This window comes from Oncorhynchus keta, chromosome 9, assembly GCF_023373465.1.
Source record: "Oncorhynchus keta strain PuntledgeMale-10-30-2019 chromosome 9, Oket_V2, whole genome shotgun sequence".
In the NCBI taxonomy this organism is placed as follows: Eukaryota; Metazoa; Chordata; class Actinopteri; order Salmoniformes; family Salmonidae; genus Oncorhynchus; species Oncorhynchus keta.
This window is the reverse complement of record NC_068429.1, coordinates 1,812,188-1,884,276: the sequence shown is the minus strand read 5'-3', so window position 1 is coordinate 1,884,276 and position 72,089 is coordinate 1,812,188. Positions and strand designations below refer to the sequence as shown.

General features: G+C 43.2%; 1 protein-coding gene across 1 annotated transcript; it reads right to left on the bottom strand.

The window, feature by feature from the left end:
- Positions 1-14,481: 14,481 nt before the first annotated feature.
- Positions 14,482-56,669, bottom strand: LOC118379971 (SKI family transcriptional corepressor 2-like). Its single transcript, XM_052524880.1, has 8 exons — positions 56,288-56,669; positions 53,124-55,035; positions 45,817-45,880; positions 45,343-45,408; positions 41,576-41,740; positions 29,692-29,759; positions 24,108-24,167; positions 14,482-15,079 (listed from the first exon to the last, which is right to left on the bottom strand). The coding sequence occupies exons 2-7, from the start codon at positions 54,945-54,947 to the stop codon at positions 24,111-24,113; spliced, it is 2,244 nt and encodes a 747-aa protein (XP_052380840.1). The 5' UTR covers positions 54,948-55,035; positions 56,288-56,669; the 3' UTR covers positions 14,482-15,079; positions 24,108-24,110.
- Between the last annotated feature and the right edge of the window lie 15,420 nt (positions 56,670-72,089).

The following is a 72,089-nucleotide window of genomic DNA, read 5'->3' as shown; positions in this document are numbered from 1 at the left end:
GGGACAGTTCAGCTGGTACTACTCTTAAACCTCTGGATGCCATCTACCATAGAGCCCTTCGTCTTCTTACAGGGGACAGTTCAGCTGGTACTACTCTTAAACCTCTGGATGCCATCGACCATAGAGCCCTTCGTCTTCTTACAGGGGACAGTTCAGCTGGTACTACTCTTAAACCTCTGGATGCCATCGACCATAGAGCCCTTCGTCTTCTTTACAGGGGACAGTTCAGCTGGTACTACTCTTAAACCTCTGGATGCCATCGACCATAGAGCCCTTCGTCTTCTTACAGGGGACAGTTCAGCTGGTACTACTCTTAAACCTCTGGATGCCATCTACCATAGAGCCCTTCGTCTTCTTACAGGGGACAGTTCAGCTGGTACTACTCTTAAACCTCTGGATGCCATCTACCATAGAGCCCTTCGTCTTCTTACAGGGGACAGTTCAGCTGGTACTACTCTTAAACCTCTGGATGCCATCTACCATAGAGCCCTTAGTCTTCTAACAGGGGACAGTTCAGCTGGTACTACTCTTAAACCTCTGGATGCCATCTACCATAGAGCCCTTAGTCTTCTAACAGGGGACAGTTCAGCTGGTACTACTCTTAAACCTCTGGATGCCATCTACCATAGAGCCCTTCGTCTTCTTACAGGGGACAGTTCAGCTGGTACTACTCTTAAACCTCTGGATGCCATCTACCATAGAGCCCTTCGTCTTCTTACAGGGGACAGTTCAGCTGGTACTACTCTTAAACCTCTGGATGCCATCTACCATAGAGCCCTTCGTCTTCTTACAGGGGACAGTTCAGCTGGTACTACTCTTAAACCTCTGGATGCCATCTACCATAGAGCCCTTCGTCTTCTTACAGGGGACAGTTCAGCTGGTACTACTCTTAAACCTCTGGATGCCATCGACCATAGAGCCCTTCGTCTTCTTTACAGGGGACAGTTCAGCTGGTACTACTCTTAAACCTCTGGATGCCATCGACCATAGAGCCCTTCGTCTTCTTTACAGGAGACAGTTCAGCTGGTACTACTCTTAAACCTCTGGATGCCATCTACCATAGAGCCCTTCGTCTTCTTACAGGGGACAGTTCAGCTGGTACTACTCTTAAACCTCTGGATGCCATCGACCATAGAGCCCTTCGTCTTCTTACAGGGGACAGTTCAGCTGGTACTACTCTTAAACCTCTGGATGCCATCTACCATAGAGCCCTTTGTCTTCTTACAGGGGACAGTTCAGCTGGTACTACTCTTAAACCTCTGGATGCCATCTACCATAGAGCCCTTCGTCTTCTTACAGGGGACAGTTCAGCTGGTACTACTCTTAAACCTCTGGATGCCATCTACCATAGAGCCCTTCGTCTTCTTACAGGGGACAGTTCAGCTGGTACTACTCTTAAACCTCTGGATGCCATCGACCATAGAGCCCTTCGTCTTCTTACAGGGGACAGTTCAGCTGGTACTACTCTTAAACCTCTGGATGCCATCGACCATAGAGCCCTTCGTCTTCTTACAGGGGACAGTTCAGCTGGTACTACTCTTAAACCTCTGGATGCCATCTACCATAGAGCCCTTAGTCTTCTTACAGGGGACAGTTCAGCTGGTACTACTCTTAAACCTCTGGATGCCATCGACCATAGAGCCCTTCGTCTTCTTACAGGGGACAGTTCAGCTGGTACTATTCTTAAACCTCTGGATGCCATCGACCATAGAGCCCTTCGTCTTCTTACAGGGGACAGTTCAGCTGGTACTATTCTTAAACCTCTGGATGCCATCATCCATAGAGCCCTTCGTCTTCTTATACAGGGGACAGTTCAGCTGGTACTATTCTTAAACCTCTGGATGCCATCTACCATAGAGCCCTTCGTCTTCTTACAGGGGACAGTTCAGCTGGTACTACTCTTAAACCTCTGGATGCCATCGACCATAGAGCCCTTCGTCTTCTTACAGGGGACAGTTCAGCTGGTACTACTCTTAAACCTCTGGATGCCATCTACCATAGAGCCCTTCGTCTTCTTTACAGGGGACAGTTCAGCTGGTACTACTCTTAAACCTCTGGATGCCATCATCCATAGAGCCCTTCGTCTTCTTACAGGGGACAGTTCAGCTGGTACTACTCTTAAACCTCTGGATGCCATCGACCATAGAGCCCTTCGTCTTCTTACAGGGGACAGTTCAGCTGGTACTACTCTTAAACCTCTGGATGCCATCTACCATAGAGCCCTTCGTCTTCTTACAGGGGACAGTTCAGCTGGTACTACTCTTAAACCTCTGGATGCCATCGACCATAGAGCCCTTCGTCTTCTTACAGGGGACAGTTCAGCTGGTACTACTCTTAAACCTCTGGATGCCATCGACCATAGAGCCCTTCGTCTTCTTACAGGGGACAGTTCAGCTGGTACTACTCTTAAACCTCTGGATGCCATCGACCATAGAGCCCTTCGTCTTCTTATACAGGGGACAGTTCAGCTGGTACTACTCTTAAACCTCTGGATGCCATCGACCATAGAGCCCTTCGTCTTCTTACAGGGGACAGTTCAGCTGGTACTACTCTTAAACCTCTGGATGCCATCGACCATAGAGCCCTTCGTCTTCTTACAGGGGACAGTTCAGCTGGTACTACTCTTAAACCTCTGGATGCCATCGACCATAGAGCCCTTCGTCTTCTTACAGGGGACAGTTCAGCTGGTACTACTCTTAAACCTCTGGATGCCATCTACCATAGAGCCCTTCGTCTTCTTACAGGGGACAGTTCAGCTGGTACTACTCTTAAACCTCTGGATGCCATCGACCATAGAGCCCTTCGTCTTCTTACAGGGGACAGTTCAGCTGGTACTACTCTTAAACCTCTGGATGCCATCTACCATAGAGCCCTTCGTCTTCTTTACAGGGGACAGTTCAGCTGGTACTACTCTTAAACCTCTGGATGCCATCGACCATAGAGCCCTTCGTCTTCTTACAGGGGACAGTTCAGCTGGTACTACTCTTAAACCTCTGGATGCCATCATCCATAGAGCCCTTCGTCTTCTTACAGGGGACAGTTCAGCTGGTACTACTCTTAAACCTCTGGATGCCATCGACCATAGAGCCCTTCGTCTTCTTACAGGGGACAGTTCAGCTGGTACTACTCTTAAACCTCTGGATGCCATCTACCATAGAGCCCTTCGTCTTCTTACAGGGGACAGTTCAGCTGGTACTACTCTTAAACCTCTGGATGCCATCGACCATAGAGCCCTTCGTCTTCTTACAGGGGACAGTTCAGCTGGTACTACTCTTAAACCTCTGGATGCCATCTACCATAGAGCCCTTCGTCTTCTTACAGGGGACAGTTCAGCTGGTACTACTCTTAAACCTCTGGATGCCATCGACCATAGAGCCCTTCGTCTTCTTACAGGGGACAGTTCAGCTGGTACTACTATTAAACCTCTGGATGCCATCTACCATAGAGCCCTTCGTCTTCTTACAGGGGACAGTTCAGCTGGTACTACTCTTAAACCTCTGGATGCCATCTACCATAGAGCCCTTCGTCTTCTTACAGGGGACAGTTCAGCTGGTACTACTCTTAAACCTCTGGATGCCATCTACCATAGAGCCCTTCGTCTTCTTACAGGGGACAGTTCAGCTGGTACTACTCTTAAACCTCTGGATGCCATCGACCATAGAGCCCTTCGTCTTCTTACAGGGGACAGTTCAGCTGGTACTACTCTTAAACCTCTGGATGCCATCGACCATAGAGCCCTTTGTCTTCTTACAGGGGACAGTTCAGCTGGTACTACTCTTAAACCTCTGGATGCCATCTACCATAGAGCCCTTCGTCTTCTTACAGGGGACAGTTCAGCTGGTACTACTCTTAAACCTCTGGATGCCATCGACCATAGAGCCCTTCGTCTTCTTACAGGGGACAGTTCAGCTGGTACTACTCTTAAACCTCTGGATGCCATCGACCATAGAGCCCTTCGTCTTCTTACAGGGGACAGTTCAGCTGGTACTATTCTTAAACCTCTGGATGCCATCTACCATAGAGCCCTTCGTCTTCTTTACAGGGGACAGTTCAGCTGGTACTACTCTTAAACCTCTGGATGCCATCTACCATAGAGCCCTTCGTCTTCTTACAGGGGACAGTTCAGCTGGTACTACTCTTAAACCTCTGGATGCCATCGACCATAGAGCCCTTCGTCTTCTTACAGGGGACAGTTCAGCTGGTACTACTCTTTAACCTCTGGATGCCATCTACCATAGAGCCCTTCGTCTTCTTACAGGGGACAGTTCAGCTGGTACTACTCTTAAACCTCTGGATGCCATTGACCATAGAGCCCTTCGTCTTCTTATACAGGGGACAGTTCAGCTGGTACTACTCTTAAACCTCTGGATGCCATCGACCATAGAGCCCTTCGTCTTCTTACAGGGGACAGTTCAGCTGGTACTACTCTTAAACCTCTGGATGCCATCATCCATTGAGCCCTTCGTCTTCTTACAGGGGTCAGTTCAGCTGGTACTACTCTTAAACCTCTGGATGCCATCGACCATAGAGCCCTTCGTCTTCTTACAGGGGACAGTTCAGCTGGTACTACTCTTAAACCTCTGGATGCCATCTACCATAGAGCCCTTCGTCTTCTTACAGGGGACAGTTCAGCTGGTACTACTCTTAAACCTCTGGATGCCATCGACCATAGAGCCCTTCGTCTTCTTACAGGGGACAGTTCAGCTGGTACTACTCTTAAACCTCTGGATGCCATCATCCATTGAGCCCTTCGTCTTCTTACAGGGGACAGTTCAGCTGGTACTACTCTTAAACCTCTGGATGCCATCGACCATAGAGCCCTTCGTCTTCTTACAGGGGACAGTTCAGCTGGTACTACTCTTAAACCTCTGGATGCCATCGACCATAGAGCCCTTCGTCTTCTTACAGGGGACAGTTCAGCTGGTACTACTCTTAAACCTCTGGATGCCATCGACCATAGAGCCCTTCGTCTTCTTACAGGGGACAGTTCAGCTGGTACTACTCTTAAACCTCTGGATGCCATCGACCATAGAGCCCTTCGTCTTCTTACAGGGGACAGTTCAGCTGGTACTACTCTTAAACCTCTGGATGCCATCGACCATAGAGCCCTTCGTCTTCTTTACAGGGGACAGTTCAGCTGGTACTACTCTTAAACCTCTGGATGCCATCTACCATAGAGCCCTTCGTCTTCTTACAGGGGACAGTTCAGCTGGTACTACTCTTAAACCTCTGGATGCCATCGACCATAGAGCCCTTCGTCTTCTTACAGGGGACAGTTCAGCTGGTACTACTCTTAAACCTCTGGATGCCATCTACCATAGAACCCTTCGTCTTCTTACAGGGGACAGTTCAGCTGGTACTACTCTTAAACCTCTGGATGCCATCTTCCATAGAGCCCTTCGTCTTCTTACAGGGGACAGTTCAGCTGGTACTACTCTTAAACCTCTGGATGCCATCTACCATAGAGCCCTTCGTCTTCTTACAGGGGACAGTTCAGCTGGTACTACTCTTAAACCTCTGGATGCCATCTACCATAGAGCCCTTCGTCTTCTTACAGGGGACAGTTCAGCTGGTACTACTCTTAAACCTCTGGATGCCATCGACCATAGAGCCCTTCGTCTTCTTACAGGGGACAGTTCAGCTGGTACTACTCTTAAACCTCTGGATGCCATCTACCATAGAGCCCTTCGTCTTCTTACAGGGGACAGTTCAGCTGGTACTACTCTTAAACCTCTGGATGCCATCGACCATAGAGCCCTTCGTCTTCTTACAGGGGACAGTTCAGCTGGTACTACTCTTAAACCTCTGGATGCCATCTACCATAGAGCCCTTCGTCTTCTTACAGGGGACAGTTTTGATACTCATCACTGGATCCTATTTCAAGGTTGGCTGGACTTCGCTAAAGACCCATAAATCCCTACATTGCTCCTTGTTGTTTACAACGCCATACTTCATACATTTCTGTCTAATCTAACTTTGCTGTTGAAGTATAAACACCTTTTGTTGCCTAACCTGTTCACAGGATTGGTTAACTCGAGGTTCCTAGGGTCTCCACGGAGCTAGGTAAATCTGATTTTAGTTTTAAAGAACCATATTACTGGAACAAAATTCAAAATACATTTCCTCTTTATGTTCTGGTGCCGTTCGGCCAATTTAAATGATTGATTGGGAACGTATTTGTGGAGAAATGTAACTGTTTTGATTTGTGATGTTTTATTTGTGCTTCCCATGACTGTGTTTTGTATTTTAATGTGTATATTTGGGTTGAATTATAGAGGGCTGTAATGAACACGAGGGGAGACAGAGAGCTGGTTTCAAGCGCAGGGCGCAGCAGGTGTTTATTGTGAAGGACCACAGGAGGAGGCAGGTAGCTTGGTCCAGGGGCAGGTAGCTGGGTCCAGGGGCAGGCAGAAGGTCATACACAGGAGGAGGCAGGTAGCTGGGTCCAGGGGCAGAAGGTTATACACAGGAGGAGGCAGGTAGCTGGGTCCAGGGGCAGGCAGAAGGTTATACACAGGAGGAGGCAGGTAGCTGGGTCCAGGGGCAGGCAGAAGGTCATACACAGGAGGAGGCAGGTAGCTGGGTCCAGGGGCAGGCAGAAGGTCATACACAGGAGGAGGCAGGTAGCTGGGTCCAGGGGCAGGCAGAAGGTCATACACAGGAGGAGGCAGGTAGCTGGGTCCAGGGGCAGGCAGAAGGTCATACACAGGAGGAGGCAGGTAGCTGGGTCCAGGGGCAGAAGGTTATACACAGGAGGAGGCAGGTAGCTGGGTCCAGGGGCAGGCAGAAGGTCATACACAGGAGGAGGCAGGTAGCTGGGTCCAGGGGCAGGCAGAAGGTCATACACAGGAGGAGGCAGGTAGCTGGGTCCAGGGGCAGGCAGAAGGTCATACACAGGAGGAGGCAGGTAGCTGGGTCCAGGGGCAGGCAGAAGGTCATACACAGGAGGAGGCAGGTAGCTGGGTCCAGGGGCAGAAGGTTATACACAGGAGGAGGCAGGTAGCTGGGTCCAGGGGCAGAAGGTTATACACAGGAGGAGGCAGGTAGCTGGGTCCAGGGGCAGAAGGTCATACACAGGAGGAGGCAGGTAGCTGGGTCCAGGGGCAGGCAGAAGGTCATACACAGGAGGAGGCAGGTAGCTGGGTCCAGGGGCAGGCAGAAGGTCATACACAGGAGGAGGCAGGTAGCTGGGTCCAGGGGCAGAAGGTCATACACAGGAGGAGGCAGGTAGCTGGGTCCAGGGGCAGGCAGAAGGTCATACACAGGAGGAGGCAGGTAGCTGGGTCCAGGGGCAGGCAGAAGGTCACACACAGGAGGAGGCAGGTAGCTGGGTCCAGGGGCAGGCAGAAGGTCACACACAGGGGGTCCAAAAGGGCAACAGTACAGGCAGGGAAAAGGTAGCTTAAAAGGTAGCTTAGGTAGCGTAATAATGTAGTCCGGGAGATCAGGCAAACGGTTGATAACAGGAAATCTGGCAGTAGTACAGGTAGTGAATAGGCAACAGGAATCATTAGTCAGGCAGGCAAAAACTATCATAACCCGAGAGGAGTAAATCACGGGAGATCCAGCGCTCTAAAAGCCGTGTGCCACAAAACAAACAATACCTCACAGTGATGGGGTGTACAGAACTGGACTAAATAGTGTGTGATAATGACATTCAGGTGTGTGAACAGGTGATTACAATTCAGATGATTGGGATCTGGAGAGTGAGCTGCGTTCAGGGGATCTACATGTTTGAGGGTGTGAGTTGGAAGCAGACATTACAAAGGCGCAATTGAAAAAAGAGACCTCGGTCTTCCCTGTTAAAATAAAGATTTAGTTTATTTTTTCTTTTTATACAATGATACCTCAAATTACATACAGTAGCATAATGCAGGGACAACTTCATCAAACAGTAGTAGAACGTTACAGCTCGTCTCTTCTTACCTTGATCGTCGGTATTAGCTACTATTTTGCCATATCTTCAACATTATTTGGAGTCTCATCACAAAATCATGTGTCAAGGGGAATGTTGTTCGCCACTAAGATGGCTGTAGACTGATGTTGGCCTGATTTATCCTCATTTTCTGAAAGTGTAATTCATAAAGAACTTCGCTATTGAAATGCAAGCAGCAGGTGATCAGACACAGAACGATTTACAATATTACAATCACTCAGGTCAACCTTACCAACATGATTGTAATACAGTCATCAGTACTATTCATAACCTTACTGGACCTCCTGAGCACAGGCAAGAATACAGTGCCTCGCAAAAGTTTTCATCGCCTATGGCATTTTTCAGATTTTGTTGCATTACAACCTGTAATTTAAATAGATTTTTATTTGGATTTCATGTAATGGACATACACAATATAGTCCAAATTGTTGTTGTTTTTTAAATAAAAAATGAAACTGAAAAGTGGTGCTTGACTATCTATTCACCCCCTTTGATATGAAGCCCCTAAATAAGATATGGTGCAACCAATTACCTTCAGGAGTCACATAATTGGTTAGATTGCACACAGGTGGCCTTTATTTAAGTGTCACATGATCTGTCACATGATCTCAGTATATATAAACCTGTTCTGAAAGGCCCCAGAGTCTGCAACACCACTAAGCAAGGGGCAACACCAAGCAAGCGACACCATGAAGAGCAAGGAGATCTCCAAACAGGTCAGGGACAAAGTTGTAGAGAAGTACAGATCAGGGTTGGGTTTAAAGAAAATCACAGAAACTTGAACATCCCACAGAGCACCAATAAATCCATCATTAAAAATGGAAAGAATATGGCACCACAACAAACCTGCCAATAGAGGGCCGCCCACCAAAAATCACGGACCCGGCAAGTAGGGCATTAATCAGAGAGGCAACAAAGAGACCAAAGATAACCCTGAAGGAGCTGCAAAGCTCCAGAGCGGAGATAGGAGTATCTGTCCATAGGACCACATTAAGCAGTACACTCCACTGAGCTGGGAATTAAGGAAGAGTGGCCAGAAAACGCTATTGCTTAAAGAAAAAAATAAGCAAACACATTTGATGTTCACCAAAAGGCATGTGGGAGACTCCCCAAACATATGGAAGTAGGTACTCTGATCAGATGAGACTGAAATGTAGCTTTTTGGCCATCAAGGAAAACGCTATATCTGGTGTAAACCAAACACTTCTCATCACCCTGAGAACACCATCCCCACTGTGAAGCATGGTGGTGGCAGCATCATGCTGCGGGGATGTTTTTGATCAGCAGGGACTGGGAAACTGGTCAGGATTGAAGGAATGATGGATTGCGCTAAATACAGGGAAATTCTTGAGGGAAACTTTTTTCAGTCTTCCAGAGATTTGAGACTGGGACGGAGGTTCACCTTCCAGCAGGACAATGACCCTCAACATACTGCTAAAGAAACACTCAAGTGGTTTAAGGTGAAACATTTAAATTACTTGGAATGGCCGAGTCAAATCCAATTGAGAATCTGTGGTATGACTTAAAGATTGCTGTACACCAGCGGAACCCATCCAACTTGAATGAGCAGTTTTGCCTTTATTTATTTTTTATTATTATTATTATTTTTTTAACCTTTATTTAACTAGGCAAGTCAGTTAAGAACAAATTCTTATTTTCAATGACAGCCTAGGAACAGTGGATTAACTGCCTGTTCAGGGGCAGAACGACAGATTTGTACCTTGTCAGCTTGGGGGTTTGAACTTGCAACCTTGCGGTTACTAGTCCAACGCTCCAACACTCTAACCACTAGGCTACAAAAATCCCAGTGGCTGGGTTATAGAGACATACCCCAAGAGACTTGTAGCTGTAATTTCTGCAAAAGGCTCTACAAAGTATTGACTTTCACAATAAAACATATGTTTTATCTTCAAGGCGGTAGGCATGTTGTGTAAATCAAATGATACAAACCACAAAAAAATATAAAATCAAAATATACCTTAATTCCAGCTTGTAAGGAGGAAAAATGCCAAGCGGGGCAAATACTTTCACAAGTCACTGAAATAAAGATCATTCACTTTGTTTGAAATGAGATGTAATTTTGGATGAATCACCCATTGTTAAATGTGGTGGCTGCAAGCTGGCTGTGTTCACACCTCTGTGAGTCTCCAAAGACGGCTTTGAGTCGAGGGAGAGAGGTTACAAGGGTTGGGGAAGTAGCTGGAGGTTCAGATCTGCTGTAGCTTATCAACCAGCTTGTTTTTAGAATCAGGTGCACTGGATTAGGGAGAACCTAGAAGGAGGTAACTCTCCAGGAGAGACCTACAATGTTTATAAAAATGTGGACAATCGAACCCTATACCTACACATTATCTACTGTCTAACCCTGTACATATACAACACCTACTATATAACCCTGTACCTATACACTATCTAACCCTGTACCTATACACTATCTACTATCTAACCCTGTACCTATACACTATCTAACCCTGTACCTATACACTATCTACTATCTAACCCTGTACCTATACACTATCTAACCCTGTACCTATACACTATCTAACCCTGTACCTATACACTATCTACTATCTAACCCTGGACCTATACACTATATAACCCTATACCTATACACTATCTAACCCTGTACCTATACACTATCTAACCCTGGACCTATACACTATCTACTATCTAACCCTGTACCTATACACTATCTAACCCTGTACCTATACACTATCTAACCCTGTACCTATACAATATATAACCCTGTACCTATACACTATCTACTATCTAACCCTGTACCTATACACTATCTAACCCTGTACCTATACACTATCTAACCCTGTACCTATACACTATCTACTATCTAACCCTGAACCTATACACTATCTAACCCTGTACCTATACACTATCTAACCCTGTACCTATACACTATCTAACCCTGTACCTATACACTATCTAACCCTGTACCTATACACTATCTAACCCTGTACCGATACACTATCTACTATATAACCCTGTACCTATACACTATCTAACCCTGTACCTATACACTATCTAACCCTGTACCTATACACTATCTAACCCTGTACCTATACACTATCTACTATATAACCCTGTACCTATACACTATCTAACCCTGTACCTATACACTATCTAACCCTGTACCTATACACTATCTAACCCTGTACCTATACACTATCTACTATCTAACCCTGTACCTATACACTATCTACTATCTAACCCTGTACCTATACACTATCTAACCCTGTACCTATACACTATCTACTATCTAACCCTGTACCTATACACTATCTAACCCTGTACCTATACACTATCTAACCCTGTACCTATACACTATCTAACCCTGTACCTATACACTATCTAACCCTGTACCTATACACTATCTACTATCTAACCCTGTACCTATACACTATCTAACCCTGTACCTATACACTATCTACTATCTAACCCTGTACCTATACACTATCTAACCCTGTACCTATACACTATCTAACCCTGTACCTATCTACTATCTAACCCTGTACCTATACACTATCTACTATCTAACCCTGTACCTATACACTATCTAACCCTGTACCTATACACTATCTAACCCTGTACCTATACACTATCTACTATCTAACCCTGTACCTATACACTATCTAACCCTGTACCTATCTACTATCTAACCCTGTACCTATACACTATCTACTATCTAACCCTGTACCTATACACTATCTAACCCTGTACCTATTCACTATCTAACCCTGTACCTATACACTATCTAACCCTGTACCTATCTACTATCTAACCCTGTACCTATTCACTATCTAACCCTGTACCTATACACTATCTAACTATTTTACCCTGTACCTATCTACTATCTAACCCTGTACCTATACACTATCTAACCCTGTACCTATACACTATCTAATATCTAACCCTGTACCTATTCACTATCTACTATATAACCCTGTACCTATCTACTATCTAACCCTGTACCTATACACTATCTAACCTTGTACCTATACACTATCTAACCCTGTACCTATACACTATCTACTATCTAACCCTGTACCTATACACTATCTAACCCTGTACCTATACACTATCTACTATATAACCCTGTACCTATACACTATCTACTATATAAACCTGTACCTATACACTATCTAACCCTGGACCTATACACTATCTACTATCTAACCCTGGACCTATACACTATCTACTATCTAACCCTAACCCAACCCTTACCCAACCCTAACCCTAACCCTTACTTTTACCCAACCCTAACCCTAACCCAATTCTCACCCAACCCTAACCTAACCCTAACCCAACCGTAACCTAACCCTAACCCAACACTAACCCAACCCTTACCTAACCCTAACCCTAAACCAATCCTAACTCAACCCTAACCCAACCCTTACCTACCCCTTACCCTAAAGCTAACCTAGCCCTTACTCTAACCGAACCTAACCTAACCTACCCCTAACCTACCCCTAACCCTAACCCTAACCCAACCCGACCCGACCTATCGACCTATACAGACCCTAACCCAACCCACTACCCTAACCCTAACCCTAACCCTAACCCTAACCCTAACCCAACCCGACCCTAACCCCAACCCTAACCCAACCCTTACCTAACCCTTACCCTAAAGCTAACCTAGCCCTTACTCTAACCGAACCTAACCTAACCTACCCCTAACCTAACCTAACCTAACCCTAACCCTAACCCTAACCCAACCCCCTGACCCTAACCCCTAACCCTAACCCTAACCCTAACCCTAACCCTAACCCGACCTATACACTATCTAACCCAACCCTAACCCCAACCCTAACCCAACCCTTACCTAACCCTTACCCTAAAGCTAACCTAGCCCTTACTCTAACCCTGAACCTAACCTACCCCCTATAACCTAACCCTAACCCTAACCCTAACCCTAACCCAACCCTTACCTAACCCTTACCCTAAAGCTAACCTAGCCCTTACTCTAACCGAACCTACCCCTAACCTACCCCTAACCTACACCTAACCCTAACCCTAACCCTAACCCAACCCGACCCTAACCCAACCCTAACCCTAACCCTTTTTTCCCCTTTTTTTCTCTACTGTGTTATTGACTTGTTAATTGTTTACTCCATGTGTAACTCTGTGTTGTCTGTTCACACTGCTATGCTTTATCTTGGCCAGGTCGCAGTTGCAAATGAGAACTTGTTCTAAACTAGCCTACCTGGTTAAATAAAGGTGAAATAAAAAATATATATAAAACCCTAACCCTAACCTAACCCTTACCCTAACCCAACCCTAACCCAACCCTAACCCTAACCCAACCCTAACCTAACCTAACCTAACCTATCCCTTCACCCAACCCTAACCCAACCCTAACCCTAACTGAACATAACCTAGCCCTTACCCAACCCCTAACCCACCCTAACCTAGCCCTTATTCTAACCGGACCTAACCCTTATTCCTAACCTGCCCTAACCTACACCTCACCTAACCTAACCTAACCTAACCTAACCCCTAACCCAACCCGACCCTAACCCTAACCCTTTTTTTCCCTTTTTTTCTCTACTGTGTTATTGACTAGCCCTTACCCAACCCTAACCCTAACCCTAACCCTAACCCAACCCTAACCCTAACCCTAACCCTAACCCTAACCCAACCCTAACCCTAACCCAACCCTAACCTAACCTAACCTAGCCCTTCACCCAACCCTAACCCAACCCTAACCCTAACTGAACATAACCTAGCCCTTACCCAACCCTAACCCAACCCTAACCCTAGCCCTTACCCAACCCTAACCCTAACCCAACCCTAACCTAACCTAACCTAACCTAGCCCTTACCCAACCCTAACCCAACCCTAACCCTAACCTAGCCCTTACCCGAACCCTAGCCTAACCCTACCATACCCTACCCTAACCTAACCCTAACCCAACCTTAACCCTAACCTTAACCCGAACCTAACCTAGCCCTAACCCTAACCCTAACCAAACCTAACCCGAACCAAACCTAACCCTAACCTAACCCTGACCTTACCCTAACCTAACCCTAGCCCAACCCTAACCTGAATCCGAACCTAACCCAACCCTAACCTAACCCTAACCCTAACACTAACCTAACCCAACCCTAACCCTAACCCAACTCTAACCCAAATCTAACCCTAACCCTAACCCTAACCTACCCCTTACCCTTACCCTAACCCTAGCCTAACCCTTACACAACCCTAAACTAACCCTACCCTAACCTAACCCTAACCTAACCTTACCCTAACACTAACCCAACCCTAACTCGACCCTAACCCAAACCTAACCTTACCCTAACCCTTACCCAACCCTAAACCTACCCTAACCTAACCCTAACCTAACCTTACCCTAACCTAACCTAACCTAACCTAACCTAACCCAACCCCAACTCGACCCTAACCCAACCCTAACACCAAAGTAGTAATTAGGAATCCACAGTACTTTGTTTAATTCTTGTATAGACTTTTTATTTATCCACATAAATAGTATAGAAACAACAATGACATATTTAAATACATGAACAGTTTGTAATAATAACATTATAGATTTTGTATTCATGACAATTGATCCATGTTCTTAACTAGGAGGGGTGAGGGTCTGTTTCTACTGTTCTCTGTTGATGTACTTCACATCCTTCTTTAACACGTGACATGTCAGGATCATATTAATGGAGTCATTTAATCAGATCAGACAAACAAACACATGTACATACATTGTGATGAAAAGAGTTCAATCATTGTATTGGGACACCAACAAAGATCTGAGTCCTTCATAGCTGATTGGTTGTGTGTGTATCCTGGGATGGCAGGTGGAATATATACAGGTGGACAGGCTGTCTGCTGTAGTAATTCACTGCAGTAGTATTTAATATTGTTCTAGGTTTGGACCTGGCGTCAGAGTAGTAGACAAAGTCTTTATTTGTTTCCTCCGTGGTCCATGTCAGAGACTGTCAAGGATTGGTTGGGGGACGAGGTCACATGTTGTATTGTCAAACATCTTCACGTCCTTTTTTTTTTGTTGTCCTTTTTCATAGTTGTCTGTTTGAGTTGGTTTCACTCCACCTCCATTTCACTGCTAAGGTTCATAGGACCTCAGGTTCTTGTCCAGATGGTTCAGGACTTCCAAGTTCCCTGGTGAGTCAAAGTTATGACATCATGACTATCATATTATACCATGTGTATTATGTTTACTATATTATATTACCTACAGTGGGGTGGACAATGATTGACGTGGTCAGGTGAGGTATTGAAAACAGGGGTGTCATTTTGACCCCTACATTTTGGGAGAAAAAAATATTACTTGTTGTAAAAATTATATTTTTCTGAGCAATTATTAATACAGTATATAATCAAATATAATATAATAAAAGTATAATAAATACAATACACGTTTTTGAGCATAAAATATAGTTTAGAATTTGAATTCAAATAAATGTTATTATACACATATTTAGCAGATGTTATTGCGGGTGTAGAGAAATGCTTGTGTTCCTAGCTCCAACAGTGCAGTAATATCAAACTAAATGTTTGTGTTTCTAGCTCCAACAGTAATATCTAACTAAATGCTTGTGTTTCTAGCTCCAACAGTGCAGTAATATCTAACTAAATGCTTGTGTTTCTAGCTCCAACAGTGCAGTAGTATCTAACTAAATGCTTGTGTTCCCAGCTCCAACAGTAAAGTAATATCTAACTAAATGCTTGTGTTTCTAGCTCCAACAGTGCAGTAATATCTAACTAAATGCTTGTGTTCCCAGCTCCAACAGTAAAGTAATATCTAACTAAATGCTTGTGTTTCTAGCTCCAACAGTGCAGTAATATCTAACTAAATGCTTGTGTTCCTAGCTCCAACAGTACAGTAATATCTAACTAAATGCTTGTGGTCCTAGCTCCAACAGTACAGTAGTATCTAACTAAATGCTTGTGTTTCTAGCTCCAACAGTGCAGTAATATCTAACTAAATGCTTGTGTTCCTAGCTCCAAAAGTGCAGTAATATCTAACTAAATGCTTGTGATCCTAGCTCCAACAGTACAGTAATATCTAACTAAATGCTTGTGTTCCCAGCTCCAACAGTAAAGTAATATCTAACTAAATGCTTGTGTTCCTAGCTCCAACAGTGCAGTAGTATCTAACTAAATGTTTGTGTTCCCAGCTCCAACAGTGCAGTAATATCTAACTAAATGCTTGTGTTTCTAGCTCCAACAGTACAGTAATATCTAACTAAATGCTTGTGTTCCTAGCTCCAACAGTACAGTAATATCTAACTAAATGCTTGTGTTCCTAGCTCCAACAGTAATATCTAACTAAATGCTTGTGTTTCTAGCTCCAACAGTAAAGTAATATCTAACTAAATGCTTGTGTTCCTAGCTCCAACAGTGCAGTAGTATCTAACTAAATGTTTGTGTTCCCAGCTCCAACAGTGCAGTAATATCTAACTAAATGCTTGTGTTTCTAGCTCCAACAGTACAGTAATATCTAACTAAATGCTTGTGTTCCTAGCTCCAACAGTACAGTAATATCTAACTAAATGCTTGTGTTCCTAGCTCCAACAGTAATATCTAACTAAATGCTTTTGTTTCTAGCTCCAACAGTACAGTAATATCTAACTAAATGCTTGTGTTCCTAGCTCCAACAGTAATATCTAACTAAATGCTTTTGTTTCTAGCTCCAACAGTAGTATCTAACTAAATGCTTGTGTTCCTAGCTCCAACAGTGCAGTAATATCTAACTAAATGCTTGTGTTCCTAGCTCCAACAGTGCAGTAATATCTAACTAAATGCTTGTGTTCCTAGCTCCAACAGTGCAGTAATATCTAACTAAATGCTTGTGTTCCTAGCTCCAACAGTGCAGTAATATCTAACTAAATGCTTTTGTTTCTAGCTCCAACAGTAATATCTAACTAAATGCTTGTGTTCCTAGCTCCAACAATGCAGTAGTATCTAACTAAATGCTTGTGTTCCTAGCTCCAACAGTGCAGTAATATCTAACTAAATGCTTGTGTTCCTAGCTCCAACAATGCAGTAATATCTAACTAAATGCTTGTGTTCCTAGCTCCAACAATGCAGTAGTATCTAACTAAATGCTTGTGTTCCTAGCTCCAACAGTACAGTAATATCTAACTAAATGCTTGTGATCCTAGCTCCAACAATGCAGTAGTATCTAACTAAATGCTTGTGTTCCTAGCTCCAACAATGCAGTAGTATCTAACTAAATGCTTGTGTTCCTAGCTCCAACAGTACAGTAATATCTAACTAAATGCTTGTGTTCCTAGCTCCAACAATGCAGTAGTATCTAACTAAATGCTTGTGTTCCTAGCTCCAACAGTACAGTACTATCTAACTAAATGCTTGTGTTCCTAGCTCCAACAGTGCAGTAGTATCTAACTAAATTCTTGTGTTCCTAGCTCCAACAGTGCAGTAATATCAAACTAAATGCTTGTGTTCCCAGCTCCAACAGTACAGTAATATCTAACTAAATGCTTGTGTTCCTAGCTCCAACAGTACAGTAATATCTAACTAAATGCTTTTGTTTCTAGCTCCAACAGTAATATCTAACTAAATGCTTGTGTTCCTAGCTCCAACAGTGCAGTAGTATCTAACTAAATGCTTGTGTTCCTAGCTCCATCAGTGCAGTAATATCTAACTAAATGCTTGTGTTCCTAGCTCCAACAGTGCAGTAGTATCTAACTAAATGCTTGTGTTCCTAGCTCCAAAAGTGCAGTAATATCTAAATAAATGCTTGTGTTCCTAGCTCCAACAGTGCAGTAATATCTAACTAAATGCTTGTGTTCCTAGCTCCAACAGTATAGTTGTATCTAACTAAATGCTTGTGTTCCCAGCTCCAACAGTGCAGTAATTTCTAACTAAATGCTTGTGTTCCTAGCTCCAAAAGTGCAGTAATATCTAAATAAATGCTTGTGTTCCTAGCTCCAACAGTGCAGTAGTATCTAACTAAATGCTTGTGTTCCTAGCTCCAACAGTGCAGTAATATCTAACTAAATGCTTGTGTTTCTAGCTCCAACAGTGCAGTAATATCTAACTAAATGCTTGTGTTCCTAGCTCCAACAGTGCAGTAATTTCTAACTAAATGCTTGTGTTCCTAGCTCCAAAAGTGCAGTAATATCTAAATAAATGCTTGTGTTCCTAGCTCCAACAGTGCAGTATCTAACTAAATGCTTGTGTTCCTAGCTCCAACAGTAATATCTAACTAAATGCTTGTGTTCCTAGCTCCAACAGTAATATCTAAATAAATGCTTGTGTTCCTAGCTCCAACAGTGCAGTAATATCTAACTAAATGCTTGTGTTCCTAGCTCCAACAGTACAGTAGTATCTAACTAAATGCTTGTGTTCCCAGCTCCAACAGTACAGTAATATCTAACTAAATGCTTGTGTTCCTAGCTCCAACAGTGCAGTAGTATCTAACTAAATGCTTGTGTTTCTAGCTCCAACAGTGCAATAGTATCTCACAACCCACAATTCACAACAACAGAATACACACAAATCTAAAAGTAAAAGCATTGAATTAAGAAATGTGTTTATATTAGATCGAGCAATGTCAAAGTGGCATTGACTAAAATACAGTACAATATAATAGAGTATATACATATGAGATGAGTAAAGCAGGATGTAAACATTATTTAAACATTTTTAAATTAACTCGTGTTCCGTTATTAAAGTCGCCAGTGATTCCAAGTCTGTATACAGGGCAGTAGCCTCTAAGGTAAAAGATTGCAAATGTATTTATTTTACACAGTCCTTTGTACTAATCTTTATCAAGGGTGTTAATCTTTTCAGACCCCAGTGTGTCCAGTGCATTCAGAAACTATTCCCTTTGACTTCTTCCACATTGTGTTGTGTTACAGCATGAATTTAAAATGCATTTGAATTTAAAATTGATTTTGTTTTTGTCCCTGGCCTACAGATAATACCCCAAAATAGCAAACTTTGAGTTATGTTTTTCAACATGTTTACAAATGAATTAAACGTTAAAAGCCGAAATGTAGAGTCAATAAGTATTCAAGCCCTTTGTTATGGCCTAAATAAGTTCAGGAGTAAAAACTCTGTGGGTTTATAATAGTGTTTAACATGATTTCCTGAATGACTTCCACATCTCTGTACCCCTCTGTACATACATCTGTCAGGCCCCTCAGTTGAGCAGTGAATTTCAAACACAGATTGAAACACAAAGACCAGGGAGGTTTTCAAAGCTTTGCATAGAAGGCTAGATGTGGTAGATGTGGTAAACAAATCTGACGTTGAATATCCCTTTGAGCATGGTGAAGTTATTAATTACACTTTGGATGGTGTATCAATACACCCAGTCACTACAAAGTCACTACAAAGATACAGGTGTCCTTTCTAACTCAGTTGCTGGAGAGGAAGGAAACTTCTCAGCATTTCGCTACACTCGCATTAACATCTGCTAACCAGACAAATAAATTTGATTTGATTTCACCATGAGGCCAATGGTGACTTTAAAACAGTTACAGAGTTGAATGGCTGTGACAGCATAACACTGAGGATGGATCAACAACATTGTAGTTACTCCACAATACTAACCTAATTGACAGAGTGAAAGGAAGGAAGCATGTACAGAGTAATACTGCAAAAAAGATGTGACAAAGCAATACACGTTCTGTACTGAATACAAAGTGCTATGTTTGGGGCAAATCACATCCATGAGTACCAGTCTCCATATTTTCATGCATAGTGGTGGCTGCATACTGTTATGGGTATGCTTGTCATTTGCAAGGACTAGGGAGTTTTTCAGGATAAAAAAGACATGGAATGGAGATAAGCACAGGCAATATCCTAAAGGACAACCTGGTTCTGTCTGCTTTCCACCAGACACTGGGAGACAAGTTTACCTTTCAGCAGGACAGTAATCTAAAATACAAGGCCAAATCTGCACTGGAGTTTCTTACCAAGAAGACAGTGTTTCTGAGGGGCCGACATACAGTTTTGACTTGAATCTGCTTGGAAATATATGGCAAGACCTGAAAATGGTTGTCTAGCAATGAGCAACAACCAATTTGACAGAGTTTGAAGAATGTTTTTTTTAAAAATGGGCAAATGTTGCACAATCCAGATGTGCAAAGCTCTTAGAGACTTATCCAGAAAGACTCACAGCTCTTAGAGACTTACCCAGAAAGACTCAAAGCTCTTAGAGACTTACCCAGAAAGACTCAAAGCTCTTAGAGACTTACCCAGAAAGACTCACAGCTCTTAGAGACTTACCCAGAAAGACTCACAGCTCTTAGAGACTTACCCAGAAAGACTCACAGCTCTTAGAGACTTACCCAGAAAGACTCAAAGCTCTTAGAGACTTACCCAGAAAGACTCAAAGCTCTTAGAGACTTACCCAGAAAGACTCACAGCTCTTAGAGACTTACCCAGAAAGACTCACAGCTCTTAGAGACTTACCCAGAAAGACTCAAAGCTCTTAGAGACTTACCCAGAAAGACTCACAGTTGTAATTGCTGCCAAAATGATTGTAACATGTATTGGCTCAATACTAAAACAGACAACTATGAAAAAGGACAAAAAAAAGGACGTGAAGATGTTTGACAATACAACATGTGACCTCGTCCCTCAACCCCCGTGCTTCATGTATTGGCTATCTAATCAAAATATATTCGTCTTTAATTTTTCATGAATGATTTACAAATTTTAGCATATTTCTTTCCCTTTGACATTAGAGTATTTTGTGTAGATCGTTGACAAAAAAAGAACAATTAAAACCATTATAGCACAATAAAATGTGGAAAAAGTCAAGGGAATACTTTTTGAACGCACCGGTTCGTCTCAATCCACCGCATCCACCTACATCATGTCATGTTGCACTTCCTCATCCACCTACGTCATGTCATGTTGCACTTCCACATCCACCTACGTCATGTCATGTTGCACTTCCACATCCACCTACGTCATGTCATGTTGCACTTCCTCATCCACCTACGTCATGTCATGTTGCACTTCCTCATCCACCTACGTCATGTCATGTTGCACTTCCTCATCCACCTACGTCATGTCATGTTGCACTTCCACATCCACCTACATCATGTCATGTTGCACTTCCACATCCACCTACGTCATGTCATGTTGCACTTCCACATCCACCTACATCATGTCATGTTGCACTTCCACATCCACCTACATCATGTCATGTTGCACTTCCTCATCCACCTACGTCATGTCATGTTGCACTTCCTCATCCACCTACGTCATGTCATGTTGCACTTCCTCATCCACCTACATCATGTCATGTTGCACTTCCACATCCACCTACGTCATGTCATGTTGCACTTCCACATCCACCTACATCATGTCATGTTGCACTTCCACATCCACCTACATCATGTCATGTTGCACTTCCTCATCCACCTACATCATGTCATGTTGCACTTCCTCATCCACCTACGTCATGTCATGTTGCACTTCCTCATCCACCTACATCATGTCATGTTGCACTTCCCACATCATGTTGCACTTCCTCATCCACCTACATCATGTCATGTTGCACTTCCACATCCACCTACATCATGTTGCACTTCCTCATCCACCTACATCATGTCATGCACTTCCTCATCCACCTCCATGTCATGTTGCACTACATCCACCTGTCATGTTGCACTTCCTCATCCACCTACGTCATGTCATGTTGCACTTCCTCATCCACCTACATCATGTCATGTTGCACTTCCTCATCCACCTACGTCATGTCATGTTGCACTTCCTCATCCACCTACATCATGTCATGTTGCACTTCCTCATCCACCTACGTCATGTCATGTTGCACTTCCTCATCCACCTACATCATGTCATGTTGCACTTCCACATCCACCTACGTCATGTCATGTTGCACTTCCACATCCACCTACATCATGTCATGTTGCACTTCCTCATCCACCTACGTCATGTCATGTTGCACTTCCACATCTACGGTGAAAGGTGGCAGAACTACAGCCGTAAATCGCTGTCACTAGACCCGTCTGAAGATAACCAGTAACGGTTTAAAAATGAATGGAAGTATGAAGGTAGTTTTGTGCCCAAAAACGCGTTAAGTATGTGTTAAAATAAATAAATATATATATACAGTTGAAGTCGGAAGTTTACATACACCTTAGCCAAGTACATTTAAACGCAGTTTTTCACAATTCCTGACATTTAATCCAAGTAAAGATTCCCTGTCTTAGGCCCCTGAACAGGCAGTTAACCCCACTGTTCCTCGGCCTTCATTGCAAATAAGAATTTGTTCTTAACTGACTTGCCTAGTTAAATAAAGGTAAAATTAAAAATTAAAAAATAGAAAAGTTAGGATCACCACTTTATTTTAAGAATGTGAAATGTCAGAATAATAGTAGAGACAATTATTTATTTCAGCTTTTATTCCTTTCATCACATTCCCAGTGGGTCAGAAGTTTACATACACTCAATTGGTACTTGTTAGAATTGCCTTTAAATAGTATAACTTGGGTCAGACATTTTGGGCAGCCTTCCACAAGCTTCCTACAATAAGTTGGGGGAAGTTTGGCCCATTCCTCCTCACAGAGCTGGTGTAATGAAGTCAGATTTGTAGACCTCTTTGCTCGCACATGCTTTTTCAGTACTGCTCACACATTTTCCATAGGATTGAGGTCAGGGCTTTGTGATGGCCACTCCAATACCTTGACTTTGTTGTCCTTAAGCCATTTTTCCACAATGTATGCTTGGGGTCATTGTCCATTTGGAAGACCCATCTGTGACCAATCTTTAACTTCCTGACTGATGTCTTGAGATGTTGCTTTAATATTTCTACATAATTGTCCTTTCTCATGATGCCATCTATTTTGTGCACCAGCCACTCCTCCAGCAAAGCACCCCCACAACATGATGCTGCCCCCCCGTGCTTCAAGGTTGGGATGGTGTTCTTCGGCTTGCAAGCCGCCCCCTTTTTCCTCCAAACATAACAAAGGTCATTATCGCCAAACAGTTCTATATTTGTTTCATCAGACCAGAGGTCATTTCTCCAAAAAGTACAATCTTTGTCTCTATATGCAGTTGCAAACTGTAGTCTGGCTTTTTTAATGGCAGTTTTGGAGCAGTGGCTTATTCCTTGCTGAGCCGCATTTCATGTCGATATAGGACTTGTTTTTACTGTGGACATAGATACTGTTGTACCTGTTTTTTTCCAGCATCTTCACAAGGTCCTTTGCTGTTGTTCTTTTGGATTGATTTGCACTTTTCACACCAAAGTATGTTCATCTCTAGGAGAAAATGGGGTCTCCTTCCCTACCGGTATGACGGCTTCGTGGTGCCATGGTGTTTATACTTGCGTACTATTGTTTGTACAGATGAACGTGGTACCTTCAGGCATTTGGAAATTGTTCCCAAGGGTGAACCAGACTTGTGGAGGTCTACAATTTTTTTCTGAAGTCTTGGCTGATTCTTTGATTTTCCCATGATGTCAAGGAAAGAGGCAATAAGTTTGAAGGTAGGCCTTGAAAAACATCCACAGGTACACCTCTAATTAACTCAAATGGTTTCAATTAGCCTATCAGAAGCCTCTAAAGCCATGACATCATTTTCTGGAATTTTCCAAGCTGTTTAAAGGCACAGTCAACTTAGTGTATGTAAACTTCTGACCCACTGGACTTGTGATACAGTGAATTATAAGTGAAATAATCTGTCTGTAAACAATTGTTGGAAAAATTATTTGTGTCATGCACAAAGTAGATGTCCGAACCGACTTGCCAAAACTGTAGTTTGTTTACAAGAAATTTGTGGAGTGGTTGAAAAATGAGTTTTAATGACTCCAACCTAAGTGTATGTAAACATCCGACTTTAACTGTATACATATATAGCTGAGTTTTTTTTAGATATCCTATATTTAGGACAGACACTTCAAAACCTTGTTCATTATGATTTATGTTTTAACTGTGTTATTCTATGCTATTCTCTGGGCTATTTTGTAAAGGCCAAATTCAATACTTAATTTAAATCATTTGTATATATATTATTTTATTCTCAGGGGTCCTAAAATTGTAAATCAAATAGCAAAATTATCCTTAGTATGACCATCTTAAAACAACGTCGGCTTCCCCCCTATTTTAAACTCCCCCACAACAACATAGTTTCCTTCACAAAACACTGACTGTTCTAAAACCATCAAGAAGGTACTTACAATTTAGCTCTTTTTGTTAAGATGTGATGTGATCTTTTCTTTCCGGATGATGTTTGGCATCTGAAGAACAAGGTAGAAAAATAACATTAGTCCAGTGTACTTACAGTGTAGATATACCTTATTATGCAGTCATTGACATTTATTTAGCGCATTTGATTTGCAAACAAATATAAATAGATTGTTCTGCACCTCCCTTCACTCTAGGGTTAGATACTCATAACACAACCTCATACATAAGGGTGTTCAGATCTATCATTACATTACTCCTCTGAATCAGATACATCATTACAGACTGTAAACTATAGACAGAACCATCAGCTCCTCCTCTGAATCAGATACATCATTACAGACTAAACACGAACACAGCTATATATAACTGGAGAACACAGCTATATATAACTGGAGAACACAGCTATATATAACTGGAGAACACAGCGATATATAACTGGAGAACACAGCTATATATAACTGGAGAACACAGCTATATATAACTGGAGAACACAGCTATATATAACTGGAGAACACAGCTATATATAACTGGAGAACACAGCTATATATAACTGGAGAACACAGCGATATATAACTGGAGAACACAGCTATATATAACTGGAGAACACAGCTATATATAACTGGAGAACACAGCTATATATAACTGGAGAACACAGCTATATATAACTGGAGAACACAGCTACATATAACTGGAAAACACAGCTATATATTACTGGAAAACACAGCTATATATTACTGGAGAACACAGCAATATATAACTGGAGAACACAGCTATATGTAATTGGAGAGCAGGATATAAACAGCTATATACAGTACCAGTCAAAAGTTTGGACACACATAGTCATTTTAGGGTTTTTCTTTATTTTTAATATTTGATTCGTTGTCGAAAGAAAAGTGAAGACATCAAAACTATGAAATAACAGAGAGTGATGGAGTGCTGCATCAAATGACCTAGCCTCCACAACCACCCGACCTCAAACCAATCGAGATGGTTTGGCATGAATTGAACCATAAAGTGAAGGAAAAGCAGTGCTCAGAATACTCCTTCAAGACTGTTGGAAAATCATACCAGGTGAAGCTGGTTGAGAGAATGCCAAGAGTGTGCAAAGCTGTCATCAAGGCAAAGGGTGGCTACTTTGAAGAATCTAAAATATAAACTATTTTTTTATTTGTTTAACACTTTTTTGGTTACTACATGATTCCATATGTGTTATTTCATAGTTTTAATGTCTTAACTATTATTCTACAATGTAGAAAATTGAAAAAATTAAGAAAAGCCCTTGAATGAGTTGGTGTGTCCAAACATGTGACTGGTACTGTGTAACTGACAAGCAGATGCAGAGTGTGACTGATGCCAATATGTTCAACTGTTCATCTCATTGACTACTGCTACAAATGAACTTCCTAGCTTTGAAAGGCATGTCAGATGCTTGTTTGATATATGTTTTAAATACAATGAAATACAGGATGGGACAATCAGAAAAGTATTAAACACTTCTTAGGGATAGCGTGCAGTATTTTCACATCCGAATGAAAAGTGTGCGCAAAGTAAACTGCATGCGACTCAGGCCCAGAACCTAGAATATGCATATAAGTAGATTTGGATAGAAAACACTAAAGTTTCTACAACTGTTAAAATAATGTCTGTGAGTATAACAGAACTGATTTGACAGGCGAAACGCCGAGGACAAACCATCCAGGGAAAAAATAATTGAGGTCATAGTATTTCCCAATGGTTTTCTATGGGAAGCCCTGATTAATAGGAACGTGCTTGCAGTTCCTATGGCTCCCACTAGATGTCAACAGTCTTTAGAAATTGTTCAATGTTTTTCTTTTGAGAAATGAAGAAGTATGGCTGTTCTTTGTAAGTGTCACTCCATGTGGACTACTGTTTGGTGAGTGTGAACTGGAACGCGCTTCACATGGTTTTTATCCTGTATTGGAAACCGTTTATCCCGTCTTAATTTTGATCAATTATTTACATTTTAGGATAACCTGAGGTTGGATTAGAAACGTTGATACCTGAGGTTGGATTAGAAACGTTGATACCTGAGGTTGGATTAGGAACGTTGATACCTGAGGTTGGATTAGGAACGTTGATACCTGAGGTTGGATTAGGAACGTTGATACCTGAGGTTGGATTAGAAACGTTGAAACCTGAGGTTGGATTAGAAACGTTGATACCTGAGGTTGGATTAGAAACGTTGATACCTGAGGTTGGATTAGGAACGTTGATACCTGAGGTTGGATTAGGAACGTTGATACCTGAGGTTGGATTAGGAACGTTGATACCTGAGGTTGGATTAGGAACGTTGATACCTGAGGTTGGATTAGGAACGTTGATACCTGAGGTTGGATTAGGAACGTTGATACCTGAGGTTGGATTAGAAACGTTGATACGTTGATACGTTGATACCTGAGGTTGATACCTGATTGGATTAGAAACGTTGATACCTGAGGTTGGATAAGAAACGTTGATACCTGAGGTTGGATTAGGAACGTTGATACCTGAGATTGGATTAGGAACGTTGATACCAGAGGTTGGATTAGGAACGTTGATACCTGAGGTTGGATTAGAAACGTTGATACCTGAGATTGGATTAGGAACGTTGATACCTGAGGTTGGATTAGGAACGTTGATACCTGAGGTTGGATTAGGAACGTTGATACCTGAGGTTGGATTAGGAACGTTGATACCTGAGGTTGGATTAGGAACGTTGATACCTGAGGTTGGATTAGGAACGTTGATACCTGAGGTTGGATTAGGAACGTTGATACCTGAGGTTGGATTAGAAACGTTGATACCTGAGGTTGGATTAGGAACGTTGATACCTGAGGTTGGATTAGGAACGTTGTTACCTGAGGTTGGATTAGGAACGTTGTTACCTGAGGTTGGATTAGGAACGTTGTTACCTGAGGTTGGATTAGAAACGTTGATACCTGAGGTTGGATTAGGAACGTTGTTACCTGAGGTTGGATTAGGAACGTTGTTACCTGAGGTTGGATTAGGAACGTTGTTACCTGAGGTTGGATTAGAAACGTTGATACCTGAGGTTGGATTAGGAACGTTGATACCTGAGGTTGGATTAGGAACGTTGATACCTGAGGTTGGATTAGGAACGTTGATACCTGAGGTTGGATTAGGAACGTTGATACCTGAGGTTGGATTAGGAACGTTGATACCTGAGGTTGGATTAGGAACGTTGTTACCTGAGGTTGGATTAGGAACGTTGATACCTGAGGTTGGATTAGGAACGTTGATACCTGAGGTTGGATTAGAAACGTTGATACCTGAGGTTGGATTAGGAACGTTGATACCTGAGGTTGGATTAGGAACGTTGATACCTGAGGTTGGATTACCCTGAGGTTGGATTAGGAACGTTGATACCTGAGGTTGGATTAGGAACGTTGATACCTGAGGTTGGATTAGGAACGTTGATACCTGAGGTTGGATTAGGAACGTTGATACCTGAGGTTGGATTAGGAACGTTGTTACCTGAGGTTGGATTAGGAATGTTGATACCTGAGGTTGGATTAGGAACGTTGATACCTGAGGTTGGATTAGGAACGTTGATACCTGAGGTTGGATTAGGAACGTTGATACCTGAGGTTGGATTAGGAATGTTGATACCTGAGGTTGGATTAGGAACGTTGAAACCTGAGGTTGGATTAGAAACGTTGATACCTGAGGTTGGATTAGGAACGTTGATACCTGAGGTTGGATTAGGAACGTTGATACCTGAGGTTGGATTAGGAACGTTGATACCTGAGGTTGGATTAGGAACGTTGATACCTGAGGTTGGATTAGGAACGTTGATACCTGAGGTTGGATTAGGAACGTTGATACCCGAGGTTGGATTAGGAACGTTGTTTGAAATGTTTGGACAAAGTTTACAGGTAACTTATTAGATACTTTGTAGTCATGTTGGGCGAGTTGGAACCGGTGCATTTCTGAATCAAACGCGCCAAATAAATTCACATTTTGGGGATATAAAGAAGGACATCATCGAACAAAACGACCATTCATTGTGTCACTGAGACATATGGGATTGCAAAAAGAAGATCTTCAAAGGTAAGGGATATATTATATCATTATTTCTGACTTTTGTGTCGCCATCTGCCTGGTTGAAAATGATTTTCATGTGTTTGTATGAGGGGCGCTGTCCTCAGATAATCCCATGGTCTGCTTTCGCCGTAAAGCCTTTTTGAAATCTGACATCTTGGATTAACAAGATGTTAAACTTTATTGTAATATATGCCAATAAATAATATATAATAATATTGTGATGTATTAGATTTATATTTTCTTGAATCTTGAATTGATATTTCTGTAGTTTGAATTTGGCGCTCTGCAATTTCACTGGATGTTGTCAAATCAATCCCGCTAAACAGGTTCATCAATAACAGGTTAATCACAATAAGATTAATCAGAATAGGATTAATCAGAATAGGATTAATCAGAATAGGCTTAATCAGAATAGGATTAATCAGAATAGGATTAATCAGAATAGGATTAATCAGAATAGGATTAATCAGAATAGGATTAATCAGAATAGGATTAATCAGAATAGGATTAATCAGAAAAGGATTAATCAGAATAGGATTAATCAGAATATGATTAATCAGAATAGGATTCATCAGAATAGGATTCATCAGAATAGGATTCATCAGAATAGGATTAATCAGAATAGGATTAATCAGAATAGGATGAATCAGAATAGGATTAATCAGAATAGGATGAATCAGAATAGGATTAATCAGAATAGGATTCATCAGAATAGGGTTCATCAGAATAGGATTCATCAGAAAAGGCTTAGGGTCAGACAGTGTAACAGTGTAGTAGGGGTTAGGGTCAGACCGTGTAGTAAGGTTTAGGGTCAGACAGTGTAGTTGGGGTTAGGGTCAGACAGTGTAACAGTGTAGTAGGGTTTAGGGTCAGACAGTGTAGTTGGGGTTAGGGTCAGACAGTGTAGTAGGGGTTAGGGTCAGGCAGTGTAGTAGGGGTTAGGGTCAGACAGTGTAACAGTGTAGTAGGGTTTAGGGTCAGACAGTGTAGTTGGGGTTAGGGTCAGACAGTGTAACAGTGTAGTTGGGGTTAGGGTCAGACAGTGTAGTAGGGGTTAGGGTCAGACAGTGTAGTTGGGGTTAGGGTCAGACAGTGTAACAGTGTAGTTGGGGTTAGGGTCAGACAGTGTAGTAGGGGTTAGGGTCAGACAGTGTAGTAGGGGTTAGGGTCAGGCAGTGTAGTAGGGGTTAGGGTCAGACAGTGTAGTTGGTTTTAGGGTCAGACAGTGTTGTAGGGGTTAGGGTCAGACAGTGTAGTTGGTTTTAGGGTCAGACAGTGTTGCAGGGGTTAGGGTCAGATAGTGTAACAGTGTAGTAGGGGTTAGGGTCAGACAGTGTAGTACGGGTTAGGGTCAGACAGTGTAGTTGGGGTTAGGGTCAAACATTGTAACAGTGTAGTAGGGGTTAGGGTCAGACAGTGTAGTATGGGTTAGGGTCAGACAGAGTAACAGTGTAGTAGGGGTTAGGGTCAGACAGTGTAGAATAAATGTTACGGTATAGGTGATCTGACCATCTGTAGCTGCTGCACCATCTCCTCTCTGTATGATAGTTCTCGCTTCATCTGGTCCTGGAAATGATCTGGGATGGATAAAAATAGATTCAGTTCACAATTACACTCCCAGATAATGAGGAAATGATTTGGGATTTATGGAATAAGGTTAGGGTGTTAAGGGTAACAGTCAGGGTGTGAGGGGTTAGGGTGTGAGGGGTTGGGGTATGAGGGGTTAGGGTGTGAGGGGTTAGGGTTAGGGTGTGAGGGGTTATGGTATGAGGGGTTAGGGTGTGAGGGGTTAGGGTTAGGGTGTGGGGGGTTAGGGTATGAGGAGTTAGGGTGTGAGGGGTTAGGGTTTGAGGGGTGAGGGTTTGGGTATGAGGGGTTAGGGTATGAGGGGTTAGGGTGTGAGGGGTTTGGGTGTGAGGGGTTTGGGTATGAGGGGTTAGGTGTTAGGGTATGAGAGGTCAGGGTATGAGGGGTTAGGGTTAGGGTGTGAGGAGTTAGGGTATGAGTTGTTAGGGTATGAGGGGTTACGGTTAGGGTGTGAGGGGTTAGGGTGTGAGGGGTTTATTGTATGAGGGGTTAGGGTGTGAGGGGTTAGGGTATGAGGGATTAGGGTATGAGGGGTTAGGGTATGAGGGGTTAGGGTATGAGGGGTTAGGGTTAGAGTATGAGGGGTTAGGTTTTGAGGGGTTAGGGTATGTGGGGATAGGGTTAGGGTATGAGGGGTTAAGGTATGAGGGGCTAGGGTTAGGGTATGCTGGGTTAGGGTATGGGGGGTTAAGGTCTGAGGGGTTAGGGTATGAGGGGTTAGGGTATGAGGGGTTAGGGTTAGGGTATGAGGCGTTAGGGTATGAGGGGTTAGGATATATATGGTTAGAGTATGAAGGGTTAGGTTTAGGGTATGAAGGGTTAGGATATGAAGGGTTAGGATATGAAGGGTTAGGGTATGAGGGGTTGGGGTTTGGGTTAGGGTATGAAGGGTTAGAGTATGAAGGGTTAGGGAATGAGGGGTTGGGGTTAGGTTTAGGGTATGAATGGTTAGAGTATGAAGGGTTAGGGAATGAGGGGTTAGGGTATGAGGGGATATGGTATGAAGGGTTAGAGTATGAAGGGTTAGGATATGAAGGGTTAGGGTATGAGGGTTTGGGGTTAGGGTATGAAGGGTTAGAGTATGAGTGGTTAGGGTATGAGTGGTTGGGGACTTGTGTATGAGGGTTTAGGGTATGAGGGGTTGGGATATAAAGGGTTAGCATATGAAGGGTTAGGGTTAGGGTATGAAGGGTTAGGATATGAAGGGTTATGATATGTAGGGTTAGGGTATGAAAGGTTAGGATATGAAGGGTTAGGGTATGAGGGGTTGGGTATGAGGGGTTGGGGTTAGGGTTAGGGTATGAAGGGTTAGAGTATGAAGGGTTAGGGTTAGGGTATGAAGGTTTGGGTTATGAAGTGTTAGGATATGAAGGGTTAGGGTATGAGGGGTTGGGGTTAGGCCATCAAGGGTTAGAGCATGAAGGGTTAGGGTTAGGGTTAGGGTATGAGGGGTTAGGGTATGAGGGGTTGGGGTTAGGGTTAGGGTATGAAGGGTTAGAGTATGAAGGGTTAGGGTTAGGGTATGAAGGGTTAGGTTATGAGGGGTTAGGTTATGAAGGGTTAGGATATGAAGGGTTAGAGTATGAAGGGTTAGGGTTAGGGTATGAAGGGTTAGGGTTGATGGGTTCGGGTATGAGGGGTTAGGGTTAGGGTAAGGGTATGAAGGGTTAGAGTATGAAGGGTTAGGGTATGAGGGGTTAGGGTATGAGGGGTTCGGGTATGAAGGGTTAGAGTATGAAGGGTTAGGGTTAGGGTATGAAGGGTTAGGTTATGAGGGGTTAGGTTATGAAGGGTTAGGATATGAAGGGTTAGAGTATGAAGGGTTAGGGTTAGGGTATGAAGGGTTAGGGTTTGATGGGTTCGGGTATGAGGGGTTAGGGTTAGGGTAAGGGTATGAAGGGTTAGAGTATGAAGGGTTAGGGTATGAGGGGTTAGGGTATGAGGGGTTCGGGTATGAAGGGTTAGAGTATGAAGGGTTTGGGTATGAAGGGTTAGGATATGAAGGGTTAGGGTATGAGGGTTTGGGGTTAGGGTTAGGGTTAGGGTATGAAAGGTTAGAGTATGTAGGGTTAGGGTATGAAAGGTTAGGATATGAAGGGTTAGGGTATGAGGGGTTTGGGTTAGGGTATGAAGATTTTGAGTATGAAGGGTTAGGGTTAGGGTATGAAGGGTTCGGATATGAAGGGTTAGGGTATGAGGGTTTGGGGTTTGGGTAAGGGTATGAAGGGTTAGAGTTTGAAGGGTTAGGGTTATGATATGAAGGGTTAGGGTATGAGGGGTTAGGGTATGAGGGTTTAGGGTATGAAGGGTAGAGTATGTAGGGTTAGGGTATGAAAGGTTAGGATATGAAGGGTTAGGATATGAAGGGTTAGGATATGAAGGGTTAGAGTATGAAGCTTTAGGGTATGAGGGGTTAGGGTATGAGGGGTTAGGGTTAGGGTGTGAGGGTTAGGGTATGAGGGGTTAGGGCATGAGGGGTTAGGGTTAGAGTATGAGGGGTTAGGTTATGAGAGGTTAGGGTATGAGGGGCTAGGGTTAAGGTATGAGGGGTTAGGGTAATGGGGGTTAAGGTATGAGGGTTAGGGTATGAGGGGTTAGGGTATGCGGGGTTAGGGTTAGGGTATGAGGTGTTAGGGTATGAGCGGTTAGGATATAAAGGGTTAGAGTATGAAGGGTTAGGTTTAGGGTATGAAGGGTTAGGTTATGAAGGGTTAGGATATGAGGGGTTGGGGTTTGGGTTAGGGTATGAAGGGTTAGAGTATGAAGGGTTAGGGTTAGGGTATGAAGGGTTAGGGTATGATGGGTTAGGGTATGAGGGTTTGGGGTTAGGGTTAGGGTTAGGGTATGAAAGGTTAGAGTATGAAGGGTTAGGGTATGAGGGGTTAGGGTTTGAAGGGTTAGGGTATGAGGGGTTGGGGATTTGTGTATGAGGGTTTAGGGTATGAGGGGTTAGGATATAAAGGGTTATAGTATGAAGGGTTAGGGTTAGGGTATGAAGGGTTAGGATATGAAGGGTTAGGATATGAAGGGTTAGGATATGAAGGGTTAGGTTATGAAGGGTTAGGATATGAAGGGTTAGGGTATGAAGGGTTAGAGTATGAAGGGTTAGGATATGAAGGGTTAGGATATGAAGGGGTAGGGTATGAGGGGTTGGGGTTTGGGTTATGGTATGAAGGGTTAGAGTATGAAGGGTTAGGGTTAGGGTATGAAGGTTTGGGTTATGAAGTGTTAGGATATGAAGGGTTAGGGTATGAGGGGTTGGGGTTAGGCCATCAAGGGTTAGAGCATGAAGGGTTAGGGTTAGGGTTAGGGTATGAGGGTTAGGGTATGAGGGTTTAGGGTATGAAGTGTTAGAGTATTTAGGGTTTGGGTTAGGGTATGAAGGGTTAGAGTATGAAGGGTTAGGGTATGAGGGGTTGGGTATGAGGTGTTGGGGTTAGGGTTAGGGTATGAAGGGTTAGAGTATGAAGGGTTAGGATATGAAGGGTTAGGATATGAAGGGGTAGGGTATGAGGGGTTGGGGTTTGGGTTATGGTATGAAGGGTTAGAGTATGAAGGGTTAGGGTTAGGGTATGAAGGTTTGGGTTATGAAGTGTTAGGATATGAAGGGTTAGGGTATGAGGGTTGGGGTTAGGCCATCAAGGGTTAGAGCATGAAGGGTTAGGGTTAGGGTATGAGGTTTCGGGTATGAGGGTTTAGGGTATTAGTGGTTGGGGTTTGGGTTAGGGTATGAAGGGTTAGAGTATGAAGCATTAGGGTTAGGGTATGAAGGGTTAGGTTATGAAGGGTTAGGATATGAAGGGTTAGGGTTAGGGTATGAGGGGTTAGGGTATGAGGGGTTAGGGTATGAAGAGTTAGAGTATGAAGGGTTAGGGTTAGGGTATGAGGGGTTAGGTTATGAAGGGTTAGGGTATGAGGGGTTGGGGTTAGGGTATGAAGGGTTAGGGTTAGGGTATGAAGTGTTAGGTTAGGAAGGGTTATGATATGAAGGGTTAGGATATGAAGGGTTAGGGTACGAGGGGTTGGGGTTAGGGTATGAAGGGTTAGAGTATGAAGGGTTAGGGTATGAAGGGTTAGGATATGAAGGGTTAGGGTTTGGGTATGAAGGGTTAGGGTAAGAGGGGTTAGGGTATGAAGGGTTAGAGTATGAAGGGTCAGGGTTAGGGTATGAAGAGTTACGATATGAAGGGTTAGGGTTAGGGTATGAAGATTTAGAGTATGAAGGGTTAGGGTTAGGGCATGAGGGGTTAGGGTATGAGGGGTTAGGGTATAAGTGTTTGGGGTTAGGGTATGAAGGGTTAGAGTATGACGGGTTAGGGTTTTAGTTTGAAGGGTTAGGGTATGAGGGGTTAGGGTATGAGGGGTTAGGGGTTAGGGTATGAAGGGTTAGGGGTGAGGGGTTAGGGTATGAGGGGTTAGGGGTTAGGGTATGAAGGGTTAGAGTATGAATGGTTAGGGTATGAAGGGTTAGGATATGAAGGGTTAGGGTTTGGGTATGAAGGGTTAGGGTATGAGGGTTGGGGTTTGGGTTAGGGTATGAAGGGTTAGAGTATGAAGGGTTAGGGAATGAGGGGTTGGGGTTAGGTTTAGGGTATGAATGGTTAGAGTATGAAGGGTTAGGGAATGAGGGGTTAGGGTATGAGGGGATATGGTATGAAGGGTTAGAGTATGAAGGGTTAGGATATGAAGGGTTAGGGTATGAGGGTTTGGGGTTAGGGTATGAAGGGTTAGAGTATGAGTGGTTAGGGTATGAGTGGTTGGGGATTTGTGTATGAGGGTTTAGGGTATGAGGGGTTGGGATATAAAGGGTTAGCATATGAAGGGTTAGGGTTAGGGTATGAAGGGTTAGGATATGAAGGGTTATGATATGTAGGGTTAGGGTATGAAGGGTTAGGGTTAGGGTATGAAGGTTTGGGTTATGAAGTGTTAGGATATGAAGGGTTAGGGTATGAGGGGTTGGGGTTAGGCCATCAAGGGTTAGAGCATGAAGGGTTAGGGTTAGGGTATGAGGGGTTAGGGTATGAGGGGTTGGGGTTAGGGTTAGGGTATGAAGGGTTAGAGTATGAAGGGTTAGGGTTAGGGTATGAAGGGTTAGGTTATGAGGGGTTAGGTTATGAAGGGTTAGGATATGAAGGGTTAGAGTATGAAGGGTTAGGGTTAGGGTATGAAGGGTTAGGGTTGATGGGTTCGGGTATGAGGGGTTAGGGTTAGGGTAAGGGTATGAAGGGTTAGAGTATGAAGGGTTAGGGTATGAGGGGTTAGGGTATGAGGGGTTCGGGTATGAAGGGTTAGAGTATGAAGGGTTTGGGTATGAAGGGTTAGGATATGAAGGGTTAGGGTATGAGGGTTTGGGGTTAGGGTTAGGGTTAGGGTATGAAAGGTTAGAGTATGTAGGGTTAGGGTATGAAAGGTTAGGATATGAAGGGTTAGGGTATGAGGGGTTTGGGTTAGGGTATGAAGATTTTGAGTATGAAGGGTTAGGGTTAGGGTATGAAGGGTTCGGATATGAAGGGTTAGGGTATGAGGGTTTGGGGTTTGGGTAAGGGTATGAAGGGTTAGAGTTTGAAGGGTTAGGGTTATGATATGAAGGGTTAGGGTATGAGGGGTTAGGGTATGAGGGTTTAGGGTATGAAGGGGTAGAGTATGTAGGGTTAGGGTATGAAAGGTTAGGATATGAAGGGTTAGGATATGAAGGGTTAGGATATGAAGGGTTAGAGTATGAAGCTTTAGGGTATGAGGGGTTAGGGTATGAGGGGTTAGGGTTAGGGTGTGAGGGGTTAGGGTATGAGGGGTTAGGGCATGAGGGGTTAGGGTTAGAGTATGAGGGGTTAGGTTATGAGAGGTTAGGGTATGAGGGCTAGGGTTAAGGTATGAGGGGTTAGGGTAATGGGGGTTAAGGTATGAGGGGTTAGGGTATGAGGGGTTAGGGTATGCGGGGTTAGGGTTAGGGTATGAGGTGTTAGGGTATGAGCGGTTAGGATATAAAGGGTTAGAGTATGAAGGGTTAGGTTTAGGGTATGAAGGGTTAGGTTATGAAGGGTTAGGATATGAGGGGTTGGGGTTTGGGTTAGGGTATGAAGGGTTAGAGTATGAAGGGTTAGGGTTAGGGTATGAAGGGTTAGGGTATGATGGGTTAGGGTATGAGGGTTTGGGGTTAGGGTTAGGGTTAGGGTATGAAAGGTTAGAGTATGAAGGGTTAGGGTATGAGGGGTTAGGGTTTGAAGGGTTAGGGTATGAGGGGTTGGGGATTTGTGTATGAGGGTTTAGGGTATGAGGGGTTAGGATATAAAGGGTTATAGTATGAAGGGTTAGGGTTAGGGTATGAAGGGTTAGGATATGAAGGGTTAGGATATGAAGGGTTAGGTTATGAAGGGTTAGGATATGAAGGGTTAGGGTATGAGGGGTTGGGTATGAGGTGTTGGGGTTAGGGTTAGGGTATGAAGGGTTAGAGTATGAAGGGTTAGGATATGAAGGGTTAGGATATGAAGGGGTAGGGTATGAGGGGTTGGGGTTTGGGTTATGGTATGAAGGGTTAGAGTATGAAGGGTTAGGGTTAGGGTATGAAGGTTTGGGTTATGAAGTGTTAGGATATGAAGGGTTAGGGTATGAGGGGTTGGGGTTAGGCCATCAAGGGTTAGAGCATGAAGGGTTAGGGTTAGGGTATGAGGTTTCGGGTATGAGGGTTTAGGGTATTAGTGGTTGGGGTTTGGGTTAGGGTATGAAGGGTTAGAGTATGAAGCATTAGGGTTAGGGTATGAAGGGTTAGGTTATGAAGGGTTAGGATATGAAGGGTTAGGGTTAGGGTATGAGGGGTTAGGGTATGAGGGGTTAGGGTATGAAGAGTTAGAGTATGAAGGGTTAGGGTTAGGGTATGAGGGGTTAGGTTATGAAGGGTTAGGGTATGAGGGGTTGGGGTTAGGGTATGAAGGGTTAGGGTTAGGGTATGAAGTGTTAGGTTAGGAAGGGTTATGATATGAAGGGTTAGGATATGAAGGGTTAGGGTACGAGGGGTTGGGGTTAGGGTATGAAGGGTTAGAGTATGAAGGGTTAGGGTATGAAGGGTTAGGATATGAAGGGTTAGGGTTTGGGTATGAAGGGTTAGGGTAAGAGGGTTAGGGTATGAAGGGTTAGAGTATGAAGGGTCAGGGTTAGGGTATGAAGGGTTACGATATGAAGGGTTAGGGTTAGGGTATGAAGATTTAGAGTATGAAGGGTTAGGGTTAGGGCATGAGGGGTTAGGGTATGAGGGGTTAGGGTATAAGTGTTTGGGGTTAGGGTATGAAGGGTTAGAGTATGACGGGTTAGGGTTTTAGTTTGAAGGGTTAGGGTATGAGGGGTTAGGGTATGAGGGGTTAGGGGTTAGGGTATGAAGGGTTAGGGTATGAGGGGTTAGGGTATGAGGGGTTAGGGGTTAGGGTATGAAGGGTTAGAGTATGAAGGGTTAGGGTATGAAGGGTTAGGATATGAAGGGTTAGGGTTTGGGTATGAAGGGTTAGGGTATGAGGGGTTGGGGTTTGGGTTAGGGTATGAAGGGTTAGAGTATGAAGGGTTAGGGAATGAGGGGTTGGGGTTAGGTTTAGGGTATGAATGGTTAGAGTATGAAGGGTTAGGGAATGAGGGGTTAGGGTATGAGGGGATATGGTATGAAGGGTTAGAGTATGAAGGGTTAGGATATGAAGGGTTAGGGTATGAGGGTTTGGGGTTAGGGTATGAAGGGTTAGAGTATGAGTGGTTAGGGTATGAGTGGTTGGGGATTTGTGTATGAGGGTTTAGGGTATGAGGGGTTGGGATATAAAGGGTTAGCATATGAAGGGTTAGGGTATGAAGGGTTAGGATATGAAGGGTTATGATATGTAGGGTTAGGGTATGAAGGGTTAGGGTTAGGGTATGAAGGTTTGGGTTATGAAGTGTTAGGATATGAAGGGTTAGGGTATGAGGGGTTGGGGTTAGGCCATCAAGGGTTAGAGCATGAAGGGTTAGGGTTAGGGTTAGGGTATGAGGGTTAGGGTATGAGGGGTTGGGGTTAGGGTTAGGGTATGAAGGGTTAGAGTATGAAGGGTTAGGGTTAGGGTATGAAGGGTTAGGTTATGAGGGGTTAGGTTATGAAGGGTTAGGATATGAAGGGTTAGAGTATGAAGGGTTAGGGTTAGGGTATGAAGGGTTAGGGTTGATGGGTTCGGGTATGAGGGTTAGGGTTAGGGTAAGGGTATGAAGGGTTAGAGTATGAAGGGTTAGGGTATGAGGGGTTAGGGTATGAGGGGTTCGGGTATGAAGGGTTAGAGTATGAAGGGTTTGGGTATGAAGGGTTAGGATATGAAGGGTTAGGGTATGAGGGTTTGGGGTTAGGGTTAGGGTTAGGGTATGAAAGGTTAGAGTATGTAGGGTTAGGGTATGAAAGGTTAGGATATGAAGGGTTAGGGTATGAGGGTTTGGGTTAGGGTATGAAGATTTTGAGTATGAAGGGTTAGGGTTAGGGTATGAAGGGTTCGGATATGAAGGGTTAGGGTATGAGGGTTTGGGGTTTGGGTAAGGGTATGAAGGGTTAGAGTTTGAAGGGTTAGGGTTATGATATGAAGGGTTAGGGTATGAGGGTTAGGGTATGAGGGTTTAGGGTATGAAGGGGTAGAGTATGTAGGGTTAGGGTATGAAAGGTTAGGATATGAAGGGTTAGGATATGAAGGGTTAGGATATGAAGGGTTAGAGTATGAAGCTTTAGGGTATGAGGGGTTAGGGTATGAGGGGTTAGGGTTAGGGTGTGAGGGTTAGGGTATGAGGGGTTAGGGCATGAGGGTTAGGGTTAGAGTATGAGGGGTTAGGTTATGAGAGGTTAGGGTATGAGGGGCTAGGGTTAAGGTATGAGGGGTTAGGGTAATGGGGGTTAAGGTATGAGGGGTTAGGGTATGAGGGGTTAGGGTATGCGGGGTTAGGGTTAGGGTATGAGGTGTTAGGGTATGAGCGGTTAGGATATAAAGGGTTAGAGTATGAAGGGTTAGGTTTAGGGTATGAAGGGTTAGGTTATGAAGGGTTAGGATATGAGGGGTTGGGGTTTGGGTTAGGGTATGAAGGGTTAGAGTATGAAGGGTTAGGGTTAGGGTATGAAGGGTTAGGGTATGATGGGTTAGGGTATGAGGGTTTGGGGTTAGGGTTAGGGTATGAAAAGGTTAGAGTATGAAGGGTTAGGGTATGAGGGGTTAGGGTTTGAAGGGTTAGGGTATGAGGGGTTGGGGATTTGTGTATGAGGGTTTAGGGTATGAGGGGTTAGGATATAAAGGGTTATAGTATGAAGGGTTAGGGGTTAGGGTATGAAGGGTTAGGATATGAAGGGTTAGGATATGAAGGGTTAGGTTATGAAGGGTTAGGATATGAAGGGTTAGGGTATGAGGGGTTGGGTATGAGGTGTTGGGGTTAGGGTTAGGGTATGAAGGGTTAGAGTATGAAGGGTTAGGATATGAAGGGTTAGGATATGAAGGGGTAGGGTATGAGGGGTTGGGGTTTGGGTTATGGTATGAAGGGTTAGAGTATGAAGGGTTAGGGTTAGGGTATGAAGGTTTGGGTTATGAAGTGTTAGGATATGAAGGGTTAGGGTATGAGGGGTTGGGGTTAGGCCATCAAGGGTTAGAGCATGAAGGGTTAGGGTTAGGGTTAGGTTATGAGGGTTAGGGTATGAGGGTTTAGGGTATGAAGTGTTAGAGTATTTAGGGTTTGGGTTAGGGTATGAAGGGTTAGAGTATGAAGGGTTAGGGTATGAGGGGTTGGGTATGAGGTGTTGGGGTTAGGGTTAGGGTATGAAGGGTTAGAGTATGAAGGGTTAGGATATGAAGGGTTAGGATATGAAGGGGTAGGGTATGAGGGGTTGGGGTTTGGGTTATGGTATGAAGGGTTAGAGTATGAAGGGTTAGGGTTAGGGTATGAAGGTTTGGGTTATGAAGTGTTAGGATATGAAGGGTTAGGGTATGAGGGGTTGGGGTTAGGCCATCAAGGGTTAGAGCATGAAGGGTTAGGGTTAGGGTATGAGGTTTCGGGTATGAGGGTTTAGGGTATTAGTGGTTGGGGTTTGGGTTAGGGTATGAAGGGTTAGAGTATGAAGCATTAGGGTTAGGGTATGAAGGGTTAGGTTATGAAGGGTTAGGATATGAAGGGTTAGGGTTAGGGTATGAGGGGTTAGGGTATGAGGGGTTAGGGTATGAAGAGTTAGAGTATGAAGGGTTAGGGTTAGGGTATGAGGGGTTAGGTTATGAAGGGTTAGGGTATGAGGGGTTGGGGTTAGGGTATGAAGGGTTAGGGTTAGGGTATGAAGTGTTAGGTTAGGAAGGGTTATGATATGAAGGGTTAGGATATGAAGGGTTAGGGTACGAGGGGTTGGGGTTAGGGTATGAAGGGTTAGAGTATGAAGGGTTAGGGTATGAAGGGTTAGGATATGAAGGGTTAGGGTTTGGGTATGAAGGGTTAGGGTAAGAGGGGTTAGGGTATGAAGGGTTAGAGTATGAAGGGTCAGGGTTAGGGTATGAAGGGTTACGATATGAAGGGTTAGGGTATGTGGGGTTTGGGTTAGGGTTAGGGTATGAAGATTTAGAGTATGAAGGGTTAGGGTTAGGGTATGAGGGGTTAGGGTATGAGGGGTTAGGGTATAAGTGTTTGGGGTTAGGGTATGAAGGGTTAGAGTATGACGGGTTAGGGTTTTGGTTTGAAGGGTTAGGGTATGAGGGGTTAGGGTATGAGGGGTTAGGGGTTAGGGTATGAAGGGTTAGGGTATGAGGGGTTAGGGTATGAGGGGTTAGGGGTTAGGGTATGAAGGGTTAGAGTATGAAGGGTTAGGGTATGAAGGGTTAGGATATGAAGGGTTAGGGTTTGGGTATGAAGGGTTAGGGTATGAGGGGTTAGGGTATGAAGGGTTAGAGTATGAAGGGTTAGGGTATGAAGGGTTAGGGTATGAGGGGTTGGGGTTAGGGTATGAAGGGTTAGAGTATGAAGGGTTAGGGTTGGGGTATGAGGGGTTAGGGGTTAGGGTATGAAGGGTTAGAGTATGAAGAGTTAGGGTATGAAGGGTTAGGATATGAAGGGTTAGGGTTTAGGTATGAAGGGTTAGGGTAAGAGGGGTTAGGGTTAGGGTATGAAGGGTTAGGATATGAAGGGTTTGGGTATGAGGGGTTTGGGTTAGGGTTAGGGTATGAAGATTTAGAGTATGAAGGGTTAGGGTTAGGGTATGAGGGGTTAGGGTATGAGGCGTTAGGGTATAAGGGTTTGGGGTTAGGGTATGAAGGGTTAGAGTATGAAGGGTTAGGGTATGAGGGGTTAGGATATGAAGGGTTAGGGTTTGGGTATGAAGGGTTAGGGTATGAGGGGTTAGGGTATGAAGGGTTAGGATATGAAGGGTTAGGGTATGAGGGGTTTGGGTTAGGGTTAGGGTATGAAGGTTTAGAGTATTAAGGGTTAGGGTTAGGGTATGAAGGGTTAGGGTATGAGGGGTTAGGGTATGAGGGGTTAGGGGTTAGAGTATGAAGGGTTAGGGTATGAAGGGTTAGGATATGAAGGGTTAGGGTTCGGGTATGAAGGGTTAGGGTATGAGGGGTTAGGGTATGAAGGGTTAGAGTACGAAGGGTTAGAGTATGAAGGGTTGGGATATGAAGGGTTAGGGTATGAGGGGTTTGGGTTAGGGTTAGGGTATGAAGGGTTAGAATATGAAAGGTTAGGGTATGAAGGCTTAGAGTATGAAGTGTTAGGGTATTAAGGGTTAGAGTATGAAGGGTTAGGGTATGAAGGGTTAGGATATGAAGGGTTAGGGGTAGAGACAGAGAGGTAGACCTACGGAAGACAGGGAAGGGGGAGTTTCCCTTCAGAGCGTGGAACTCCTGTTCTAGTCGTCTTCGTAGATCGATCTGTTCCAATAGAACCTTCTGGAGTTCCTCTTTCTCCATGTTCTCAACATCCTCCTTTAGTGGAACAGGGGAACTTCCATCTTGAGTTTGATCCCCTGGAAAGGAGGAAAGAAAACACATTTTGAGTATGAATCAAGCACTCAATAAGGACCGTGAGTTATATTATCCCTCTAATAATCTGCAGTCCTCTGATTGCAATGTAACCATTGGCCTGTAGGTGTCAGTCTAACTGCATATTTCCACCTGTCTGGATCCTTGATGGGCTTTGATCTTCTATTGCCCTGCCTACTGTGTTCTCAGAGAACTACTGTCATTTACATTCTGAATGGTCATTCCGTATAGAACCACATGTTTGTAAATGTTAAATGTCAAACTGCACTAATAATCTCATTATAATCGTGCCCGCTATTCATTTTACTGAATATAGCGATCAGACAATATGTTGTTGCATTATGCTATAAACCAATCAATAAACATGGAAAACGCTTGATCATGTAAATAACTAATTAAACCACTTGGTGAATGCGTTAATTAAATACTTTCCCTAAAATGCTTGAAATATCATTCACTTGAAACAATATTTTTGTTATTATGGTGCCTGTAAAACCTATTGTTCTGTCTGCAGTCTATAGTGTCTGTAGTCGTGCTGCGTTTGTTAACAGTGGATTTGTATTACTGTAGTCCTGTAACCATGATAACCATATTGTTCTATCACTCTTCTACAATGTTAGTGTCGTTTCCATTATGGCCTGATTTCTTCATCTATGAACCTGAAAATGTCTTGTGTGTTTGTGTCTGAATTCTGACAATGTGGCAAATCAAATGGCTTAAATGAAGCGATCCAGCACATTTGTGTATATAATCTCCCCCTCGCTCTCTCCCTCTCTGTATGTATAATCTCCCCCTCTCTCCATCTCTCGCTCTCTCCCTCTCTCTTTCCCTCTATAGTCATTTCATGTCTTGCCTCCTTAAGCCTCCCAACACTTCCCTCATTTGGAACGGCCTGCTCTCGCTCTCTCGCTCCTCTCCTCTCTCTGTCTCATTTGACAAGCAAATCAGCAGACAGTGCCTCAGGATAACAACCTCGTTTGACAGTCAATTAACCGTGAATAGTCAAAGCCAAGGCAGTTTGCATTACATAAATGGAAAATTAGATTATTTTTCTCCCAAGAAACAGCCCTCTCCTTAAGACAGAGTCTGAGAGTCTTTGGAATCAGAACGTCTAATCACGTCGTCCATCGCCCAGGGAGACGTTTAGCAATCAGACAAAGGTGGTCTCATTTAATTTGTTTCGTGTAATTTTTTGAAATAAATTCTACATTATGTGAGGATATCATTATGGGCTACATAATAAGAATGTTGGCATAGATGTCATAAAACCCTTTTAATGTCTCTGTGACAGATATAAAAGGCAATAAGATGTGATCTTTGTAATGAAAGGTTTTGCCAAGGGAAAAGGCAATTATATGGGTTTGATATTGTTGAGATGGAGATTGTCACCTTCCCTGTGTTGAGCTGATTGTCTTGTTGAACTGTAATGGCTCCCTGTAGAACACATTCTAGAACTGTAATGGCCCCCTGTAGAACACATTCTAGAACTGTAATGGCCCCCCTGTAGAACACAATCTACAAAACATTCTGGACCACATTGGAACACTGGAAACAGCCGATGTTCCTTTGCACAGTCTATCAGCTATTCTATCTATTTATGTATCTCTAGTAATCCGTAAACCTACATACAGTATGGTCTGTGAGAGGAGAATGAGTCTGCTGTTCTCCTTGTCTAGATAAATGTCCTATTATAGTGATGGTTTTATCTGTCTTGATAAATCAGTCAGAAAAGTTAGATATTGCAGAGGAGGTTTATCTGCCTTGATTAAACAGTTAGATATTATAGTAGAGGTTTTATCTGTCTTGATTAAACAGTTAGATATTATAGTAGAGGTTTTATCTGTCTTGATTAAACAGTTAGATATTATAGTAGAGGTTTTATCTGTCTTGATTAAACAGTTAGATATTATAGTAGAGGTTTTATCTGTCTTGATTAAACAGTTAGATATTATAGTAGAGGTTTTATCTGTCTTGATTAAACAGTTAGATATTATAGTAGAGGTTTTATCTGTCTTGATTAAACAGTTAGATATTATAGTAGAGGTTTTATCTGTCTTGATTAAACAGTTAGATATTAAGTAGAGGTTTTATCTGTCTTGATTAAACAGTTAGATATTATAGTAGAGGTTTTATCTGTCTTGATTAAACAGTTAGATATTATAGTAGAGGTTTTATCTGTCTTGATTAAACAGTTAGATATTATAGTAGAGGTTTTATCTGTCTTGATTAAACAGTTAGATATTATAGTAGATCTGTCTTGATTAAACAGTTAGATATTATAGTAGAGGTTTTATCTGTCTTGATTAAACAGTTAGATATTATAGTAGAGGTTTTATCTGTCTTGATTAAACAGTTAGATATTATAGTAGAGGTTTTATCTGTCTTGATTAAACAGTTAGATATTATAGTAGAGGTTTTATCTGTCTTGATTAAACAGTTAGATATTATAGTAGAGGTTTTATCTGTCTTGATTAAACAGTTAGATATAGTAGAGGTTTTATCTGTCTTGATTAAACAGTTAGATATTATAGTAGAGGTTTTATCTGTCTTGATTAAACAGTTAGATATTATAGTTTTATCTGTCTTGATTAAACAGTTAGATATTATAGTAGAGGTTTTATCTGTCTTGATTAAACAGTTAGATATTATAGTAGAGGTTTTATCTGTCTTGATTAAACAGTTAGATATTATAGTAGAGGTTTTATCTGTCTTGATTAAACAGTTAGATATTATAGTAGAGGTTTTATCTGTCTTGATTAAACAGTTAGATATTATAGTAGAGGTTTTATCTGTCTTGATTAAACAGTTAGATATTATAGTAGAGGTTTTATCTGTCTTGATTAAACAGTTAGATATTATAGTAGAGGTTTTATCTGTCTTGATTAAACAGTTAGATATTATAGAGAGGTTTTATCTGCCTTGATTAAACAGTTAGATATTATAGTAGAGGTTTTATCTGTCTTGATTAAACAGTTAGATATTATAGTAGAGGTTTTATCTGTCTTGATTAAACAGTTAGATATTATAGTAGAGGTTTTATCTGTCTTGATTAAACAGTTAGATATTATAGTAGAGGTTTTATCTGTCTTGATTAAACAGTTAGATATTATAGTAGAGGTTTTATCTGTCTTGATTAAACAGTTAGATATTATAGTAGAGGTTTTATCTGTCTTGATTAAACAGTTAGATATTATAGTAGAGGTTTTATCTGTCTTGATTAAACAGTTAGATATTATAGTAGAGGTTTTATCTGTCTTGATTAAACAGTTAGATATTATAGTAGAGGTTTTATCTGTCTTGATTAAACAGTTAGATATTGTAGTAGAGGTTTTACCTGTCTTGATTAAACAGTTAGATATTATAGTAGAGGTTTTATCTGTCTTGATTAAACAGTTAGATATTATAGTAGAGGTTTTACCTGTCTTGATTAAACCGTTAGATATTATAGTAGAGGTTTTATCTGTCTTGATTAAACAGTTAGATATTGTAGTAGAGATTTTACCTGTCTTGATTAAACAGTTAGATATTATAGTAGAGGTTTTATCTGTCTTGATTAAACAGTTAGATATTGTAGTGGAGGTTTTACCTGCCGTCTCTCTCCAGTACTCTGGGCCAGATGATTCTGTCTCTGATACAAAGAAACTGCTGGGCTCTTTGTTTTCATCAAGAGGAGAATGAGAGAGGAAGAGGAGAATGAAAGAGGAAGAGGAGAATGAGAGAGGAAGAGGAGAATGAGAGAGGAAGAGGAGAATGAGAGAGGAAGAGGAGAATGAGAGAGGAAGAGGAGAATGAGAGAGGAAGAGGAGAATGAGAGAGGAAGAGGAGAATGAGAGAGGAAGAGGAGAATGAGAGAGGAAGAGGAGAATGAGAGAGGAAGAGGAGAATGAAAGAGGAAGAGGAGAATGAGAGAGGAAGAGGAGAATGAGAGAGGAAGAGGAGAACAGAAGGACATTCATTCATCTGTTTATAAGGGAACAGAGTTGATTTGGTCACCTGCACACAGAAAACTGGTAGAAAGGAACCGATGTCTTCATACCAATAAGATGAGGAGGTAACTCACGAGCTATGTTGGAATTTTCTTTGGTTGTGTAAACAGGCAGTCCATGGTCTCTGCTTTTATGAGTCTGAGAACACAGAGAAAGACAGAGGTTTTAGCATGTGCATATCAACCTGTGAAGGAGTCTAATAATGCTACCCACAACAGAACCACTGGTGTCCTGGGATAGAGAATGCTGGTGTACACTAGAATAGCTTCTGGCCTTCACAGACTTGAAGAGTCAATGGAGTGGAACAATTCTCCTTTTGTTCTAATTTTGTCTATCATGAACAACACTCTTAATATAAGAATGTAGTGTTACTATCCAATGGGAAGCCTGTAGTGTTACTAACCAATGGGAAGCCTGTAGTATTACTAACCAATGGGAAGCCTGTAGTATTACTAACCAATGGGAAGCCTGTAGTGTTACTAACCAATGGGAAGCCTGTAGTATTACTAACCAATGGGAAGCCTGTAGTGTTACTAACCAATGGGAAGCCTGTAGTATTACTAACCAATGGGAAGCCTGTAGTATTACTAACCAATGGGAAGCCTGTAGTATTACTAACCAATGGGAAGCCTGTAGTGTTACTAACCAATGGGAAGCCTGTAGTGTTACTAACCAATGGGAAGCCTGTAGTGTTACTAACCAATGGGAAGCCTGTAGTGTTACTAACCAATGGGAAGCCTGTAGTGTTACTATCCAATGGGAAGCCTGTAGTGTTATTATCCAATGGGAAGCCTGTAGTGTTATTATCCAATGGGAAGCCTGTAGTGTTACTATCCAATGGGAAGCCTGTAGTGTTATTATCCAATGGGAAGCCTGTAGTATTACTAACCAATGGGAAGCCTGTAGTGTTACTAACCAATGGGAAGCCTGTAGTGTTACTATCCAATGGGAAGCCTGTAGTGTTACTATCCAATGGGAAGCCTGTAGTATTACTAACCAATGGGAAGCCTGTAGTGTTACTAACCAATGGGAAGCCTGTAGTGTTACTAACCAATGGGAAGCCTGTAGTGTTACTAACCAATGGGAAGCCTGTAGTATTACTAACCAATGGGAAGCCTGTAGTGTTACTATCCAATGGGAAGCCTGTAGTGTTACTATCCAATGGGAAGCCTGTAGTATTACTAACCAATGGGAAGCCTGTAGTGTTACTAACCAATGGGAAGCCTGTAGTGTTACTATCCAATGGGAAGCCTGTAGTGTTACTAACCAATGGGAAGCCTGTAGTATTACTAACCAATGGGAAGCCTGTAGTATTACTAACCAATGGGAAGCCTGTAGTGTTACTATCCAATGGGAAGCCTGTGGTGTTACTATCCAATGGGAAGCCTGTGGTATTTCTAACCAATGGGAAGCCTGTAGTGTTATTATCCAATGGGAAGCCTGTAGTATTACTAACCAATGGGAAGCCTGTAGTCTTATTATCCAATGGGAAGCCTGTAGTGTTACTAACCAATGGGAAGCCTGTAGTATTTCTAACCAATGGGAAGCCTGTAGTGTTACTAACCAATGGGAAGCCTGTAGTGTTACTAACCAATGGGAAGCCTGTAGTATTTCTAACCAATGGGAAGCCTGTAGTATTACTAACCAATGGGAAGCCTGTAGTATTTCTAACCAATGGGAAGCCTGTAGTTTAATTATCCAATGGGAAGCCAGTAGTGTTACTAACCAATGGGAAGCCTGTAGTGTTACTAACCAATGGGAAGCCTGTAGTGTTACTAACCAATGGGAAGCCTGTAGTGTTACTAACCAATGGGAAGCCTGTAGTGTTACTATCCAATGGGAAGCCTGTAGTGTTACTAACCAATGGGAAGCCTGTAGTGTTATTATCCAATGGGAAGCCTGTAGTGTTACTAACCAATGGGAAGCCTGTAGTGTTATTATCCAATGGGAAGCCTGTAGTGTTACTATCCAATGGGAAGCCTGTAGTGTTACTAACCAATGGGAAGCCTGTAGTGTTACTATCCAATGGGAAGCCTGTAGTGTTACTATCCAATGGGAAGCCTGTAGTGTTACTAACCAATGGGAAGCCTGTAGTGTTACTAACCAATGGGAAGCCTGTAGTGTTACTAACCAATGGGAAGCCTGTAGTGTTACTAACCAATGGGAAGCCTGTAGTGTTACTAACCAATGGGAAGCCTGTAGTGTTACTAACCAATGGGAAGCCTGTAGTGTTACTATCCAATGGGAAGCCTGTAGTGTTACTAACCAATGGGAAGCCTGTAGTGTTATTATCCAATGGGAAGCCAGTAGTGTTACTATCCAATGGGAAGCCTGTAGTGTTACTATCCAATGGGAAGCCTGTAGTGTTACTATCCAATGGGAAGCCTGTAGTGTTACTAACCAATGGGAAGCCTGTAGTATTACTAACCAATGGGAAGCCTGTAGTGTTACTAACCAATGGGAAGCCTGTAGTGTTATTATCCAATGGGAAGCCTGTAGTGTTACTATCCAATGGGAAGCCTGTAGTGTTACTATCCAATGGGAAGCCTGTAGTGTTATTATCCAATGGGAAGCCTGTAGTGTTATTATCCAATGGGAAGCCTGTAGTGTTACTAACCAATGGGAAGCCTGTAGTGTTACTATCCAATGGGAAGCCTGTAGTGTTACTAACCAATGGGAAGCCTGTAGTGTTACTATCCAATGGGAAGCCAGTAGTATTACTAACCAATGGGAAGCCTGTAGTGTTACTATCCAATGGGAAGCCTGTAGTATTACTAACCAATGGGAAGCCTGTAGTGTTACTAACCAATGGGAAGCCTGTAGTGTTACTTTTCCAAGTGTTTCCCTCCCATACTGAGCCTGTAGCATCAATACAGCAGTCTCTCTCATCACAGGTACTATTAGACTGTGAATGTCTCTTCATTAGTGTTATTAGACTGTGAATGTCTCTTCATTAGTGTTATTAGACTGTGAATGTCTCCTCAGTAGTGTTATTAGACTGTGAATGTCTCTTCAGTAGTGTTATTAGACTGTGAATGTCTCTTCAGTAGTGTTATTAGACTGTGAATGTCTCTTCATTAGTGTTATTAGACTGTGAATGTCTCTTCAGTAGTGTTATTAGACTGTGAATGTCTCTTCAGTAGTGTTATTAGACTGTGAATGTCTCTTCATTAGTGTTATTAGACTGTGAATGTCTCCCTCATTAGTGTCGTTAGACTGTGAATGTCTCTTCATTAGTGTTATTAGACTGTGAATGTCTCTTCAGTAGTGTTATTAGACTGTGAATGTCTCTTCATTAGTGTTATTAGACTGTGAATGTCTCTTCATTAGTGTTATTAGACTGTGAATGTCTCTTCAGTAGTGTTATTAGACTGTGAATGTCTCTTCAGTAGTGTTATTAGACTGTGAATGTCTCCCTCATTAGTGTCGTTAGACTGTGAATGTCTCTTCATTAGTGTTATTAGACTGTGAATGTCTCTTCAGTAGTGTTGTTATTAGTCTGTGAATGTCTCCCTCATTAGTGTCGTTAGACTGTGAATGTCTCTTCATTAGTGTTGTTATTAGACTGTGAATGTCTCCCTCATTAGTGTCGTTAGACTGTGAATGTCTCTTCATTAGTGTTATTAGACTGTGAATGTCTCTTCATTAGTGTTATTAGACTGTGAATGTCTCCCTCATTAGTGTCGTTAGACTGTGAATGTCTCCCTCATTAGTGTCGTTAGACTGTGAATGTCTCTTCATTAGTGTTATTAGACTGTGAATGTCTCTTCATTAGTGTTATTAGACTGTGAATGTCTCCCTCATTAGTGTCGTTAGACTGTGAATGTCTCCCTCATTAGTGTCGTTAGACTGTGAATGTCTCTTCATTAGTGTCGTTAGACTGTGAATGTCTCCCCCATTAGTGTCGTTAGACTGTGAATGTCTCTTCATTAGTGTTGTTATTAGACTGTGAATGTCTCTTCATTAGTGTCGTTAGACTGTGAATGTCTCCCCATTAGTGTCGTTAGACTGTGAATGTCTCTTCAGTAGTGTTGTTATTAGACTGTGAATGTCTCTTCATTAGTGTTATTAGACTGTTAATGTCTCTTCATTAGTGTTATTAGACTGTTAATGTCTCTCTCATTAGTGTTATTAGACTGTGAATGTCTCTTCAGTAGTGTTATTAGACTGTGAATGTCTCTTCATTAGTGTTATTAGACTGTGAATGTCTCTTCATTAGTGTCGTTAGACTGTGAATGTCTCTTCAGTAGTGTTATTAGACTGTGATTGTCTCTTCATTAGTGTTATTAGACTGTGAATGTCTCTTCAGTAGTGTTATTAGACTGTGAATGTCTCTTCATTAGTGTCGTTAGACTGTGAATGTCTCTTCAGTAGTGTTATTAGACTGTGAATGTCTCTTCAGTAGTGTTATTAGACTGTGAATGTCTCCCTCATTAGTGTCGTTCGACTGTGAATGTCTCTTCATTAGTGTTATTAGACTGTGAATGTCTCTTCATTAGTGTTATTAGACTGTGAATGTCTCTTCATTAGTGTCGTTAGACTGTGAATGTCTCTTCATTAGTGTTATTAGACTGTGAATGTCTCTTCAGTAGTGTTATTAGACTGTGAATGTCTCTTCAGTAGTGTTATTAGACTGTGAATGTCTCTTCAGTAGTGTTATTAGACTGTGAATGTCTCTTCATTAGTGTTATTAGACTGTGAATGTCTATTCAGTAGTGTTGTTAGACTGTGAATGTCTCCCTCATTAGTGTCGTTAGACTGTGAATGTCTCTTCAGTAGTGTTATTAGACTGTGAATGTCTCTTCATTAGTGTCGTTAGACTGTGAATGTCTCCCTCATTAGTGTTATTAGACTGTGAATGTCTCTTCAGTAGTGTTATTAGACTGTGAATGTCTCTTCAGTAGTGTTATTAGACTGTGAATGTCTCTTCATTAGTGTTATTAGACTGTGAATGTCTCCCTCATTAGTGTCGTTAGACTGTGAATGTCTCTTCATTAGTGTTATTAGACTGTGAATGTCTCTTCAGTAGTGTTATTAGACTGTGAATGTCTCTTCAGTAGTGTTATTAGACTGTGAATGTCTCTTCAGTAGTGTTATTAGACTGTGAATGTCTCCCTCATTAGTGTCGTTCGACTGTGAATGTCTCTTCATTAGTGTTATTAGACTGTGAATGTCTCCCTCATTAGTGTTATTAGACTGTGAATGTCTCTTCATTAGTGTTATTAGACTGTGAATGTCTATTCAGTAGTGTTGTTAGACTGTGAATGTCTCCCTCATTAGTGTCGTTAGACTGTGAATGTCTCCCTCATTAGTGTCGTTAGACTGTGAATGTCTCTTCATTAGTGTCGTTAGACTGTGAATGTCTCTTCATTAGTGTCGTTAGACTGTGAATGTCTCCCTCATTAGTGTCGTTAGACTGTGAATGTCTCCCTCATTAGTGTCGTTAGACTGTGAATGTCTCCCTCATTAGTGTCGTTAGACTGTGAATGTCTCTTCATTAGTGTCGTTAGACTGTGAATGTCTCCCTCATTAGTGTCGTTAGACTGTGAATGTCTCTTCATTAGTGTTGTTATTAGACTGTGAATGTCTCTTCATTAGTGTCGTTAGACTGTGAATGTCTCCCCATTAGTGTCGTTAGTCTGTGAATGTCTCTTCAGTAGTGTTGTTATTAGACTGTGAATGTCTCTTCATTAGTGTTATTAGACTGTTAATGTCTCTTCAGTAGTGTTATTAGACTGTGAATGTCTCTTCATTAGTGTTATTAGACTGTGAACGTCTCTTCATTAGTGTTATTAGACTGTGAATGTCTCTTCATTAGTGTCGTTAGACTGTGAATGTCTCTTCAGTAGTGTTATTAGACTGTGAATGTCTCTTCATTAGTGTTATTAGACTGTGAATGTCTCTTCATTAGTGTTATTAGACTGTGAATGTCTCTTCATTAGTGTCGTTAGACTGTGAATGTCTCTTCAGTAGTGTTATTAGACTGTGAATGTCTCTTCAGTAGTGTTATTAGACTGTGAATGTCTCCCTCATTAGTGTCGTTCGACTGTGAATGTCTCTTCATTAGTGTTATTAGACTGTGAATGTCTCTTCATTAGTGTTATTAGACTGTGAATGTCTCTTCATTAGTGTCGTTAGACTGTGAATGTCTCTTCATTAGTGTTATTAGACTGTGAATGTCTCTTCAGTAGTGTTATTAGACTGTGAATGTCTCTTCAGTAGTGTTATTAGACTGTGAATGTCTCTTCAGTAGTGTTATTAGACTGTGAATGTCTCTTCATTAGTGTTATTAGACTGTGAATGTCTATTCAGTAGTGTTGTTAGACTGTGAATGTCTCCTCATTAGTGTCGTTAGACTGTGAATGTCTCCTCGTTAGTGTTATTAGACTGTGAATGTCTCTTCATTAGTGTTATTAGACTGTGATTGTCTATTCAGTAGTGTTGTTAGACTGTGAATGTCTCCTCATTAGTGTCGTTAGACTGTGAATGTCTCCCTCATTAGTGTTATTAGACTGTGAATGTCTCTTCATTAGTGTTATTAGACTGTGAATGTCTCTTCATTAGTGTTATTAGACTGTGAATGTCTCTTCAGTAGTGTTATTAGACTGTGAATGTCTCTTCAGTAGTGTTATTAGACTGTGAATGTCTCCAGTAGTGTTATTAGACTGTGAATGTCATTAGTGTTATTAGACTGTGAATGTCTCCTCAGACTGTGAATGTCTCTTCATTAGTGTTATTAGACTGTGAATGTCTCTTCAGTAGTGTTATTAGACTGTGAATGTCTCTTCATTAGTGTTATTAGACTGTGAATGTCTCTTCATTAGTGTTATTAGACTGTGAATGTCTCTTCATTAGTGTTATTAGACTGTGAATGTCTATTCAGTAGTGTTATTAGACTGTGAATGTCTCTTCATTAGTGTTATTAGACTGTGAATGTCTCTTCATTAGTGTTATTAGACTGTGAATGTCTCCCACATTGATGATACTATTAGACTGTGAATGTCTCCCACATTGATGATACTATTAGACTGTGAATGTCTCTTCATTGACGTTACTATTAGACTGTGAATGTCTCCTCACTTGTATTAGTACAACAGGACTGTTTCCCCTGGTTGGGGACCAACTCCCTTAGCCTTGTTAATGTGGAGTCGACAGGTTCCAGATTAGAAAGGCTAACAGGCAGAAAGTGACAAGGAGAGAACCGATATAATGTGACCATTAAACAATACCGGACTGTTCTTATTATCAGGGATCAGAGCACTGTGGATGTTTCATTTCTTCAGGGAGACGCCACTATCAATCTCTTTATGCATATTACATCAGCCAGCCTACAGCGCCAATTAAATAATAATTAGTTAAAGTGCCTTAAGGGAATATTTACATTTTTGTAGGCCTGGTCCTCCAGTGGCAGCGGGGTGTGTGTGGGGCTGGGGAGAGAGAGTGTGAGGCTCGCAGGGGGAGCAGGAGGAGAGGCAGGCAGGCTACTGCTGCTCTGGTCCTGGCTGTGATCTGCAGGGCTGCAGGGGAAGGTGACAGCCTCTTTCTCTCGGGTCTCCCATGGTCCTGATCCTTCGGTCAGCCCTCGGAGGTGCAGGCTGCTGTGTGTCTGTGGTGGGGTTGGTCTGTTGAAGCTTTCCTCTTCCTCTTCATCCTGCTTGGTCTCCACATCCACCTCTCCTTCCTCCTCACTCTCTCCTCCCTCTCCCTCTTCCTCCCCTTCTCCTCCGCTCTCAGAGGCGTAGCTGCAGCTGGTGGCGGGGGACAGGTGGCGATCCGAACCAAACTCCTCCAGGTTTCCATGGAGCTTGGCGATGCTCTCTGCATCCTTGACGACGGGTCGGAAGGCTGAGTGGTAGGAGGCTTTCCTGGCCTGGAGAGACGGGACATCCAGCAGCTTCAGCCAGCCCTCTGAGGTCACAGGGCGCAGGTCAGAGGTCAGGGGGGAGGAGTCAGGGTCAAACAGGCCTGACCTGGGTGTGGCCCTCATGTCTGGCCCTGCCCTTGGCTGTGAGGGCTCTGATAGGTCGAGGAAGGCCTGCCTGAGGGAAGGGCTCTCGGCCAATGAGGATAGGGTGTTGACGGACGGCTGTGGCTGCAGGTAGGTGGGCACTGGGAGGCCCCCAGCGGCCCTAGGGGGCCAGAACATGCAGAACGGAGGGTAGAAGGTGTCTTTACGACCGGGCCACAGCAGACCTGATAGACCAGTGTTCTTCTGTCCTCCAGCCACCTCACTGTCATCTTTCTTCTGCTGACAGAGGCTGAAGGCTGGGAAGGAGTAAGGGTTGGGGAACAGGGAGGTGGGGGGGAACTTCTGCAGCATGCCGAACCCTTTACTGGGCACAGGGATCACCGGGTAGCTGCGAGGGTTCTTATGGGGAGACAGGCTGCTTCCATCCAGGTCCTCCTCCTCCTCGAAGCGGCTCCTCTTCTGGACCAGGTCAGGGGTCATCATGTGGGGCAGACCAGAGTTAACAACCTTCCCCGGCCCCATGGGGGAGCAGTGAGATGAGGGTAGACACCGCTTCCTGCTGCCACCATTAAACATGGCCTTCACGTCCTCCCAGGCAAACGCCAGGTCATCAGGAGGGGTTTTATCTGACAGCTTCAGGTGGCGTCTCCAGGAGTTGAAGTTAGCAGCGTCCGGCTGGGTGTACTTGGCTTCAGGAGTACGGTGAGAGTGGAAGATGAACTTGTTAGGAGAGAAGTACATGCTGCAGTAGGAACACTTGATGCACTTGGCTCTGCTGCTGTTGTAGCGAGCTGGGATGAAGTTACCACGACTACCCCAGGCACACTCGTGTGACACATCAAAGGCGAAGTTGTCCGGCAGTTTGGGGGGGTTGTTCTCCCCCAGGAAGGACTTACACAGCCGCTCCGCCTCTCGCTTGGTGATCATGCCACAGCGGCGGGAGGAGATGGGCATGGCGCCAGCTCGCCTCAGGATCTCCAGCTGGACAGGGGTGCACTGAACACAGGTGATACCCAGCGCCACGCGCCGGTTGTGGATCTCGTTATAGCTGTAGTTCTTCAGCAAAGTGTTGGAGATCTGGGCCAGACACAACCGCTCCTGATGGTCGATGACCAAGGAGACGATGGGTACACCATACAGAACCACTTGACCCACCTGGTTGGGCTTCAGGGAGGAGTGGGGGGGTCTGGGGGGGGTCAGGGGCTCCTGCTGGAACGAGCTGGGGGGGGTGGTCATGGTAGCGCTGGTGTTGGTAACCAGGAAGTAGGTTGTGTTACCGTGGAGTCAGTCCTCCTGTCAGTCTGTCTGTCTGGATGATACTCTGCTGGAAAACCACACACACATTAACATTAAGTTCAAACTGCACATCAGTCAGACAGATTTTCATTTAAAATAAATATCATGATTATTATTACTATTTTAATTATATCAAATTATCATTATCAAAATAAAATATATGCCTAATGGTGAAGAACTTGACGATGATTGAATAGCAATACCACATATGCTTTCTTATGTTTCTTATTTATATTATTTTATTATAAACATTAAATTAAGTTTGTATTGTAGACGCTAAATGTTCAACTTTCAAATGTTCAACATTTTCTCGCATTTTGCAGAGTAAGTTATACGCAACTCCCGCTGAGCCCGCTGCGTATTCGACTTTAAAGCTTAAAGACACGATGTTGCATCAAAGACAAGAAGCAGCCGAACTGTTTTCAACAATGCACATCTGGGAGAATTATAGAGGCTAATTATAGAGAATCATTAGGCTTTACTCGTAAAAAAAGATCAATAGTTATTTTACTTTGGGGGTCATTTGTTGATAGCCCACAAATGTACAACGTTGATAAAACGTTATAGAATTGCAACTGAACATGGCAAAATAAAAAATAAAAATAATTGTAATTTAACAGAACTTCCATTTCGTTGATGTCAATACATATTTTGTACTTCAAATGTTTGGTCAAAACACTGGAGGCTATATAACACCTCATTCTGAGAGGCAGTATAAAACCAATTATTAATAGTATGTATGATATTAATATATGACCTGGCTTGGTGTGAACTCTGCTGAATAATAATGTAATTTGGCACGCGTAACATTATAGGACAAAATACAGGTTGACCTGTAGATCAAACCGACATGTGAGGGTCATCCCGGCAGGGCCTAGAAAAGATACACATCAACGACATGATAGCCTACTGACAAAAGATGTGCAGTGGAGAAGGTCGAGGTATTTTACTGTGCAAGATATTCTAAAATAAAAGGCTCTATATTATGTCGCAAAATGTGCTCGTTATGCTAGTGATTTTCAGCAGATTTAGACCCGAATTAATTTTCAACATAACACAATTCTAATAATTATTGCTCATTGATGCCGATAGCAACAACACTAATATTAAGACTCATAATAATAACAGGCCTACTCACAATAATAATAATAATAATTATTATTATTATAATAAAAATAAAAATAATTATAATAATATCAAAAATAATAATGTAGGCTAATAACACAATAATACACGTCAAACCTCAATTGTTACACTGTGGACAGAATAGGATATCTTACCTCCTCTATAGCGTGATGACAGAAATCCAAATGTTACGAAAATAAAGACATCCCTTATCTCTCGCCCAAAACAACCGATATATTAAAAACCACCTGCCTTACAAAACTGAAGTCAATTAATTCCGAATATTGAAGAAGATATAATATGTTGTTCTATGAAATAATATAGACGAAGAGAATATATGTTGTTCTATAAAAGAAAGTTACCAGTCGTTGATGAGTAAGTGCGCAGCGCGCTCTGGCTTATTCCCTTTAAAGGACAAGGCGCGTGTCTAGAGGCAGGCGGTGTCGGACGGGACGTGATTGGCGCGTGGCTCTGCCCCTCTTTCAGCTCGATACTTTCCGCCAGGAGCCAATGACGTTTCACTAACTGACACTCAACACTCTAAAGAGACTAATGCAGGAGCCTGGCCCCGGGCTAAAGACGGGCTGTACACCTCCAATCTGAATGAGGACTCTGACTCACAAATCCACAAACAGCAGATATGTAGCAGGCTTACCAACAACGAGATGAACAATAAGTAGGTCGATGTCACTAACTAAAATGCCTCTGTGGCCTATTTTACACGGTGTCGGTCCTACATCACATAACTCATGGCGCTGTGTAACTCAAACATAACCTGGAGTAGGCTAAAACAATTTGTTAACCTAAATCGCGTATAGGCTAACAATTCTAACTCATTTAATCAATATGCCTTCAGGTAATTCTACATTGCATTTTATTTGTCCTAAGCAAATTTGCCTTTCAAAACGTTTCTCTACCAAGACAGCGAACAATGCTTTTATAGGCTACCAAATATGTTTTAAATTTACAGTACGACTTGTCATATATGGGCCGTCATCACAACATTGAATAGGCCTGTGAATGACTAGTAAATTAACATTGTTTCATAAATACACCGTGTGTCAAGTGTCTTCTAGCGGAACCAAGCAATTAAATGTTATTTAAATGTTCACTATTTCTTGATTGGCCATATGATCAAATACAATTTCATTGGTCAAATTCACCTGTTTAGCAGATGTTATTGCGGGTGTCGTGAAATGCTTGTGATGCCTTCTGTCAGCTGACTGGGTAGTGAACATGTAAGGTAAATTATGCAGTTTGTTAAAATCACTTAACTGGTTTCATGTATTCTGGCGTGAGTATTTAGCAAGTTTCTAATTGTCGTCATCATGAAGAGTTAATTTTAGTGCTTCCGTAAATTGTCCGTTAAAGACCACATAGACAACATTCAGAGAAATCCATCCATCCATCCAGTTTTCAAGCGGAGATGAGAGGAGAAGATGAGGGAGAAAAGGTCATAAAGAGCGGCTATTTCTTCATCATTGTAGAAGGCCGCATATGTCTCACCATGTCTCCCATCACTAACGATACAGGGCGGAAGAGAGAAACAGTTCATCTGAAACAGATTAAGTGTTTGTAGCCGGAACACCTAATCAATTATCTAAACAGTTTATTGATGTAAATAGTATTGATATGTTGTGAGATGACGTCATCAACACTGGATCCAACCCATTATAATTAAATTAATTAACGACAACTAGGATGAATAACCAACAAGAGGTTCAGGTTTGACTGGATATATTTAGTCATTGGGATGGAAGAACGGTATAATATAGCCTAGATATTCCAATAAAATATGTGTCAATATTTATAAATACAAATAAATGCGATTTCAGTCAATACAACAAACCCCTTTACATTTAGACTACTTTGATTACACATAATATTCAGCATTTTATTAAATAAATACATTAAATGTAATATTAAATATACTACACTTATCAATCAATTCGTTTGTTTTCGGAATGGAATTGTCATTTTGCTTGTATATATTCCCTGCCTTCATCTTAATAAATATTAACAGATCGTTTTTGGCCTAAACCGGACCGTCGTGACAGCAGCACGCAGGGCGAGCCCCATCTGTTTCTCTTTAGACCAATTTAGATGTCATTGCTCGAGCTTTTGTCTCGCCTCCGCAGAGGCACCGGAGCACGCGGCCAGGCAGCAGCATCAACCGGCAGGAGCTTCCCACCGTCCAGGGTTAGAATAGTACAGCTAGGACTATAAGAGAGTAGGCTGTATAGTAGCGTCACACCGTGAAACACACTCAGGGTGTGAGTATACGCATATGAATGACAATGGTAAAAAAAAGAGAGAATTATTTATTGAGCCAGGGAGGAATACATGTTTAAGTATTGAATAGTTCTACACTTAATAGGAATAGCCTATTTCATTAAACCAATCCACTACTAGTTCAATGCATTGGATTATTTAAAACTAGCATTTTACAGGTATAGGCTAAATTAAGTCAAGATAATATCATAAAATAATATGTATTATTTCTCTTACACTTTAATAGCCTACGTTTATTTTCCTTTCAATTAAGAAACTTTAATTTGGAAGCTTTGCACCAGTGTAGAAGTAATGATGGGCCTGTGAAGTGTGCCACGAAATACCAGTGGAAGGAAGATAATTATACTATATAAATATGAGCTAAATACAATATTTTATACTGGACCATTTGAAGTGCGAAATCAATTCATTGTCCATTTTGATAATGCATGACGTGTCATGTTAGTGACGGTCTCCCTACTGTGAAATGAATCATGCGTTTAAAACAGAATAGCTGTTTGACCTCGCAGGGTCAATACGAAACAACGTTATAAATTAAGAGTTACAAGACTAAGTGATACGGAGACGTTTAACTTCAAATCAGTCAACAAATGAACTGCGCCCGCGGTGGGTCATTACCATATTGAAATACATCATCTGATCTCCTCCAGTATAACATCATCAACATCTGATGCCAGAGATGAGGCCGCATGTCTTTTGGCGGCAGAAGGGCGTGTGGGAGCAGTGAATAGGCTTCATTTGCTTTTGTTGGAGAATTATAATGCAGACCTATGGATTTTCTGTTTTGCCATTTTGATGTTATATCACAAGTAGGCCTAGGCTATATGTAGATTAGGAGGTGACATAGGCTATTGCTAATGCTCGAGCACAATTGACCTGGATTTGAATCCTTATTTAATGCTGCAGTCTATCACTAAATTAAAAGACCATGTGTGTCTTCATCTGTGAAGATTTACCCTGCAGTATAATCTAGATTAATCTAATCTGTGTTTCATTGAGAAAAGTGTCAGTGTTGTTTCCTAATAACCTTTTCCATTATTCTTCTTCCATAGCTTGATTATGGTCTCAAATTAAAGTAGCCTATCAGATAAAATGTCCGGGTGTGGTGGTGGCCTCTGACGTCATGATGTGGCCTCGCTACACATCCAGATTTGTGTGTAAACATACATGTTGAATTATAAAACCATGATGCCTTTATTTAAAAAATACTGCTGGCTACATGAGCACAATAACAACATCTGGAAGTGGACTGAAACCTTTTGGTTGAATTGAATTATGTAGCCTTAATTAATGTACTTCTTGAAAGTCAGGCCACACGTGCAGTATATCGAGGCTATTTTATTTAGTTATGAACACATCGCTAAATTACATGGCTATATTCTACAATTACATACATAGTTTTACCTCTCCCTGACGTTGAGAGAAAAACGTCTTCTGACGCAGGAGAGTTTCTCAGTCAGAAATCTGCAGGTGGAGGGAAAAACAAAGCACATGCCAAAATACAACTGGTCACAAATCAATTCTAAACAATTGAATTAACAAATGAAATCTGAATCAGCCTTTAGTAGGTCTGTTGAAGTTGCTATATTAGTGCAGGATAAATTGTGCGAGCAGGAGCACTGTCGACCAGATGGTGCTGCCTAATGGAACTCATTAGACAATCAACCAACACTTTCAGATACAAAAGGCTTCTTTTGGGCTTCTATATAGAATCTTTAGAGGCGCCATATATGAAGCAAGGATAGCCTCTTGGTTTCTTTTGAGAATAAGAGTGTAGTAGTGGTTTAACCACAGAAAGAGAAGGCTGATTCACTGAGCCATATCCCATTATAATAATTATTGATGGACTTTTCGCTATATAATAATTAAAACACCACTCCACATGGAATTCCTTTGAGCTGCAGCAAACAAACTCCTGAAAGTTTAAGTGGAGATTAATCAATTAGAGACAGACAGACAACGTGGCGCCCAGCCGGCATCAGATTTCAGAGGACATTTAGTATCTCTGTTTTACAGACTAGAAGGTCGTTATAGTTATGCTATAGTATGTACATAGTATAGTTATAGTTCCAGGTATTCCTTCCTGAACATGCAGGCTGTCTGAAGGATGCAGAGTTCCAACCTGAAAGGGGCTCGAGCAGAGCCCGCAACCCAAATCACGTGTCTGTAACATGGGCAGCACCTTTTTAGCAGGTGCATGAATAAAATTAAACTTTTCAACGAACTCAAGGAAAGTACCAGGACAGCTCATGCAATGAAAATATGAAAATAAAACATATGTATGCCTACTCTATCATTATGTGTGCAAATGTAAACGCGGGAAACGCATATGAGATGATAGAATTCGTGCATAAACGTGTGGTCAGTTATGTTATCCTACCGCAATAATTGAGGCTGTCCTGTCGAAGCCACAAAATCAATTATATCGAAAAAAATGGTTATATGACAGTCTATCATTTCTCTCAGAGATGGCCAGTGGAAAATAGTCACTGAATCGAATATATCTTCTGGCTTAATAGTCAAACCAAAATCGGATGATACTGTAAATATACACATTTATATTTACAATTATATGTATTTTATTAGGTTATATTTTACCTTCTGTCTCGTAGATGTACAATTCCTCAGGTATAGGTGTTCGGTCTGATGCCATCAGAATAATATCATATACCGGTTTACCCCTCTGTCTCCTCTCTCAGGTGAAAGCACCTGGGGTTTATAGCGTGACTATCATAACATTTGGGACACAAAACAACCGGGAGTATTTTATCGAATAGTTTTCTTGTGACCAGGTTACGCTATATTTTACTATACAGGTGAAAGGCATAGCACGCGATATTTGTGAAATTACTGAGCGCATGCGATTAGACAATGGGAGGATCTATGAAGATATTATTCAGCCAATAAACGGCAACCACTCCACACAGCATGCAGTCAACACCACCAAACCAAAACTGGATAAGGATGGCTGTTATAGCTGTACCAGTACTAGGAGGGCTGTTATAGCTGTACCAGTACTAGGAGGGCTGTTATAGCTGTACCAGTACTAGGAGGGCTGTTATAGCTGTACCAGTACTAGGAGGGCTGTTATAGCTGTACCACATCTAGGAGGGCTGTTATAGCTGTACCAGTACTAGGAGGGCTGTTATAGCTGTACCACATCTAGGAGGGCTGTTATAGCTGTACCACATCTAGGAGGGCTGTTATAGCTGTACCAGTACTAGGAGGGCTGTTATAGCTGTACCAGTACTAGGAGGGCTGTTATAGCTGTACCAGTACTAGGAGGGCTGTTATAGCTGTACCAGTACTAGGAGGGCTGTTATAGCTGTACCAGTACTAGGAGGGCTGTTATAGCTGTACCAGTACTAGGAGGGCTGTTATAGCTGTACCAGTACTAGGAGGGCTGTTATAGCTGTACCAGTACTAGGAGGGCTGTTATAGCTGTACCACATCTAGGAGGGCTGTTATAGCTGTACCAGTACTAGGAGGGCTGTTATAGCTGTACCACATCTAGGAGGGCTGTTATAGCTGTACCAGTACTAGGAGGGCTGTTATAGCTGTACCAGTACTAGGAGGGCTGTTATAGCTGTACCAGTACTAGGAGGGCTGTTATAGCTGTACCAGTACTAGGAGGGCTGTTATAGCTGTACCAGTACTAGGAGGGCTGTTATAGCTGTACCACATCCAGGTGGGCTGTTATAGCTGTACCAGTACTAGGAGGGCTGTTATAGCTGTACCACATCTAGGAGGGCTGTTATAGCTGTACCACATCTAGGAGGGCTGTTATAGCTGTACCACATCTAGGAGGGCTGTTATAGCTGTACCACATCTAGGAGGGCTGTTATAGCTGTACCACATCTAGGAGGGCTGTTATAGCTGTACCAGTACGAGGAGGGCTGTTATAGCTGTACCACATCTAGGAGGGCTGTTATAGCTGTACCACATCTAGGAGGGCTGTTATAGCTGTACCACATCTAGGAGGGCTGTTATAGCTGTACCAGTACGAGGAGGGCTGTTATAGCTGTACCACATCTAGGAGGGCTGTTATAGCTGTACCACATCTAGGAGGGCTGTTATAGCTGTACCAGTACTAGGAGGGCTGTTATAGCTGTACCACATCTAGGAGGGCTGTTATAGCTGTACCAGTACTAGGAGGGCTGTTATAGCTGTACCACATCTAGGAGGGCTGTTATAGCTGTACCACATCTAGGAGGGCTGTTATAGCTGTACCACATCTAGGAGGGCTGTTATAGCTGTACCAGTACTAGGAGGGCTGTTATAGCTGTACCACATCTAGGAGGGCTGTTATAGCTGTACCAGTACTAGGAGGGCTGTTATAGCTGTACCACATCTAGGAGGGCTGTTATAGCTGTACCACATCTAGGAGGGCTGTTATAGCTGTACCAGTACTAGGAGGGCTGTTATAGCTGTACCACATCTAGGAGGGCTGTTATAGCTGTACCACATCTAGGAGGGCTGTTATAGCTGTACCAGTACTAGGAGGGCTGTTATAGCTGTACCAGTACTAGGAGGGCTGTTATAGCTGTACCAGTACTAGGAGGGCTGTTATAGCTGTACCAGTACTAGGAGGGCTGTTATAGCTGTACCAGTACTAGGAGGGCTGTTATAGCTGTACCAGTACTAGGAGGGCTGTTATAGCTGTACCAGTACTAGGAGGGCTGTTATAGCTGTACCAGTACTAGGAGGGCTGTTATAGCTGTACCAGTACTAGGAGGGCTGTTATAGCTGTACCACATCTAGGAGGGCTGTTATAGCTGTACCAGTACTAGGAGGGCTGTTATAGCTGTACCACATCTAGGAGGGCTGTTATAGCTGTACCAGTACTAGGAGGGCTGTTATAGCTGTACCAGTACTAGGAGGGCTGTTATAGCTGTACCAGTACTAGGAGGGCTGTTATAGCTGTACCAGTACTAGGAGGGCTGTTATAGCTGTACCAGTACTAGGAGGGCTGTTATAGCTGTACCACATCTAGGAGGGCTGTTATAGCTGTACCAGTACTAGGAGGGCTGTTATAGCTGTACCACATCTAGGAGGGCTGTTATAGCTGTACCACATCTAGGAGGGCTGTTATAGCTGTACCACATCTAGGAGGGCTGTTATAGCTGTACCACATCTAGGAGGGCTGTTATAGCTGTACCACATCCAGGAGGGCTGTTATAGCTGTACCAGTACTAGGAGGGCTGTTATAGCTGTACCACATCTAGGAGGGCTGTTATAGCTGTACCACATCTAGGAGGGCTGTTATAGCTGTACCACATCTAGGAGGGCTGTTATAGCTGTACCAGTACGAGGAGGGCTGTTATAGCTGTACCACATCTAGGAGGGCTGTTATAGCTGTACCACATCTAGGAGGGCTGTTATAGCTGTACCACATCTAGGAGGGCTGTTATAGCTGTACCACATCTAGGAGGGCTGTTATAGCTGTACCAGTACTAGGAGGGCTGTTATAGCTGTACCACATCTAGGAGGGCTGTTATAGCTGTACCACATCTAGGAGGGCTGTTATAGCTGTACCACATCTAGGAGGGCTGTTATAGCTGTACCAGTACTAGGAGGGCTGTTATAGCTGTACCAGTACTAGGAGGGCTGTTATAGCTGTACCACATCTAGGAGGGCTGTTATAGCTGTACCACATCTAGGAGGGCTGTTATAGCTGTACCAGTACTAGGAGGGCTGTTATAGCTGTACCAGTACTAGGAGGGCTGTTATAGCTGTACCAGTACTAGGAGGGCTGTTATAGCTGTACCACATCTAGGAGGGCTGTTATAGCTGTACCACATCTAGGAGGGCTGTTATAGCTGTACCAGTACTAGGAGGGCTGTTATAGCTGTACCACATCTAGGAGGGCTGTTATAGCTGTACCAGTACTAGGAGGGCTGTTATAGCTGTACCACATCTAGGAGGGCTGTTATAGCTGTACCACATCTAGGAGGGCTGTTATAGCTGTACCAGTACTAGGAGGGCTGTTATAGCTGTACCAGTACTAGGAGGGCTGTTATAGCTGTACCACATCTAGGAGGGCTGTTATAGCTGTACCAGTACTAGGAGGGCTGTTATAGCTGTACCACATCTAGGAGGGCTGTTATAGCTGTACCAGTACTAGGAGGGCTGTTATAGCTGTACCAGTACTAGGAGGGCTGTTATAGCTGTACCAGTACTAGGAGGGCTGTTATAGCTGTACCACATCTAGGAGGGCTGTTATAGCTGTACCAGTACTAGGATGGCTGTTATAGCTGTACCAGTACTAGGAGGGCTGTTATAGCTGTACCAGTACTAGGAGGGCTGTTATAGCTGTACCAGTACTAGGAGGGCTGTTATAGCTGTACCAGTACTAGGAGGGCTGTTATAGCTGTACCAGTACTAGGAGGGCTGTTATAGCAGTACCAGTACAAGGAGGGCTGTTATAGCTGTACCACATCTAGGAGGGTTGTTATAGCTGTACCACATCTAGGAGGGCTGTTATAGCTGTACCACATCTAGGAGGGCTGTTATAGCTGTACCAGTACGAGGAGGGCTGTTATAGCTGTACCACATCTAGGAGGGCTGTTATAGCTGTACCACATCTAGGAGGGCTGTTATAGCTGTACCAGTACTAGGAGGGCTGTTATAGCTGTACCACATCTAGGAGGGCTGTTATAGCTGTACCAGTACTAGGATGGCTGTTATAGCTGTACCAGTACTAGGAGGGCTGTTATAGCTGTACCAGTACTAGGATGGCTGTTATAGCTGTACCACATCTAGGAGGGCTGTTATAGCTGTACCAGTACTAGGAGGGCTGTTATAGCTGTACCAGTACTAGGAGGGCTGTTATAGCTGTACCACATCTAGGAGGGCTGTTATAGCTGTACCAGTACTAGGATGGCTGTTATAGCTGTACCAGTACTAGGAGGGCTGTTATAGCTGTACCAGTACTAGGAGGGCTGTTATAGCTGTACCACATCTAGGAGGGCTGTTATAGCTGTACCACATCTAGGAGGGCTGTTATAGCTGTACCACATCTAGGAGGGCTGTTATAGCTGTACCAGTACGAGGAGGGCTGTTATAGCTGTACCACATCTAGGAGGGCTGTTATAGCTGTACCACATCTAGGAGGGCTGTTATAGCTGTACCAGTACTAGGAGGGCTGTTATAGCTGTACCACATCTAGGAGGGCTGTTATAGCTGTACCAGTACTAGGAGGGCTGTTATAGCTGTACCAGTACTAGGAGGGCTGTTATAGCTGTACCAGTACTAGCAGGGCTGTTATAGCAGTACCAGTACTAGGAGGGCTGTTATAGCTGTACCACATCTAGGAGGGCTGTTATAGCTGTACCACATCTAGGAGGGCTGTTATAGCTGTACCAGTACTAGGATGGCTGTTATAGCTGTACCAGTACTAGGAGGGCTGTTATAGCTGTACCAGTACTAGGAGGGCTGTTATAGCTGTACCAGTACTAGGAGGGCTGTTATAGCAGTACCAGTACTAGGAGGGCTGTTATAGCTGTACCACATCTAGGAGGGCTGTTATAGCTGTACCACATCTAGGAGGGCTGTTATAGCTGTACCACATCTAGGAGGGCTGTTATAGCTGTACCAGTACGAGGAGGGCTGTTATAGCTGTACCAGTACTAGGAGGGCTGTTATAGCTGTACCAGTACTAGGAGGGCTGTTATAGCTGTACCACATCTAGGAGGGCTGTTATAGCTGTACCAGTACTAGGATGGCTGTTATAGCTGTACCAGTACTAGGAGGGCTGTTATAGCTGTACCAGTACTAGGAGGGCTGTTATAGCAGTACCAGTACTAGGAGGGCTGTTATAGCTGTACCACATCTAGGAGGGCTGTTATAGCTGTACCAGTACTAGGATGGCTGTTATAGCTGTACCAGTACAAGGAGGGCTGTTATAGCTGTACCAGTACTAGGAGGGCTGTTATAGCTGTACCAGTACTAGGAGGGCTGTTATAGCTGTACCAGTACTAGGAGGGCTGTTATAGCTGTACCACATCTAGGAGGGCTGTTATAGCTGTACCAGTACTAGGAGGGCTGTTATAGCTGTACCACATCTAGGAGGGCTGTTATAGCTGTACCACATCTAGGAGGGCTGTTATAGCTGTACCACATCTAGGAGGGCTGTTATAGCTGTACCAGTACTAGGAGGGCTGTTATAGCTGTACCACATCTAGGAGGGCTGTTATAGCTGTACCACATCTAGGAGGGCTGTTATAGCTGTACCACATCTAGGAGGGCTGTTATAGCTGTACCAGTACGAGGAGGGCTGTTATAGCTGTACCACATCTAGGAGGGCTGTTATAGCTGTACCACATCTAGGAGGGCTGTTATAGCTGTACCACATCTAGGAGGGCTGTTATAGCTGTACCACATCTAGGAGGGCTGTTATAGCTGTACCAGTACTAGGAGGGCTGTTATAGCTGTACCACATCTAGGAGGGCTGTTATAGCTGTACCACATCTAGGAGGGCTGTTATAGCTGTACCACATCTAGGAGGGCTGTTATAGCTGTACCAGTACTAGGAGGGCTGTTATAGCTGTACCAGTACTAGGAGGGCTGTTATAGCTGTACCACATCTAGGAGGGCTGTTATAGCTGTACCACATCTAGGAGGGCTGTTATAGCTGTACCAGTACTAGGAGGGCTGTTATAGCTGTACCAGTACTAGGAGGGCTGTTATAGCTGTACCAGTACTAGGAGGGCTGTTATAGCTGTACCACATCTAGGTGGGCTGTTATAGCTGTACCACATCTAGGAGGGCTGTTATAGCTGGACCAGTACGAGGATGGCTGTTATAGCTGTACCACATCTAGGAGGGCTGTTATAGCTGTACCAGTACTAGGAGGGCTGTTATAGCTGTACCACATCTAGGAGGGCTGTTATAGCTGTACCACATCTAGGAGGGCTGTTATAGCTGTACCAGTACTAGGAGGGCTGTTATAGCTGTACCAGTACTAGGAGGGCTGTTATAGCTGTACCACATCTAGGAGGGCTGTTATAGCTGTACCAGTACTAGGATGGCTGTTATAGCTGTACCACATCTAGGAGGGCTGTTATAGCTGTACCAGTACGAGGAGGGCTGTTATAGCTGTACCAGTACTAGGAGGGCTGTTATAGCTGTACCAGTACTAGGAGGGCTGTTATAGCTGTACCACATCTAGGAGGGCTGTTATAGCTGTACCAGTACTAGGATGGCTGTTATAGCTGTACCAGTACTAGGAGGGCTGTTATAGCTGTACCAGTACTAGGAGGGCTGTTATAGCTGTACCAGTACTAGGAGGGCTGTTATAGCTGTACCAGTACTAGGAGGGCTGTTATAGCTGTACCAGTACTAGGAGGGCTGTTATAGCAGTACCAGTACAAGGAGGGCTGTTATAGCTGTACCACATCTAGGAGGGTTGTTATAGCTGTACCACATCTAGGAGGGCTGTTATAGCTGTACCACATCTAGGAGGGCTGTTATAGCTGTACCAGTACGAGGAGGGCTGTTATAGCTGTACCACATCTAGGAGGGCTGTTATAGCTGTACCACATCTAGGAGGGCTGTTATAGCTGTACCAGTACTAGGATGGCTGTTATAGCTGTACCACATCTAGGAGGGCTGTTATAGCTGTACCAGTACGAGGAGGGCTGTTATAGCTGTACCAGTACTAGGAGGGCTGTTATAGCTGTACCAGTACTAGGAGGGCTGTTATAGCTGTACCACATCTAGGAGGGCTGTTATAGCTGTACCAGTACTAGGATGGCTGTTATAGCTGTACCAGTACTAGGAGGGCTGTTATAGCTGTACCAGTACTAGGAGGGCTGTTATAGCTGTACCAGTACTAGGAGGGCTGTTATAGCTGTACCAGTACTAGGAGGGCTGTTATAGCTGTACCAGTACTAGGAGGGCTGTTATAGCAGTACCAGTACAAGGAGGGCTGTTATAGCTGTACCACATCTAGGAGGGTTGTTATAGCTGTACCACATCTAGGAGGGCTGTTATAGCTGTACCACATCTAGGAGGGCTGTTATAGCTGTACCAGTACGAGGAGGGCTGTTATAGCTGTACCAGTACTAGGAGGGCTGTTATAGCTGTACCACATCTAGGAGGGCTGTTATAGCTGTACCACATCTAGGAGGGCTGTTATAGCTGTACCAGTACTAGGAGGGCTGTTATAGCTGTACCACATCTAGGAGGGCTGTTATAGCTGTACCAGTACTAGGATGGCTGTTATAGCTGTACTAGGAGGGCTGTTATAGCTGTACCAGTACTAGGATGGCTGTTATAGCTGTACCACATCTAGGAGGGCTGTTATAGCTGTACCAGTACTAGGAGGGCTGTTATAGCTGTACCAGTACTAGGAGGGCTGTTATAGCTGTACCACATCTAGGAGGGCTGTTATAGCTGTACCAGTACTAGGATGGCTGTTATAGCTGTACCAGTACTAGGAGGGCTGTTATAGCTGTACCAGTACTAGGAGGGCTGTTATAGCTGTACCACATCTAGGAGGGCTGTTATAGCTGTACCACATCTAGGAGGGCTGTTATAGCTGTACCACATCTAGGAGGGCTGTTATAGCTGGACCAGTACGAGGATGGCTGTTATAGCTGTACCACATCTAGGAGGGCTGTTATAGGTGTACCATATCTAGGAGGGCTGTTATAGCTGTACCAGTACTAGGAGGGCTGTTATAGCTGTACCACATCTAGGAGGGCTGTTATAGCTGTACCAGTACTAGGAGGGCTGTTATAGCTGTACCAGTACTAGGAGGGCTGTTATAGCTGTACCAGTACTAGCAGGGCTGTTATAGCAGTACCAGTACTAGGAGGGCTGTTATAGCTGTACCACATCTAGGAGGGCTGTTATAGCTGTACCACATCTAGGAGGGCTGTTATAGCTGTACCAGTACTAGGATGGCTGTTATAGCTGTACCAGTACTAGGAGGGCTGTTATAGCTGTACCAGTACTAGGAGGGCTGTTATAGCTGTACCAGTACTAGGAGGGCTGTTATAGCAGTACCAGTACTAGGAGGGCTGTTATAGCTGTACCACATCTAGGAGGGCTGTTATAGCTGTACCACATCTAGGAGGGCTGTTATAGCTGTACCACATCTAGGAGGGCTGTTATAGCTGTACCAGTACGAGGAGGGCTGTTATAGCTGTACCAGTACTAGGAGGGCTGTTATAGCTGTACCAGTACTAGGAGGGCTGTTATAGCTGTACCACATCTAGGAGGGCTGTTATAGCTGTACCAGTACTAGGATGGCTGTTATAGCTGTACCAGTACTAGGAGGGCTGTTATAGCTGTACCAGTACTAGGAGGGCTGTTATAGCTGTACCAGTACTAGGAGGGCTGTTATAGCTGTACCACATCTAGGAGGGCTGTTATAGCTGTACCAGTACTAGGAGGGCTGTTATAGCTGTACCAGTACTAGGAGGGCTGTTATAGCTGTACCAGTACTAGGAGGGCTGTTATAGCTGTACCAGTACTAGGAGGGCTGTTATAGCTGTACCAGTACTAGGAGGGCTGTTATAGCTGTACCACATCTAGGAGGGCTGTTATAGCTGTACCAGTACTAGGAGGGCTGTTATAGCTGTACCAGTACTAGGAGGGCTGTTATAGCTGTACCAGTACTAGGAGGGCTGTTATAGCTGTACCACATCTAGGAGGGCTGTTATAGCTGTACCAGTACTAGGAGGGCTGTTATAGCTGTACCACATCTAGGAGGGCTGTTATAGCTGTACCAGTACTAGGAGGGCTGTTATAGCTGTACCAGTACTAGGAGGGCTGTTATAGCTGTACCAGTACTAGGAGGGCTGTTATAGCTGTACCACATCTAGGAGGGCTGTTATAGCTGTACCAGTACTAGGAGGGCTGTTATAGCTGTACCAGTACTAGGAGGGCTGTTATAGCTGTACCAGTACTAGGAGGGCTGTTATAGCTGTACCAGTACTAGGAGGGCTGTTATAGCTGTACCAGTACTAGGAGGGCTGTTATAGCTGTACCAGTACTAGGAGGGCTGTTATAGCTGTACCACATCTAGGTGGGCTGTTATAGCTGTACCAGTACTAGGAGGGCTGTTATAGCTGTACCAGTACTAGGAGGGCTGTTATAGCTGTACCAGTACTAGCAGGGCTGTTATAGCTGTACCAAATCTAGCAGGGCTGTTATAGCTGTACCAGTACTAGGAGGGCTGTTATAGCTGTACCAGTACTAGGAGGGCTGTTATAGCTGTACCAGTACTAGGAGGGCTGTTATAGCTGTACCACATCTAGCAGGGCTGTTATAGCTGTACCAGTACTAGGAGGGCTGTTATAGCAGTACCAGTACTAGGAGGGCTGTTATAGCTGTACCACATCTAGCAGGGCTGTTATAGCTGTACCAGTACTAGGAGGGCTGTTATAGCTGTACCAGTACTAGGAGGGCTGTTATAGCTGTACCAGTACTAGGAGGGCTGTTATAGCTGTACCAGTACTAGGAGGGCTGTTATAGCTGTACCAGTACTTGGAGGGCTGTTATAGCTGTACCACATCGAGGAGGGCTGTTATAGCTGTACCACATCTAGGAGGGCTGTTATAGCTGTACCACATCTAGGAGGGCTGTTATAGCTGTACCACATCTAGGAGGGCTGTTATAGCTGTACCACATCTAGGAGGGCTGTTATAGCTGTACCAGTACTAGGAGGGCTGTTATAGCTGTACCAGTACTAGGAGGGCTGTTATAGCTGTACCACATCTAGGAGGGCTGTTATAGCTGTACCACATCCAGGTGGGCTGTTATAGCTGTACCATATCTAGGAGGGCTGTTATAGCTGTACCAGTACTAGGAGGGCTGTTATAGCTGTACCAGTACTAGGAGGGCTGTTATAGCTGTACCAGTACTAGGAGGGCTGTTATAGCTGTACCACATCTAGGAGGGCTGTTATAGCTGTACCAGTACTAGGAGGGCTGTTATAGCTGTACCACATCTAGGAGGGCTGTTATAGCTGTACCAGTACTAGGAGGGCTGTTATAGCTGTACCAGTACTAGGAGGGCTGTTATAGCTGTACCAGTACTAGGAGGGCTGTTATAGCTGTACCAGTACTAGGAGGGCTGTTATAGCTGTACCAGTACTAGGAGGGCTGTTATAGCTGTACCAGTACTAGGAGGGCTGTTATAGCTGTACCAGTACTAGGAGGGCTGTTATAGCTGTACCACATCTAGGAGGGCTGTTATAGCTGTACCAGTACTAGGAGGGCTGTTATAGCTGTACCAGTACTAGGAGGGCTGTTATAGCTGTACCACATCTAGGAGGGCTGTTATAGCTGTACCAGTACTAGGAGGGCTGTTATAGCTGTACCAGTACTAGGAGGGCTGTTATAGCTGTACCAGTACTAGGAGGGCTGTTATAGCTGTACCAGTACTAGGAGGGCTGTTATAGCTGTACCACATCTAGGAGGGCTGTTATAGCTGTACCACATCTAGGAGGGCTGTTATAGCTGTACCAGTACTAGGAGGGCTGTTATAGCTGTACCACATCTAGGAGGGCTGTTATAGCTGTACCACATCTAGGAGGGCTGTTATAGCTGTACCACATCTAGGAGGGCTGTTATAGCTGTACCAGTACTAGGAGGGCTGTTATAGCTGTACCAGTACTAGGAGGGCTGTTATAGCTGTACCACATCTAGGTGGGCT

Bases quoted from the DNA above. Each gene is read 5' to 3' on its own strand.
- LOC118379971 (XM_052524880.1), bottom strand. From the start codon at position 54,947: ATGACCACCCCCCCCAGCTCGTTCCAGCAGGAGCCCCTGACCCCCCCC. The intron at 45,881-53,123 runs GTAAATATTCCC...CTGTGTTCTCAG, and splicing joins AGGACCAGGCCTACAAAAAT to ACTCATAAAAGCAGAGACCA. The intron at 41,741-45,342 runs GTAAAACCTCCA...CCTCCTTTCCAG, and splicing joins GTACTGGAGAGAGACGGCAG to GGGATCAAACTCAAGATGGA.